The sequence below is a fragment of the Elephas maximus genome, chromosome 5 (assembly GCF_024166365.1).
Source record: "Elephas maximus indicus isolate mEleMax1 chromosome 5, mEleMax1 primary haplotype, whole genome shotgun sequence".
Lineage (NCBI taxonomy): Eukaryota > Metazoa > Chordata > Mammalia > Proboscidea > Elephantidae > Elephas > Elephas maximus.
Window position 1 is genome coordinate 77,356,835 of NC_064823.1, and position 72,089 is coordinate 77,428,923.

The following is a 72,089-nucleotide window of genomic DNA, read 5'->3' on the forward strand; positions in this document are numbered from 1 at the left end:
TGGCTGTTTGTTGTAGTTGCCCAGTAGATGCTTGAAAACATTGGTTTTCATGGACCTCTGGTGGAAACCTCTTGAAGCCAGCTGATCCTAGGTTGTTACATATTTGCTCATTAGCCACATCCAATCATTCATTTGGATGCTCTTAAAATATAGAGAAAGGAAAGAGCTTATGCTCTTTCTTTAAATCTACAACTATCCTACCTGTGGAACTTTTCCTCATTCCAGGTAGGATTGATTGTTGCTCCCTCCTTTATGCCTTTACTAGGTCCTCTAGTTAGTGCTATGGTGATTTCATTTGCTTCTTTACAAATCACATATTTGCATTAGCCACCCTAAAAAAAAAAAAAAATTTTTTTTTAGAGTGGCTCATGGAAATATGTCATTTCTTTTTAGCCTGAAGTTTAAAATGGGGACATGTCAACAGTAATATGTTGCCTCTTGCCTTTCACCCCACTTACTTTTGCCAAAGCTGAACCCCTGAAATGCCTCATTTCATTACCTAAATATTTCTGGTCATTTCCAGAAGGTGTGTCACATATGTTTAAAACAAGCCAGAGAGCTCTCAGATGATAACTCCTGAATACCATCACCACTTCAGTTGAGAATCTCTCACTTATCTAGGAAGCCCAGGTATGTTCACAGGTCTGAGTCTTGCTCTCCAATCTGAAGCTACTACCAGTGAAGCTGATATTATGATCTCCTTCTCTCTGAATCTTGTGCTGCTTTCTCAGTTTTTTTTAAAACTGGAGTATAAGGAAGAAGTGTGACTAATTATAACTATCTACCCCCGCCCCAGCCAGCCACAACAGCTATGTATTATTATCACCACAGAGAAACGAAAGTTCAGAGAGATTAAGCACCATGAAAAAATTTTCCAGCTTGCAAGCAGAATCCCCAGAATTCAAATTGCGGCCTTTCTGACTGTAACTCCTGTGCTTATTTCACAGCTCCTATGGCATTTAAATAGGAGTCCTGGTGGTGCAATGGTAAGTCCTTGGATGCTAACCAAAAGTTGGTGGTTTGAACCCACCAGCTGCTTAGCAGGATAAAAGACCTGGGGCAGTTCTACTCTGTCACATAGGGTCACTTTGAGTCAGAATTGACTCGATGGCACACAACAACATGGTATTAAATAAGTTTACCCTTGTGTAGCAATAGTTCATATCGAGATTAGTACATCTTTGTCCACAATGCATAACGTAAAAATATAATGGTTTTGTAGACCAAGATGTGGCTAGCCTCAGTCCACGATTCTAGACAAAGCCCTACCCTTTCATTTGGCATCCCAAGTCACCCACCCTTTATGACCACTACTGCCTGCAAATGCCTGTATTCTGGTGCATGTTTGCCCACTAAATAAGACTTGTCCAGTCCTTCCTAGGAGTCTGTGCTTATGCTGGGCCTCTCATGTTCACTTTACTCTCAATTCTCAGCCATGTGATTCTCACTTATCCTTTAGGGCCTGGCTTCTAAAGCCTTCCTCCACTTATTTTGGGCTTTCACCATTTTCCTCAGTTACTGGTATAAAACTCTTTTTTCTTTTGAAATTTATATATTCTCTCATGTTATTTGGGAATTTTGCAAGTACCTAGGCCATTTTTCCACGGCCGGATAGTAATTTCTTGAGATCATAAACTGTCTTCACTATATATGTAGATATTAAGTGAATTTATTCATATCAGATATAGGTCACACAATCTCACCAGTTATGTCTGGTTTTCACTGTATTAATTGACAAATGACCCCCCCCAGGGGAGAAATTCTTTAGTCAAGCTCTAAAATGAATGTTTCTGTATATATCCCTGCCACTCCCTTTTTTAAACCATAAAAAGATAAGGGGATTGTTTCTAAAATTTTGAACTTGTTGTGGGATAGGGGAAGAAAAGGAGAAAATGAGTAATAGTTAAACATATTTCTTAACTCAATTTCCAGAGAAAGTTTTACGATAAATTTCGATTCCTGTGACCAAGACAATGCTTTCTCCTTTTTATCATCAAGTTAAAGAATATTACTATTCTTTAATAGTAGTAAAGGTGGTGTCTGCTAATAACGAATATGTACATTTCAATTGACTAAAACCAAACACCAGTAGTTGCACTCAAGTCAATTCCAATTCATGGCAATCCCATGTGTTTCAGTACAGAACTTCATTCCACATGGTTTTCCATGGCTGTGATCTTTCAGAAGTATATTCCCAGAACTTTCTTCCAAGGAGTATCAGGGTGGATTCAAACCGACAACCTTCCTGGTAGTAACTAAGTACTTAACCTTTAGCACCATCCAAGAAGGCCTTTTCCACTGATTAGCCAGGTAACCTTAACACAAAATATATATCTTCAGCCATGGACAAATATCAATTTATGATAGTGGAGTCTTTACTAAAATTATAAATGTCAAAATATTTTGTATAATATTGTATGATAGATTGATAATAATGGCCAAAATAACAGCTAAATCTTGAGCTGCAAATATTTAAATTTTCAGGACAATTTAGTAAATTTCCCTTTGTAGTCATCATCTTCAAAATCTTTCTTTAGGTTAAGGAAGAGTTAAAAATTATACAGAGTGAAAATAATACAGAGAAGAATGAGAACTTCTGATTCTAAGAGGAATGATAAATAATTTCATCTCATGTAACAAACCTGAATGGTTGGCAGTGGCTGTTGAGGAGTTTTCTGAATCTGGTACTGGGATTTCTTGTATCATGATTGAACTTGTAATCTCTGCCATAAATACGGGTGTGTAAGGGAGCGTGCATATGCTGTATACTGTAAATGTTGTCCTATTACTCAGACTGTGCCATTTTTAGTTCTTCTTTGGGATGTAGGATGAGTTCAGGCCATGAATGTGAACCTCATAATGTCATATGGAAACATGAAGTAAAAAAATGGATGAAGACCTCAGTGCTTTTGGAGTGTTCATCACACTGAGATTTGAAAGGTAATAGATTGTAAGCAGTGGTGCGGAGGTAAACCAGATCTTTGGGGGGGGGGGAGGTGGGGATGGGAGAGAAGGTATTTGCTGGTTTTCATTGTGTAAAGCTTCTGCCATGACTGATTTCAAGCTACCAGTATGAGGACATTAAACTCAGAATTAGGAGGAGTCGTTCACAATCCAAACCGGTAGGAGATGAAATACCACTAATTACAGGTGAAAATCTAGGGTGAGAACCCTGAGGAAACCATAGGCCACAGAATAGAGGCTAGGCACAGGGATACAAGGACGGACCAGGAGTCCATGGGTAGATCAGGTCTCTATTGCTGGGAACAGTATCAGCTGTAAATGAGAGTACAGGCTAATATTTTGAAGTTATAACAAGATAAGAACCAGTTTCTATGCCATCCTTAATGAAAGTATATTTTTACCTTACCTACTGACGCGTTGTTCAAAACTTCCAGGGCCATATGTTGAGGTAGCACAGTATATCAGTATAGTGCATGGCTTCTGGAACCAGACTCCAAGAATTTGAATCCCAGGTCAGCCACGTATTACCTCTGTGACCTTGAGAAAGTTATCCTGTGCCTCAGTTTCCTCACCTGTAAAATAGGGATATTAATAATACTTATCTCAGGAGGTTATGACTAATGTTAAATGTATTAGTAACTATCTGCATCTGGTGCATGGGGAGTGCTTTGTAAGCATTTATGCAATATAGGTTCGTAAAATGTTAGATTTGAAACTTTCATCAAAATTTATCATTCTCTCTACGTAATTTACCTCTGTATTTAGGGCTGACCAACAGGATAGCCATGGTAGAAACACTCATTGGGGTAACTGATTAGCTTTCCCTTTATAAGCATGATTTAACATTATTTGCCCTTTCGTATTATCCCAATAATTTGGGATGATAACTAGGAATGTCAATCATAATTTTAATTTTACTATAAAATTGCTTTTTTATAGTTATTTTGATTTTATGGTAAATTTAGTTATAAGTCTAAAATCTAGTTTGGTTTTTTTTATTCCTATAAACTCCATTTTAAATTGTGAGTTGGCACTTTTTTAAAGTTAAATAGATTACTGAAGGGATTTTATGATATGAGAAATTTATGGCTTTTAAATCTAAAATATATTATGAATATAATAAAGGGCATTTTTCTCATTAGAAATCAAAATAACTTTTCCTTTTCCAAACAGAAGCTCATGAAAATGTAAAATTCTGGCAATGGTCGAGTTCGTTATACCATAGTGGTCCTGTTTCCCTCCACACTAAATTTCTCAAGTTCTAAGTCAGTGTAAATTCCACATTTAGTCAAGTTTTTAACTAATATCAGTAAAAATAGAACAGAAAGAGCCTTTCCTGCCAGTTCTATTCAGCAGCATGTTAATCAGCTTGCAGTAATAAGTACGAAACAATGCATGCAATTAGCAGTGGTTAATTTGAAACTACTTCATGTCAGTTTCTTTCAGGGCAATACGCTACTAGAGTAATTATTTATTACCCCGAGGACATGATCAATGATGCCCCTCCATAATAGTGTCTGTGAAAGGAGTAGGCATCTTCATCTGCATAAAAAGAAGGTTCCAGAAACTGATCTTTTTCCCCTGCTAAACAGAAACAAAAAAGCTATTTCTAAACTGTTTCCAACTATTTCATTTGTAATGATAGATAAGCAAATCATCTTACATTTAATATTTTTGTGGTAGCATATGGTGAGGAAAAAAGCATTAATGATTTAAATCCACAAAATCTATCTTTATTGAGAAAGGGAAAAATGACCTGTTTCTAAATATCATTATAGTCATTAAATGTGTATGTGCTCGGCCCTTACACACACACAATAATTCACTAGTCCCTTAGCTGGAGCTTGGGGATAGAATTTATGGGAAGCCCTGAGTGGTAACACATGTCTATACAGATGAGCCACGGATATCCAAAGGCAAGGAAGAGATGCCAGGTTAACCAGGTGGCTGCAATTAGATGGTCTATTTGAATAATTGGGAAGGTTGTATTAGAGGCTACCATCTTGGCATTCTGAGTTTATTGTCTATTGGACAAGAATTTCTGTATGTCTTCATAGCCAATCAATTCATCTCACTGTATAAAATACCCATCATTCTGAAAAGTACCAGGAAAGAAAAAGTCACCTTTGGAAGGAGTCATTCTGGACAATGGAGGGAAAGGGACTGCAGAATGGAGAAGACTAGAAGGGACAATACCAGAAGCTGGGCCAAGCCGCGATGGTTAGAATGGTGCTCAGGCCTGAGACGAGTCCTCCACATTGCACAAGTACAGAGATCTCCATTCACTTCCAGAATAGCACCCCCAGGAGTTGGGCAGTTGACATCCTGCACAAATGCACATGAGGGACTCAACCCAAATTAATGATGTAGAGATTAGGAATCCCTTATATAGAACAGGTACATGATATTTTACTATGATACCTGAGGGAGTAGTCAAGGTCAGAGTTCAGAGTAGGAGATCAAATGGAGGACATGGGCCAAGTTTGGAATTCGAGTGAGGCAGGGGTCTACAAATGATACTTATTTGAGTTGGTCTTATAATTCTAATAGAGTCAAAGATAAAGCTAAACTAATAAAATCACCAGTTTATATACCTTGTATTCAGAAAGTGAATACAGTGTAATGTGTTGAAGAAAGACCACAGCCATTTTTCAAATGTGTAAAATGTTAATAGTATTTACTTTTAAGAGTATTGAAAGTTTTACATGAGAATTGTGTAGGGTGGTGGTCTGTACTATAACTGTCCAGCACCTTTTCTTCCTTCCAGAAACAGCACTCACTTCTTATGGGAACTATGATCCTTCTGCTCCAGAAGTTAGTTTTGCTGGGGATTGTCATACTGTGTATGACTCTGGCCACTTGACTGTATTTATCCACCCAGGTGTAGAAGCTACCTGCCCTGTTAAGCCAGTTTGAGTTCCTTTTTTTTTTTTTGTGGTTTGCATTCAAATAGAAAAAGACAGTAACATCTGGTGTGGTAACCATGAGATGTGAAACTAAGAGCTGTCAACAGCCATGTTCCCCACCGTCTGGAGGAAGTTGGTCTGCAGTAGGAGAGAATAAACCTGGCACACTGAGACAAGAGAGAGTCATGGTAGCATTTAGGTCACTGATTCCATTGTTCCTGAGACCCAGCTGAACGTTCGCACCTTGCTGCAGTTTGCTTAGTCAACTCTTCCTTCAATGCAGTTATACAGTCCAGTTTCTTTCCAATGAATTGCCTTTGTGCTTTCAGCTAGTTTGAACTGGGTCTCTGACAAAAGCAGAATGTAATATACTTGGCTTAGCACCAAACACATACTGTTGTTATTAGGTGCTATCAAGTCAGTCCTGACCCATAGTGACCTCACATACAACAGAACAAAACTCTGCCCTGTCCTGCGCCACCCTCACAATCATTGCTATGCTTGAGCCCATTGTTGCAGCCACTGTGTCAATTCATCTCACTGAGGGGCTTCCTCTTTTTTGATGACCCTCTACCTTACCAAGCATGATGCCCTTCTTCAGGAACTGATCCCTCCTGATAACATGAACAAAGTATGTGAGATGTAGTTTTGCCACCCTTGGTTCTAAGGCACATTCTGGCTGTACTTCTCCCAAGACAAACTTTTTCATTCTTTTGGCAGTCCAAGTTATATTCAATGTTCTTCACCAACACCACAAGTCAAAGGTGTCAATTCTTCAATCTTCCTTATTCATTGCCCAACTTTCGCATGCATACAAGGCGACTGAAAACAGTATGGCTTGGGTCAGGCGCACCTTAGTTTTCAAGGTGATACCTTTGCTTTTCAACAGATTTGTCCGATACAATGTGTCATTTGATTTCTTGACTGCTGCTTCCATGGGTGTCGATGGTGAATCAAAATAAAATGAAAACCTTGACGTCAATCTTTTCACCATTTATCATGATATTGTTTATTGGTCCAAGTGTGAGATTGTTGTTTTCTTTATGTTGAGGTATAATCCACACTAAAGGCTGTGGTCTGTGATTTTCATCCTCAAGTTCTTCAAGTCGTCTTCAATTTCAGCAAACAAAGTTGTGTCATCTGCATATCACAGGTTGTTGATGTGTCTTCCAATAATTCTGATGCCATGTTCTTCTTCATATAGTCCAACTTCTCAGATTATTTGCTCAGCATACAGATTAAATAGGTATGGTGAGAGAATACAACCCTGACACACACTTTTCCTGACTTTAAACCAATCAGTACCCCCTTGTTCTGTCCGAACAACTGCCTCTTGATCTATGTAAAGGTTCCTCATGAGCACAATTAAGTGTTCCGGAATTCCCATTCTTCGCAATGTTATCCATAGTTTGTTATGATCCACACAGTCGAATGCCTTTGCATAGTCAATAAAACACAGGTAAACATCTTTCTGGTATTCTCTGCTTTCAGTCAGGATCCATCTGACATCAGCAACAATAGCCCTTGTTCTATGTCCTCTTCTGAGTCTGGCTTGAATTTCCTGCAGTTTCCTGTTGATGTACTGATACAACTGCTTTTGAAAGATCTTCAGCAAAATTTTGCTTTCATGTGATATACTGATATTGTTCAATAATTTCTGCATTCTTTTGGATCATCTTTCTTTGGAATGGGCACAAATATGCTCTCTTCCAGTCAGTTGGCCAAGTAGCTGTCTTCCAAGTTTCTTGGCATAGACAAGTGAGCACCTCCAGTGCTGCATCCATTTGTTCAAACATCTCGATATCCCATTATTTCCTGGAACCTTGTTTTTTATCAATGCCTTCAGTGCAGCCTGGACTTCTTTCTTCAATATCATTGGTGTCTTGATCATATTCTACCTCCTAAAATGGGTGAACGTCAACCAATTCTTTTTGATACAATGACTCTGTGTATTCCTTCCATTCGAATTGCCAGGTGCTCCTTGGAAACTCTATGGAGGCAGTTCTACTCTGTCCTGCAGGGTCGCTATGAGTTAGAATTGACTCGATGGCACTGGGTTATTCCTTCCATTTGCTTTTGATGCTTCCTGTATCATTCAATATTTTGCCCATAAAATCCTTCAAAATTGCAACTTGAGGCTTGAATTTTTTCTTTAGCTCTTTAATCTTGAGAAATGCCAAATGTGTTCTTCCTTTTGGTTTTTCTAACTGCCTGTCTTTGCACATTTCATTATACTTTGCCTGCCTGAGGTGTCCTTTGAAATCTTCTGTTCAGCTATTTTATTTCATCATTTCTTTCATTTGCATTAGCTACTCAACATTCAAAAGCAAGTTTCAGAGGCTCGTCTGACATTTGTTTTGGTCTTTTCTTTCTTTCCTATCTTTTTAATGCCCTCTTGCTTTCTTCATGGAAACTCTGGTGGTGTTGTGGTTAAGTGCTACGCCTGCTAACCAAAGGGTCGGCAGTTTAAATCCACCAGACGCTCCTTGGAAACTCCATGGGGCAAATCTACTCTGTCCTATAGGGTCGCTATGAGTCGGAATTGACTCGACAGTGCTGGTTTTTTTTTTTTTTTTTTTTTTGGTGCTTTCTTCATGTATGATGTCCTTCCACAACTTATCTGGTCTTCAGTCATTAGTGTCCAATGCATCAAATCTGTTCTTGAAATGGTCTGTAAATTCAGGCGGGATATACCTGAGGTAGAACTTTTGCTCTCATAGACTTGTTTTAATTTTCTGCAGCTTCGACTTGAACTAACATATAAGCAATTGATGGTCTGTTCCCCAGTCAGTCCCTGGCCTTGTTCTGACTGGTGATATTGAGTTTTCCATTGTATCTTTCCACAAATGCAGTCAATTTGATTCCTGTGTTTTCCATCTGGTGAGGTCCACATGTACAGTAGCTGTTAATGCTGAAAAAAAAAATCTGTAATGAAGAAGTTGTTGGTCTAGAAAAATTCTATCATGCAATTTCTGGTGTCATTTCTATCACCACAGTCATATCTTCCAACTACCAACCCTTCTTCATTTCCAGCTTTTGCGTTCCTATTGACAGTAATTATCAATGCATCTTGTAATTATCAATTATCAACTGCAGAAGTTGGTAAGAATCTTCAATTTCTTCATCTTTGGCTTTACCGTTTGGTGAATAAATTTGAATAATAGTTGTATTAACTGGTCTTCCTTGTAGGTGTATGGATATTATCCCATCACTGACAGCATTGTACTTCAGGATATACCTTGAAATGTTCTTTTTGATGATGAAGGCGACATCATTCCTCTTCAGTTTGTCATTCCTGGCATAGCAGACCATATGATTGTCTGATTCAAAATGGCCAATACCAGTCCATTTCAGCTCACTAATGCCTAGGATATCGATCTTTATGTGTTCCATTTCATTTTTGAAGACTTCCAATTTTCCAAGTTTCATACTTCCACGTTCTGATTATTAATTGATGTTTGAAGCTGTTTGTTCTCACTTTGAATCATGCCACATCATCAAGGGAAGTCCTAAAAGTTTGACTCCATCTATGTCATTAAGCTTATCTCTACTTTGAGGAGAAAGATCTTCCCCAGTTGTCTTTTGAGTACCTTCCAACCTGAGGGGCTCATCTTCCAGCGCTATATCAGACAATGTTCTGCTGCTATTCATAAGGTTTTCACTGGCCAATTTTTTCAGAAGTAGATTGCCAGGTCCTTCTTTCTAGTCTTAGTCTGGAAGCTCCATTGAACCATGTCCACCAAGGGTGACCCTACTGGTATTTGAAATACTGGTGACAAAGCTTACAGTATCACAACAACATGCAAGCCTCCAGAGTATGACACACTGACAGATGCGTGGTGGGAGCACATACTAGGTTTAAAAAAGAAAAAAAAAAGGAAAAAGAGGCAGCAGAAAAGTGAACATGACTACTGACATATAGTTAGTTCTTTGTAAATCAGTGTGTAATTCTCTTTTAATTGTTTCAGGTATATTAGTTTTGCCTTTGTGGTTATTGCTGTGTGTCATTAGTTGGTTTTGACTCGTAGCAGCCTTACAGGACAGAGTAGAACCACCTTATAGTGTTTTCTAGGCTGTAATCTTTATGGGAGCAAATTGCCAGGTCTCTTCTCTTGCATAGTGACTTGTAGGTTTGAACCGCCCACCGTACGCTTAGCAGCTGAGAGCTTAACCATTGCATTACTAGACTCCTTCAGTTTTTCCTTACTAGTTTTTGCCTGTTTGAGTTAAGGTAATTTATAATTTGCCTCAGCAAGTTGGAGATATAATCAGTACCTCTAACAATGATGTCTAATACCATTCCAGACTAAAATAGAAACCCAAAAAATATTTACTGGTTAATTGATGAAATAATTTGGTTTTTGACCATTCAATTTAACTCTTTCAGGACCCTGGTTTACAATGTGGTATACTGAATACAATGACTTCTGAATAGTGTGCCAAGGCACACGTTGGGGGCCATTACCACATTTTGCATCAGATTGGGCACACTATTGGTCTCCTTTAGCATGCTACTAATTTGGCAAGGATGATTCCACTTCAAGAAAGTCTGAAGCATTAAGTGGAATTTTAGGGATTTCTTAGTTAATCTACCCACCAATAAGCTTAGTAAAACCTATGATAATGGTCAAATTTCAGACATCTGAGCAGAAAAGTCCAGAAAGTCAAGTTTTGAGATTTTCAGAGTTCTTGTTTAATAAATGAATAAGTACAGTTAACAGCAATAGAGAAATGTTTCCTATTTGATTTTATTAACTGATTGATATGAATTAATGCATTAGGATATTTGATTGTGTCATAAAATGTGTATATGAGCATCATTATTCAATTTAATGTACCTATTACTGGTTGATGTGCCATTATATTAGGCTAAATTAAAAGGATTTTATGGAAAAAAATTACAATTAAAGACTCAAAATTGATTGCATTCATAACTTAAAGGAAGATATTCTGTTCTATTAATATTTTGAACAATTATAATAATATATCAGAAAACAGTGTGGAAAACTAGAAAGGAAGACAAAGTAAAGCAAAGATAAATAGTATAAAAAGTCAAAAATAAAGTCTACTTTCTATCTTAAATTCAGCACTTTCTCTTTAGTTCAAGTTTTTGGAAACTGAGTGTTAGAAAAGTCACATGGTTAACAGCTTGGCTCAGCAAGTAAGTTTTAGGTCACATTGCTATAAACGAGAATGATTTTTCTTCTTTTGTCTTCCAAATTAGAAAATAAATTATTTCCACATAAAGTATTCTAATTTTTTAAAATGACATTTTCATAGAAAATAAGGTGACAAATTTTCTGAACAAACTCGTGTCAGTTCTTTTAAAGCAATATGTACTTTACGAAGGGGGAGCAGGACTGAGAAGTTTCTAGGACACGGGATATTCAGTGGCAAAGCAGGACAGTCCACCAGGGAAACTGAGTTGGTTATCCACCATATATGCACAAATCATTTGGTTTTAGTTGCAAACTAGGTATCCAGAGGCTAATTGGGAAGATGTTGCATTTTGCCCTTGAAGGCTTAGGTGTGCTTATCTCGTCATAAGTAGATCAGGCTGATTATAAATAGATGAAGGCTGGGTTGCTATAGGGAAGTATGGCAAAGATATGTTGGAGTTTTTCTAAGAATTCTAGTTACTCTTACTCTTCTAAGGAACAGGGAAAGCTTTCAGATCATGAAATGCTCTACATTGTCTATTGGGAAAACAACATGGACCGATAGCATCAGCATCACCTTGGAGTTTGTTGGAAGTTCAAAATCAGACATAAATCCAGACCTGCTGAATAAGATACCCAGGTAGTTCATATGCACACTAAAGACTGAGAAGTACTGCTTTAAACTCTTTTACAAGGGTTTTCTAAATGAACTTCAATTTTTCTCTATTGTCAGCTTTCTTCAGCATTCCTTTCTAGTCCACTGTAAAAAGAGTTTAGTCTCATTAGCTAAACTGCAATTTATTTGGAATTTATAATCATTTGACCTGGGCTGGGCTAACAACCACCTTCGGGTTCTCTAAGCGAGAGGGCATAGTTAGCCAATTTAGGGAAAACGACTCTTTTTAAAGTGTGACAACTTAATTTTTCATTAAAAAAAAAAAAATGGATACTGTCTCTAAATTAATGTAAGCCTGTCTAGAAAGACCTTTACTTGGAAACTTTTTCTTAGCAGGTGATTCAGATTAATGAAAGGTAGAAAGCTGTATGGGCTTACTCAATATTACAGTTATCTTCCCTTTGGTCTGATTTGGTCAAGTCTTTTCGAACTGATTATTTAACTTCTTGGCCAATTATTTAACTTAAATTCCCATACTTTCCTCGCAAATTAAACTTCAAAATTGATTATAATGCCTAGAACAAGGCTTTTTTTTTTTTTTTAAGATCTCTTTGTTTTGCCTTTCTCTTCTGCTTGGAAAACTTCTCCCCACAACCTTCAACTCTTGAATCTGTTACCTGACTGGGAAACACCTATTCACTTTTCAAATGTCACTTGAAATGCTATTTTCCATGTGTTCAATCATACAGGTTTAGGTTCTCCTCCATATATGCTCTCCCTATCCTTTGTATATCCCCCTCCGCCATGACCTTAAATTGATTATTATGTTGTATTATAATAGTTTGTGTGTGGTAAATCCTCCAAGTGGACTATTGAATCCTCAGGAAAAATTGCCTTTATAGCCCTAACACCTAACTCCAACTGGAGGCTTAATAAAGATGTCATATGAATGAATGAATGAGTTTTAAATGAAAAAACATCACTAATAATGAATAATTTGGATGTTCTTATGTACATCCAAAGAAGAAAGACTGGATATTGATACTTGTGTCTGCAAACCTGATACAGGACCATCCTTTCAGTACACATAACACATATTAGACATGAGGCTGAAACTGAAGTAAACTGATGTTCCTTGCACTATCTCTTCAAAGCGTCCTTTTTTTTAAAGAATCTTCCCACTTCTGTACCACCATGAAGGTCTTTCTATGGTTTTCTCTGAATTCCACTGCTCATCATATGTGATAAGATGGCCCACACTGGTCTCTCTTTTATAACCATATATGTTGTTAATCTTCTAATGGGTTACTTGGTGAAGAAATTTGTTGATGTAGCAAAAATGTCATTTAAAACTTGACAGAGTTTCAAACTGCAAGAATGAAGATGAGAATTTAATGTCGAAGCAAACTACACTTTCAGAGAAGGTAACTTTAATGCAAATTGTTAAATGTGAATTTAAATCAAGCATTCGCCCCTCTTTTTTTGGAGAAAACTTACATGTAGGTTTTTTGAAGCAACCAAAATATCCCATTCCAGATGAGAAATATAGTGAGTGCTCTCTTTAGTGATATAAATTAAGTCTATGTTAGTAGACTCACACCATTGCAGATTTTGGAGCAGGGATTGTATCTCAAATGCCTTTGAGGTGCATGTTGATGAGGTAAATGAGTGAAGTCGGCCAGATGGGACCTGGACTAGGGGAAGAGTTTGTGCTCCTGTTAAAGAAATAGCTCTAACTCTGCCTCAGCACATTAGGCCATGTAGAAATATGACTTTAAGGTTGCCTTATATTAAAAATTTTCAAAATAAGCTAATGTTCGCCATACTTATACGAAATCATCCACTGTTTAAATGTTGGCAATTAATTTAATTTTTTTGTACCCAGCTGCTAACTGAAAGGTGGGAGGATCAAGTCCACCCAGAGGAGCCTCAGAAGACAGGCCTGGTGATTTACTTTCAAATAATCAGCAATTGAAAATCCTATGGAGCACAGTTCTACTCTGACACGTATGGGGTCACCATGAGTTGGAGTTGACTCAATAGCAATTGGGAACTGGAACTAAATAAAATATGCCTGCCGAGTCGATACGACCCAGTGACCAGCAATTTGTAACCTCTGTTTTACAGAAATGTTTCTCTTTGAAGTCTGATTTTAAACTGCTCTGTCCCTACTAATAATTGCGTGCTCTTGCTGAATGGAGTGTGTCCTGTGAACAGGTAATTCCAATGTGCAGTGCTTAGATGCAGAGGACTGCAGGTAGGTCACACTAGATTCTGGAAAGGAATTAGACGAGGCTACATGCAGTAAGACCTGGAATGAATTGTTGGTGTATCCTTCATAGTGTTTATGAGTCACCCATTAGGTTTAGTTAATCCTGACTTTGAAAAGTGTATTGCTGGATGGTAGTGATTGTTTTTCTGGAAACATCAACATCTATATGGATGTTTCTCCGGCAGAGAAAATTTACTCTAAATGTGGCCACTTATAATAGATAATGAGAATTATTCTATGTTACACTTTCCATCCATCATCCCCGAGAGTTTTTTGAAAGTTACAGCCTGGTCTCTTTTGTGTTATGGGAATTAAAAACTGTTTGTGACATGTCTGGGAAGAATAGCCAACAGTAAAGCATTGTCCTCTCCATGAAGCCTTATCGGCAATTTCAGCAACAGCTATCAGTGTAGAAATGTTGTACCCAACAGTGAAGATTTACAAAGAGATGGCTGCTGCAAAGGCAGCAGCGTAGTAAAATGTAGACAAAGCAAGAAAACCCAACAGAAGGAGCTCCTATGAATAAGACCTGAGGGAATGACACTCTTCACCAATAACAGAGGCACATCAACAATCTAATTTCTGTCTGTTAGTCTTGAACACAAGTAATACCATAATAACTTATGTATAAAAGGAATTGTGTCTTGCATTGTACTTCCAGGCTGGTAAGGCATAAATTATATGGCTTACACTCTACTGTATGAAAATTTAATTGATAGTATAATATTTTAGACTTTATGAAAACTTAATTCACAATTCTTCCATGACTGCAAGCTAGCAGCAACATTTCCTAACATCAGCATTACTGCTGTTAATTTTATAAGAAGGAAGTATGAAGTATGTGGCATCTCACTCTTCCCTCTTTGCTCAGCCCATTGGTGTACCCTTACCACCAATGATAAAACAAACACATTCTTTCATTTCCTGCCTTCCCAGAACTTCTATGCAATATATGGTGATTAACATTGTGTGTCAACTTGGCTGGGCTATGATTCTCAGTGGTTTGGCAGTTACGATGTAGTTCGGCAGTTATGTAATTATGTAATCACCACTACAATGAGATCTGATATAATGTAATCTCCTCCATGATGAGATATGGTATGAGCAGCAAATCAGTTGAAAGGGAGGTTCCTTGAGGGTATGATCTGTATCCAATGTATATGGACTTTCTAGTAAAGCTTGCTGGCTTTTGCTGTGTTCTGGATCCTGCATTCGGCTTGTCATTATCACAACTCTGGTACTTAGGACTTCAGCCAGCAGCCTGCCATCTGACCTGCTGATCTTGAATTCATCAGCCCCTGAAGCTACTGAGTCAAGAGAAGACTCTAGCCTGAAGCCTGACCCACGGACTTGGGACTTTCCAGCCTCTACAATCACATGAGCCATTTCCTTCGTATAAATCTCTCTCGCTCTCTTGCTTTCTCTCCCTCTCTCTTTCTCTCTTTATGTGTATATATATATATACTTCTCTGGTTTTGCTTCTCTGGTGAATCCAGCCTAAGTCATTTGATACCAAGAGTAGTTCTAGAGAAGCAAAATTGTAAGGACAAGTTTTATAAATTGGTTCTCAAGTCTGGCACGTCTTAAAGATGTTGATGACTCTGCTTCCAGTTGTAAAGATGGCACTGCTAATCCGTGGCAGGAGGTAGCAATAGAAATATGCAAAATATCACCACCGATGGATCAAATATTGGTGAGGGGCGAGGCTCTGGGTGATCACATGTTTGATACTTTTCTACAATTTTGGCAGAATGAGAAGTATAAAGAAGCTGGTTGGTTGATCCTGTTTTCCCTGAACAAAGTGGTGAAAGAGATGAGCTCAGGGCTTCAGAGTCAAAGTTCAAGTCCTGCATAAATGACCTCAAAGTTGCAACTTGTGTCCAGAAAGAAAGTCTTACTTCCTATAGAGTTGCTGTTAGGTGCCGTCGAGTCACTTCTGACCCTATGTGTAACAAAAAGAAACACTTCCAGGTCATGTGCCATCATCACAATCATTGCTGTGTTTGAGCCCATTATTGCAGCCACTGTGTCAATCCATCTCATTGAGGACCTTCTTCTTTTTCAGTGACCCCCTACCTTACGAAGCATGAAGTCCTTCTCCAGGGACCAGTCCCTCCTGATAACATAACCAAAATACATGAGCCAAAGCCTCGCCATCCTTGCTTCCAAGGAGCACTTTGGCTGTACTTCTTCCAAGACAGATTTGTTCATTCTTCTGGCAGTCTATGTTGTATTCAGTATTCTTCACCAACATCATAATTCAAATGCATCAATTCTTCGATCTTCCTTTTTCATTGTCCAGTTTCTCATGCATATGGAGCAATTGAAAATATCATGGTTTGGGTCAGTCACACCTTAGTCCTCAAAATGATGTATTTGTTTTTCAACACTTTAAAGAGATCTTCTGCAGCGGACTTGCCTAATGCAATGCATTGTTTGATTTCTTCACTGCTGTTTCGGTGAGTGTTTATTGTGAATCCAAGTAATATGAAAACCTTGACAATTTCAATATTTTCTCCATTTATCATGATGTTGCTTATTGGCCCATTTGTGAGGATTTTGTTTTCTTTATGCTGAAATGTAATCCATACTGAAAGCTGTAGTCTTTGATCATCATCAGTAAGTTCTTCGAGTGGGCTTCACTTTCAGCAAGCAAGGTTGTATCATCTGTATATCACAGATCGTTAACAAGTCTTCCTCCAATCCTGATGCCATGCTCTTCTTCATGTAGTCCAGTTTCTCAGATTATTTGCTCAGTTTACAGGTTGAAAACGTATGGTAAAAGGATACAACCCTGACACGTACTTTCCCTAATTTTAAACCATGCAGCATCCTCTTGTTCTATTCTAACTACTGGCTCTTGGTCTATGTACAAGTTCTGCATGAGCACAGTTAAGTGTTCTAGAATTCTCATTGTTCACAATGTTATCCAAAATTTGTTATGATCCACACAATCAAATGCCTGTGCATAGTTTCAGAGCTGATATTGCCAAAAACCAAACACAAAATCTTATCATAGGAGCTGCTGAATTACAATGCCAATTGAATTCTTAATCTCATATGGTGTCTGAAGTTAAAGTGAGGGCACCGATTGGGAAGAAATGGGATCCTGAAACTTGGGATGGGGACATACGAGCAGATAATCAGGAAGCTAGGGACACTGAGCCCCTAAATTCTGTTGAATTGTTCTGGTGAACAAAAATATTAGCCCCTCCAACCCCATCTAATGAGATTAAGTCAGCTGTGTCTGAAGAACCTTTGTCTGAGGTATTACCTGGGGCAGCATCTGAGTCATTGCCTGGAGCATCACCTGAGGCAGATACCTTAAAAGACATTGCTGAATGTTTTCAAAACACATCCACACCACCCATTTTTGCTTCTAGACCTAAACTAGACTTAAGTCCCAGTGAGCCCCAAAAGATGAAATAAATAGCGTGATCTGGGAGGAGGTATGCTACACTCCAAAAAAACTGCCTTACTTTTCTAATATGTACAAAGAGAAACCTGGGGAATATAAGCAGGAATAGCTATTAAGGGTGTGTGATAATGGTGCAAGGAACATAATGTTGTATGAGTCTGAGTTTATTGATATGGGCCCACTGAGCACAGATTCTTCAAGGTTTCAGCTTGAGAGATTAAGGAAGGATCTAATAGTTTATTTGGTTGGTCACTGAAGCATGGATTACACAGTGACCTACACTAAATCAAGCTGAAGTACCAGACCTGCCTTGGTATACTGTAGAAGAAGGTATCCAAAGACTTAGGGAAATTGGCATGTCAGAGTGGATTTATCAGGTTGGACCCACAGACCCATACATGGAGTGCCCAGAGGACACATCTTTTACCACAACAGTGAAGAACAAATTTCCAAAGGGAGCCCCAGCATCCTTAAAGACTGCTGTGATTGCTATTTTATGTAAGTCAGATTTGACAGTGGGAGCTGCCCTAACTGAATTAAGACATGTAGCTACAGTGGGGCTGATTGGACCCCATGGTGGTAGAGGACAAGTGGTGGTGCTTATTCAAAAAAGCCAAAGGTGGGTGTGGTTACCATAATGGACAGCAGAGTCAAATCATTAATCAGAATAGTCTGACTCATATGGATTTATGGCGTTGGCTACTTAGTCATGGTGTCCCTAGGAGTGAAACAGATGGGACATCTACTAAATATTTATTTGCAGAATTCTAGGTCAACTGAATATCAGTCTAACTTGGATAGCCAGAATGGACAGTCATGGCCCCTCAATCAATTCCCAGAACTGAGTGAGTTTAAAGACCCCCAACCACTTGAATGAAGTGGAGGCTGGGTCCCCTTGAGGAAGGACCTCACTACTTTGCCAAAAATTTATACCATTAGTCTTTCTCCCAGCCTTCCCCAAAGGAATCTTCGGCCTTTAATGAGAATGACTGTTCTTCAAGGAAAGGAAAATAATCAAAATTACTGGACACTGAATCTAAACTGACACTAATTCCAGGGTACCCATAATGTCACTGTGGCCTACCAGTCAGAGTGGGGACATATAGAGGTCAAATTATTAATGGAGTCTTAGCTCATGTCTGTCTCACAGTGGGTCCAGTAGGTCCCCGAACCCATCCTGTAGTGATTTGTCCAGTTCCAGAGTGCATAACTGGAATAGACATACTCAGCAATTGACAGAACCCACACATTAGATCCCTGACATGTAGAGTAAGGGCTATTATAGTAGGAAAGGCTAAGTGAAAGCCATTAGAACTGCCCTTACCTAGGAGAATAGTAAACCAAAAGTAATACCACATTCCTGGAGGGATTGCAGAGATTACTGCCATCATCAAGGACTTGAACGATGCAGGGGTGGTGATTCCTACAACATCTCCATTCAACTCATCTATGTGGCCTGTGCAAAAAACAAACAAATCTTGGAGAATGACAGTGGGTTATCAAAACTGAACCAGGTGGTGACTCCAATTGCAGCTGCTCTCCCAGCTACGGTTTCATTGCTTCAGCAACTTAATACATCTTCTGGTACCTGGTATACAGTTATTGATCAGGTTAATGCCTTTTTCTCCAAATCTGTTTCGAAGGACCAATAGAAGCAGTTTCTCTTCAGCTGGCAAACCCAGCAATACAGCTTTGGTGTCCTACCTTAGGGCTATATCAACTCTCCAGCCCCATATCATAATTTAATCCACAAGGACCTTAATTGCCTTTTCCTTCCACTAGACATCACACTGGTCCATTACACTGATAACATTATGCTGATTAGACCTAATAAGAAAGAAGTGTCAGTGACTCTGAACTTACTGATAAAACACTTGTGTGCTAACAAACAAACAAACAAACAAAATCCATTGCCTTTAAGTCATGCTTGTAGGTAGGAGATTAATCTGACAAAAATTCAGGTAACTTCTACCACAGTGAAATTTCTATGGGTCCAGAGGTATGGGGCATGTTGATATTCACTTTAAAAGTGAAGGATAAGTTTTTGCATCTGGCCCCTCCACAACTAACAAGACACAATGCCTGGTCTGCCTTTTGGATTTTGGAGGCAACTTATTCCTCATTTGGGTATGCTACTCCAGCATATTTATTAAGTGACTCAAAAAGCCGCTAGTTTTGAGTGGAACCAAGACCAACTGAAGGTTCTGAATAAAGTTCAAGCTGCTGTGCAAGCAGCTCTGCCACTTAGGCCATATGATCTAGCTGATCCAATGGTCCTTGAAGTATCAGTGGCAAATACAGATGTTGTTTGGAGTCTTTGGCAGGCCCCTATTGGTGGATCACAGCACAGACCCTTAGGATTTTGGAGAAAAACTCTGGCACCCACTTGTAGATAACTACTCTCCTTTTGAGAAACAGCTTCTGGCTTGTTACTGGGCCTTAGTAGAGAGTGAGCACTTAACCATGGGTCACCAAGCCACCATGAGGCTTGAGTTGCCCATGATGAACTAGGTGTTGTCTAACCCACAGAGTCATAAAGTACAATGTGCACAGCAGCACTCCATCATTAAATGGAAGTGGTATATATGAGATTGGGCTGGAGCAGGACCCGAAGGCACAAGTAAGTTGTATGAGGAGGTGGCCCAAATGCCCATGGTCTCTGCTCCTGTCACATTACCTGCCCTCTTCCAGTCTTCCCCTTATGATCAGTTGACTGAGGAAGAGAAAACTCATGCCTGGTTTACAGATGGTTCTGTGCAATATGCAGGCACTGCTCAAAAGTGGATACGGCAGCACTGCAACCCCTTTCTGGGACCTCCCTGAAAGACAATAGTAAAGGGAAATTGTCTCAGTGGGCAGAACTTTGAGCAGTGCACCTGGTTGTTCACTTTGCTTAGAAGAAATGGCCAGATGTGTGATTATATACTGATTCATGTGCTGTGGCTAATTGTTTGGCTGGATGGTCAGGGGCTTGGAAGGAACATGACTGGAAGATTGGTGGCAAGGAGGTATGGGGAAGAGGTAAGTGTACAGACCTCTCTGACTGGGCCAAAGAAATAAAGATATTTGTGGGTCATGTGACTGATCACCAGTGAGACCTCAGCAGAGGAAGATTTTAACAATCAAGTGGATAGGATGACATGTTCTATGGAAACCAGTCATACTCTTTCCTCAGTCACTGCCATCACTACTCAATGGGCTCATGAACAAAGTGGCCATGGTGATAAGGATACAGGCTATGCATGGGCTTAGCAAAATGGACCTCACTCACCAAAGCCGGCTTGGCTACAGCCACTGGTGAATGCCCAATCTGCCAGCAGCAGAGACCAACACTGAGTCTCCAATATGACACCATTCCTTCAGGTGATCAGCCAGCAACCTAGTTCTTACTAGAGTAGACACTCCCAATATAGATTTGCCTTCCTGCACTCAATGTCTCTGCGAAAACTACCATCCATGGACTTATAGAATACCTTATCCACCATCATGGTATCCCACGCAGTATTGCCTCAGATCAAGGAACTCACTTCACAGAAAAAGAAGTGCAGCAATGGGCCCACGTTCATTGAATTCATTGGTCTTACCATATTCCCCATCATCCTGAAACAGCTGGATTGACAGAATGATGAAATGGCCTCCTAAAGACACAATTATGACATTAGCTAGGTGACAATACCTTGCACAGTTGGGGCAATGTTCTCCAGAAGGCTGTATGTTCTCTTAACCAGCATCCAATATATGGTGTTGTTTCTCCCATAGCCAGGACTCATGGGTCCAGGAATCAAGGGTTGGAAATGGGAGTGGCACTACTCGCTATTACTCCTAGTGACCCACTTGCAAAATTTTTGTTTCTTTTCCCAGTGACACTATGCTCTGCAGGTCTAGAGGTCTTAGTTCCAAAGGGAGTAATGCTCCCCCGGAAACACATCAATGGTTCCATTGAACTGGAAGTTAAGAATGCCACCTGGTCAATTTGGGCTCCTTACACCTCTGGATCAACAGGCAAAGAAAAGAATTACCATATTGGCTGATGTGATTGAGTCTGATTACCAAGAGAAAATTGGATTGATGTTACATAATGGAGGTAAAAAAGAGTATATCTGGAATGCAGGAGAGCCCTTAGGGTATCTCTTAGTACTACCATGCCCTGTGATTAAAGTCAATGGAAAACTGCAGCAACCCATATCCAACATGACTGCTAATGGCTCAGACCCTTCAGGAATGAAGGTTTGGGTCACCCCACCGGGCAAAGAACCATGGCCAGCTGAGGTGCTTGCTGAGGGCAAAGGAAATACAGAATGGTTGATGAAAAAAGGTAGTTCTAAGAACCGGCTATAATCATGTGACCACTTGCAGAATCGAGGACTATAATTATTATGAGTATTTTTTCCTTGTAGGTGTGCATCAAATATTTTTGTTTCTTCACTTATAAGATATAAGATGTAAATAGGGCTAGTGTGTTTTCGGTTGTATCTTTTTAGTTGTATCACGTTATGAGCAAGTAGGACTTTATGATTGTCTTTATTTAGGGATTATGTATGGTTTAAGGAGATGTGCATAGGTGCCATATTGATAAAGGATAGACTTCGATGGTTAAGGTCGTGTGTCAACTATGTGAGCCATTTCCTTGATTCAAATCTCTCTCTATATATGTATATACATATGTATGTATGTATATATTTATAAATACAGATATATATGCTTCACTAGTTTTGCTTCTCTAGAGAATCCAACCTAAGGCAATCACCCTGCCTATAATTCTACCACACAAGATCATTTTACCAAAATAAGCTGAATGGGTTTTACGTGCTGTATGAATAGCAACCGATAGCATAGAATACATCTGAGTTAAATCATTCTATTTCAGTGTGTAGGCATGATCATCTTTTATCTATTGATAATCAGGATTATCCTTATAAAAAAAAAGACATCATTTCAAGATGAGCAAAAATATGGCTTTCTTTTTTTTTTTTTAAGATCAACTTTATTTGTTGCAAAGCCCCCATTCTTCCCGTACCTCCTGCTGTTTTATCCCTCTAGCTTCTCTGAAGGCAGCCATTGCCTTTTCTACTGCAGCATATCAGAGGAACACTGAACCTTCATTCTCACATTGTTATAATACAGGACATCTCTCAGAGTGGTTGGAATGGCTCAAACAGACAAATAAGGATTTGTTGACCATAATTTTTAATGCTTTTTCATTTGTCCACTTGGTTAAAATACAATTTTACCAGTGGGCCTTTAAATATACACATGAACTTCGATGCATTAGAGAAGCAGACTATTAACAACAACAAAAAAAAATGGGTACAGAATGCAATATGGGATATTAATTCACTGTTTTTTAAATCTCCTTGTCTTAGTTCACATTGCTGTGCTTTCTACTCTACTAGAAGATTAATAAAAACAGATGTTATTCCATCAATTACTGATTGTCATCTTTCACATCTTTAGGGAATTTCATTTCTAGTGTTGCTTTATTGAATAGCAGTATATGGTTTACCACACAAGGTTTGGAAGAGAGAAGACATGGAGAAAAGTCAATGATTCTAGAGGGGATTTCTTTTGTAGGAGGTGAATATGAAACAGAAAAACTTATTTAGAATTTGATTCATGAATCAACATGGTGAAGAATACTGAATATACCATGGACCGCCAGGAGAATGAACAAATATGGCTTGGGAGAAGTACAGCCAGAATGTTTATCCCACATACTTCAGACATGTTAACATGAGGGATCAGCCTTGGTGAAGTACAGGGTCAGTGAAAGAGAGAAAGACCCTTGATGAGATGGATTGATACAGTGGCTGCAACAATGGGCTCAAGCATAGCAATGATTGTGAGGATGTTGCAGGACCAGTGTTTCATTCTGCTGTACATAGGGTCAATATGAGTCAGAACCATCTTGACACCTCCTAACAATAATAATAGTTCTGAATGACTCATCTATCCACACTGCAAAACCAAGGTCTATAGGTATGAAGTCTTCACACATCTCTAAATGACAATTTGTCTTATACTAAAAGGCTAGCATTACAGCACCTATTTTCCCCCTAAGCAAAGTTTAGATATATTCTGTTTTCATTTTAATTGCAGAGGGAGAAGGGGGTGTGAAGGTTTTTTCCATTCTGGCAACTAGGAAAGACCAAGGTGACTTTGGTGAGGAAGTTGCTTATGATACTATCATTATCAGTAATTAGCCACAGTTAATAAGCTTCTATTAATCAAATCCACATCTGGAAAGAGTTTAACTAATTTTGTGAGATGAACAGTGTTGTTTGCAAAATTGAAAGCATGGAGTAAAATTGCATAACTTTGAAAGCCAATGCAGAGGAAAGAATAAAGAACACATTATCATTAAAGCTTAAGCAATCTTATTTAATTGAACCTCTTGTCTACAAAATTATATATATAATAAAATACATTTTTATGTATATACATAAAACAAATTACAACAGTATTCTTTTTGATAAGATTGTTTCAAAATAAAACAATTTTTAGACATATTTTACATATTCATATCTCATATGCTAGTTAATGAGATACTTTAGTAAATGTCTATATATTTTATAAATAAATACACAAAGATGAAAGGGGAAAATCTCAGTTTCAGGGCCTGTGAATACGAACACTTATCATTTCTAGGCATGAGGGGAATGTCAAAATTCTGAGTAAGAATGAAAGGGGGAAGAGGTGATAATGTTTTTAGGGTATTAGGTTTTAAGATCTAAACCAAATTCCTCTTCCTTTGATGTTGGAAGGAAAAATGAAACACCCTGTGAGGAGGAGGATAAAGAGTCCCAACTTCTCCCTTGCCCCCAGTCAAGTATCCCCAGTGTCATGGGCACCTCTGCAGGGACCTCTCCTAGGCTAGAGATGAGGAACTCCTCACTAATAAAGAAAAAAAAAAATTGAGAAATGACAGCAGTTCCTCCAGCTTTAGAGGTACTAAGAAAATATTCCAGAGGGATACTAATCCATTCAAAAAAGCCTATGACAAGTGTGATGGTTAAGATTTTGTGTCAGCTTGGCTGGTCCATGTTTCTCAATGTTTTGGCTGTTGTATAATGTTGTGATCACTTCCTTGTCAAAATCTGGTATGTGATCACCCCCATGATGGAATCTGCTGAGTGATACCAGCAGGGGCGGGGCCTGTTGCGGCACACCATCCCCTCAGCCTTCATCTCTCCGCCCTTGGCCACCTACTTCCTTCCTGCTTACCTTGCCAAGGCTTTTGGCCTGTTCTGGCAGCTGCCTCTTGTTCTTCTGACCTCCAGTTCTTGGTTGTTGAGCTAGCAGCTTACCTGACTATCTTGGGATTTGTCCATTTGCCAGCCCCTGCAGCTACGTAAATCAGGAGAAACCTTTCAGTCTTGCCTGCCTATCTTGGAATTTGTCAACCTTCACAGCCTGTGAGCAAGAGCCCTGGTTTCCGACCTGCCAATCTTGGGTTTGCCAGTGCCTGTGGCACGCGAATCAGAAGCTTCTATTCTAATTCAGGGACTTGGGATGTTCCAGCATCTACAATTGCATGAGCTGTTTCCTTGATATAAATTTCTCTCTCTGTATATACATTTATAGGCTTTACTGGTTTTGCTTCTCTAGAGAACCCAGTCTAACACAACAGGGTATATTTACTTTCAAACTTAGAGCAATTTTGTTACCTGGAATGAATCTTTTCCTTTGACTCATCTTGGTATTAGCCAACTTCACTACCCCATGCTTTATTTTTTTGCCACCTAATCCAAACTTTTCCTAGGAACTGCATTTGACCTAAATCTATTACAGCACCTACTATATCTGTTTTCTGTTCTAGATGTCATGGAAAGAACACTGGACTTAATTCGGAAGACCTGGGTTATAATCTCTAGCCTGTAATTTTCTAGTAAGGAGACTCTGGGCAACTGATTATTCTTCACTGAGCCTTGTTTTCCTTCTCCAGTTTTTCTGTAAAGGTCAATTCTACAAATGAAAGATAACAATGCTGTTAGACAATGAAATAAAGGACTGAAAATTATTTCAACATCGCTAATAACCCTCTACCATTTCATCCCCTTGTTTAGGCTATTATTATTGCTTCTTGTCATCTCAGTCATTAATGAAAGTTAATGATAACATCGGTAAATTCTTAATTCATTAGCTGATACTCCTACTAAATTATATCCATTCCTAAAGATTAGTGGTGCTATTATTACTTTATCTCCTTGCTAAATATGTCAATAAATAAACTGTGTACTGTGTTTTATTCACAAATTCAGTAGGGGGTTAAAAAATATGGTTTCATAGCCAATTGACATGACTGTACATTATCCTATTCCTGGCACTAATATATTTCTGTTGTTGTTAGCTGCCAACGAGTCAATTCAGACTCATGGTGACCCCACGTGTTATAGAGTAGAGCAGCTCCATAGGACTTTCTTGGCTATTATCTTAACAGAAGTAGTCACCAAGCCTTTTCTTCCACAGAGCTTCTGGGTGGGTTCAAACCAAGAATCTTTTGATTAGCAGTTAAGGGTAAACTGTTTTCACTACCTAGGGATCAAAATGGAGTTCCTGCATCCTGCAAATGGTTAAGTGCTTGACTACGACCTGAAAGTTTGGTGGTTTAAACCCATCCAGAAGTCAGGCCTGGTGGTCTGCTTCTGAAAGGTCACAACCTTGAGAACCCTCTAAAGCAGTTCTACTCTGCACACATGAGGTTGCCACTAGTTGGAACTGACTCATGGGAAACTAACAACAACAATGGGGGCCAAAATATTCATAACAGTTTTGAATTATTTAATGAAGTAAAAACATATATTAAGATATGTTTATAACTTAGTAAGATATATAACTAACTCTGAGAAGTATGTTTTTCAGAATGCCTTTCACTGTTTGCAGCAAAAAAAAAAAAAATCCTCCTACATGCCTGTTGTTGACAAATGTGGTTCCTGAACAGTCCAGGCTCGCTGAACCAAAATATTTGTGGCTGATCTCACAGCCTATCTACCATTTGTCCCCTCATCTCATCCATGTAGCTCATTAACCCAGCATTTCTTGTTATCAACCCACTTTTCATTCAAATACCCCTTTGTCTTACCCTCTTGTCTTGGCATATATCCAAAGAACACTTAACACCACTCCCAATTCAATTTTAACCACAGGACGTTCACTCTTACATGCTGCCTCACAGGTAGGGCTAGACTTGATTCATCCATTCAACATTTATTCAGCAACTACTATTTACCAGGTGCTACATTAAGGCTTTTTTTTTTTTTTTTTTTAAGGCTTGGGATACAGTAGTGAACAAAACAACAAAGAACCCTGCTTTTAGGGAATTTACAACCTGCAGAAGAAGTGGGGAAAGAGATGACAAACAATAGCATAAAAAATAAGTAAATTATTTAGTGCCTTAGAAGATGATAGTTGCTATGGAAAAAAACACAATAGGATAAGAGCATTGGGAGTGCCAAGTTGGAGGGAGTAGGAAGAAACAGATTGCAATATTAAACAGGGTGGCTAGAATAGGCTTTATTGAAAAGGTGAGATCTGGGCAAAGCTTTGAAGAAGGTGTGGGAGTAGACATCTTGTCTATCTAAGTCAAGAATGTTCCTCCTGGGAGATGCAACAGTAAGTACGATGAAGGGTGAGTGGGTTAAGCAGTCAATCCTAGTGAAAAAAAAAAAGACTGTAGGAGTTGGAATTACATAAGGTGTGAGCTGGGAATATAGGCAAAGTGATCAGAGAGTGGACTGCTTTTCAAACTGATAACCTTGGAGTGCGTTTCTTGGTGTTGACGAGATTCAGTGTATGACTGTGCACAAAAGGCCTAACGTGAAGGCATGCCATACTTGTTCAAAAAAGAGCAGAAGCTTAAAGGTATTCAAAGGAGAGGAAATCTTTAGGAAACAAAGCAAACCCATTGCAATTAAGTCAATTCTGACTCATAGCAACCCTATAGGACAAAAGCAGACTGCCACATTTTTCTCTTGTGGAGCTGCTGGTGGGTTCAAATCACCGACTTTTGGATTAGCAGCTGAGCTCCTAACCACTGCACTACCAGAGCTCCTTCTCTAGGTTTAGATACTCATAATTAGTAGTTTATGGCTTGCATTTTGCTCAGAATGAGGAACCAGATAAACAGGGCCTGCCTTCTCAAATATTTTCCCTCCTTCATCTATTTCTTATATCCTTTTTCTCTGAATGTCCCTTTCCCCTTCCGATTCTAGGTGAAAGTTGGGTCTCTCCTAAAGACACTCTTTTCTTCAGAACATTCTTTCCCTCAGCCCTCATCACTATGACCGTACAGATGTGGTAGGTGTCCTTCTTGTTCCCCTTGACTAATTGTCTTTCCCTTCTCTGTAAACTCCACTGGCTTTGAATCTTATGCCATTGGAATATCTCAGCCTTATTCCTTGGTTCACTTGCCCTCATTCTGTAAAGATTTTCTAACCAACTCTTTCAGGAAAATATGTTTTTAATATTCTAATACAGAGTAATAAACTCTGGATGCAATACCAAATAAGCAAATTTCTATTTTACCCTTTAAAAGAAAGCATAACACATGCCAGATTCTTAATTTCATGTCTGTATCTTCAACAAAGAACTGCAATTAAGGAAACTCATTTCTATTATATTACAAAATGCCTTAATTACTAAGGAATCTGAATACATTGAAGAATGTGGAAATATCAACATGTTATTCATACAGCTGAATCTATTTTAGTATAAACACACCCAAATGTAACACTGTTCAACTACGCACCCCCAGAATTACTACATGACAGTGTCAAGTGACTCCGTATTTAAACACATTGATGTAAAAGCCTATATTAAGAAAGGCCTTTCTCTCTGGCTCCACATGAGTGATGGACCCTGCAGATACTTATGTTTTTTTCTCCAAAATACATTCTTTATAACATTCTAGGATAGCAAATTTAAACTTCTTTTAATAAGTTAGAAAAATCAACTATAAATATTTCTCCAAACTGGAGACTACATGTCTATCTAGGAGAGTATGGAGCTGGGCAGTGCCAAATGATGTTTGCAAAGGAAGAGGGGAGGGATGTAATGTGAAAGATTAGCAGTGAAAAGCATCAAGAGCATATCAGTTTATGTCTTAGCCTGGGTTCTCTAAACCCCAAAAACACATTGCTATTGAGTCGACTGAGACTTATAGTGACCCTAAAGGACAGGGTAGAACTGCCCCATAGGGTTTCCAAGGAGCGCCTGGTGGATTTGAACTCCCAACTTTTGGTTGGCAGACATAGCTCTTAACCACTTCGCCTCCAGGGTTTCCCTGGCTTGATAGGAGAGCAAAACTAGTGAAGTGTATATATAAATATATAGAGGTTTACTTCAAGGAAATGGCTCACACAATTGTGGGGACTGGCAAGTTCCAAATCCATGAGTTAGGCAGCAGGCAGAAGACATGCAAGGGCTGACGAGCCCCAAATCTGCAGGTCAGCTGGCAGGGTGAAGACTTCTGCAGGTTTAAGTCCCAAGAATCAGAGGTCAGGCAACGAAAAGAGTACAGGGTCGAGAGAGAGAAAGTGAGCTTTGCCAGAACATTTATTTATATACTGGAGGCAAGCCAAACCCCCAAAGAAACTCCCATTTCAACTGATTGGCTGCTCACATCAGATCACAAAATGGAGGGTCATTACATTATGAAAGAGCACATACCAAACCAATGAGAATCATAGTCTATCCAAGTTGACAAATAACACTATCACAGCTTATTAGTAGTTACCAGAGGCACTCAAGAGGGAGAGGGAAAAGAGGACTCAATGATGATGGGACATTGAGCTTCTGTTAAGGGTGACGGAAAATTCTGGAAGTGAGTAAGGGTGATGTTTGAAGAACATGATGAATGTAAATGTTACTGAACTGTGCATGTGAAGATTGCTGAAAAGGAAAATATTTTGTTAATATGTATTTACCACAATTTTATATATATACATATAAAAAAAAATATGTTGAATATTGAAGGAGCCTGATCTCCTCCATCTGAATTCTGAGCCAATATAGAGAAAAGATAAGTGCAAGCAGATGCAGGTCATCACATCAGCTTTAAAAAAAAAAAATTTTTTTTTTTTTTTTCTGGGTTGGAGCACATGGCTTAGGTTTAAGACAACCAAAGCCTTCATAACTCTGAAGCCTGTAATTACACAGAATGACCCCCTAGTCACAGGCTGTGTTTGACTCTGCTTGTAGGAACTTGATTATAAACTTATGAGAAGGAACAGATAAAAATGCATGCTTCCTCTGGTCAGCTAGGTCCCATAAGGAATAGAAGAAGAAACAGAGCTTTGCAGTCCTAGGCCCTGGGAGGAGTGAGATGTAGGAGACTTGAGCATTATATTAATGTATTCATAGAAAGGAATGTCAGAAATGGGGAATTAGTGCTTCCACATGGCAATGTCTACTATTGTCTTTAATCCTGAAGGGTGGATTGTGCTGTGCATAGGACAATCATTGGCTACTGACATTTTCATTTATATAATTTTTTTAAGTTTAAATAGGAACATGATACAGATAAACTGGAAAACAAAGAAAAGCACAAATAAAGAGCAATTACAACCACATGTAATCACTCACCCTGCAAAGGTAACCATTCTTAACATTTTGGTATAAGTCTCTCTATTACTTTTCTGTTCATATGTATTTTTTTTCTTTTAGTAAAATAGCATCACTTTGTAATATTTTTATAGCAATCTATCTTACAGATTTTCTTATAGCTCATATATATTCTTATAAATGAATATAACCTCATTCACAGTCACCACATATTCAAGTAATGTCTATTCAGCTCTTTCTATGTGCCAGGGACTGTGATGAGTACTGGGTCTATAATGCTGAGTGAGAAAAATAAATATAGACCTAGCCTTCATGGTGTTTACCATTAATGGGGGAGAGAGACAATAAGTGAGTAAACAAATAAATAATCACCAAATGTTATGTGAGCACAGTGCTCTCATATGTGATATATTTTTATTACTTTTATTATTATTATTCATTGTTTCTATAGAGAAATGGAGCCCTGGTGAAGCAGTGGTTAAGAGCTATATCTGCTAACCAAAAGGTCAGCAGTTCAAATCTACCAGCTGCTCCTTGGAAACCCTGTGGGGCAGTTCTACTCTGTCTTATAGGGTCTCTGTGAATTGGAATCAACTTGATGCCAACAGGCTTTTTTATAGAGAAATACATTTTTTTTTTAATTTAAAGCAACTAAAAGTCAATTGTAGATCTAATTGTAACATATAAAACAATAAATATCCAGTTCTGGGTAAATGGAGTAAGGACACTTTATCTTCTTTCTCACTAAATGCAGCTATAAAACTTGGACAGAATGCAAGATGATAAGAATTCTGAAGAGTAAATAGTAGAAAACAGATTGGGGAAGATGACCAGAATTTGAAATACCACTGAACAGGCAGTAAGTTTGCCATTTTTTCTCCTACAGTCCTCTGAACTCTTGTCCCTTTTAGCTTTTAATAATTACAATAAATACAAATGTATAAACGAATTAATGAAAAGACAGTTTCAAAATGATTACAACATACACACTAAAACATGGATGAATTTTTAAAACAATGTGCTGAGTGAAATATGTCAATCATAAAAGGACAAATATTATATGATCCCACCTACAGGAAACTGGTGAATGCATAGTGATCAAAGTTTATTACTGGTTAGCAAGGGTGGAAGGGAGGAGGGAAAATGGAAGTCTTAGCTTAGGGGACACTGAGTTTCTGTTAACGTTAGTGGAATAATTTAGGAATGGATGGTGGTGATTGTTATACAACAATAGAAATATAACAAATGTCACTGAATTGCACATGTATGAAAAATGTTGAATTGGCAAATGTTTTGTCATATATATTTTTACCACAATAAGATAATTAAAAAAATAACCCAACTAAATACTACCTATAAGAAACTAACTTTAATTATAATTATGGAGATAGGATAAAATCAAAAGCAAAAAATTGATGTCATATATACACTAATTGTAGACATTATAAAATAATCACCCAATACCAACAGAATTCACATTCTTTCCAAGTACTCACAGAACAGTCACCAAGATAGACTATATCTGGGATCACAAATGAACTTTAACAAATTTAAAAAGAATTTAAATCACACAAAGTATATTCTCTGAACATAATGTAATTAAACCAGAAATCAATAGTAGGAAGACAAAAAACTCCAAACGCTTAAAAAAATAAACTACACACTACTTGTTGCATAATCCGTAGGTAAAGGAGAAACTCTCAAGGGAAATTAAAATTAAAATAAAGCATATTGAAATTTTGAGGATGCCACTAAAGCATGGCTGAAAAGGAAATTTACAGCAGTAAATGCTTACATTGGAAAAGAAGAAACTCCTCAGACTAATACGATAAGCTTCTATTTAAAGCAACTAGACAATGATGAACAAAATAAACTCAAAGCAAGAAGAAAGTAGAAAATAATGAGGATAGGAAAAGAAATTGATGAAATTGAAAACGAATCAATAATAATAGAGAAAATCAATGAAATGAAAAGTCAGTTCTTAAAAAAAAAAAGCCATAAAATAGATAAAACTCTAATAAGATTTAAAACCCCACACGTCTGTCAGTTTGTCATACTATCTGTGGGGGCTTGCATGTTGCTGTGATGCAGGAAGCTATACCACCAGTACTTCAAACACCAGCAGGGTCACACATGGTGGACAGGTTTCAGCTGAGTTTCCAGACTAAGACAGACTGGAAAGAAGGACCTGGAAGTACACTTCTGAAAAAATTAGCCAGTGAAAATTTCATGAATAGCAGCAGAACATTGTCTGACACAGCACCAGAGATGAGGCCCTCAGGTTGGAAGGCACTCAAAATATGACAGGGGAAGAACTGCCTTCTCAAAGTAGAATTGACCTTAATGACATGGATGTAGTCAAGCTTTTGGGACCTTCATTTGCTGATGTGGCATGACTCAAAATGAGAAGAAACAGCTGCAAACACCCGTTAATAATTGGAAAGTGGAATGTATGAAGTATGAATCTAGGAAAATTGGAAATCATCAAAAATGAAATGGAACACATAAACATTGATAGCCTAGGGATTAGTGAGCTGAAACAGACTGGTATTGGCCATTTTGAATCAGATGATCATGTTGTCTACTATACTGGAAATAACAAATTGAAGAGAAATGGCATTGTATTCATCATCAAAATAATATTTCAAGACCTGTCGGTGGTACAATAATATCCATATGTCTCCAAGAACAATCAGTTAAGATGCTATTATTTAAATTTATGCACCAACCACTAGTGCCAAACATGAGGAAATTGAAGACTTTTACCAACTTCTGCAGTCTGAAGTTTATCAAACATCCAATCAAGATGCATTAGTAATTAATGGTGATTGGAATGCAAAGTTGGAAACAAAGAAGAATTGGCAGTTGGAAAATAAGGCCTTAGTGATAGAAAAGATGCTAGAGATTGTATGATAGAATTTTGCAAGACCAAAGACGTCTTTGTTGCAAATACCTTTTTTCAAGAACATAAACAGCAACTATAACATGGACCTTGCTGGAGAGAATACACAGGAATCAAATCGACTACATCTGTGAAAGAAACAATGGAAAAGCTCAATATCATTTGTCAGAACAAGACCAGGAACTGACTGTGGAAGAGATCATCAATTACTCATATACAAGTTCAAGTTGAAGTTGAAGAAAATTAAAAAAGCCCATGAGATCTAAAGTATGACCTTAAGTTTATCCCACTTGAATTTAGAGACGATCTCAAGAATAAATTTGACACATTGAACACTAATGACAGAAGAAAGCAAGAAGTCATTAAAAAGACAAGGAAGAAAGGACAAAAATGGGTGTCAAAAGAGACTGTTTGAAACTTGCTCCTAAACATACAGCACCTAAAGAGAAAGGAAGAAATGTTGAAGTGAAAGAGCTGAACAGAAGATTTCAAAGCATTGCTGCAGAAGAAAAGCAAAGTATTATAGTGAAATAAGCAAAGACCTGAAGTTAGAAAACCAAAAGGGAAAAGTAACTTGGCATTCCTCAAGCTGAAAGAACTGAAGAAAAAATTCAAGTCTCAAGTTGCAATTTTGAAGGATTCCATGGGAAAAATATTTAACAACACAGGAAGCATCAAAAGGAGATAGAAGGAATACACAGAGCCACTGTACCAAAAAAATTTGGTTGAAGTTTAATCATTTCAAGGCATAGCATATGATCAAGAACTGATGGTACTGAAGAAAGAAGTTCAAGGTGCACTGAAGGCACTGGAGAAAAAAAAGGCCCCAGGAATTGACAGAACACAAATTGAGATGTTTCAACAAACTGATGCAGTGCTGGAGGTGCTTACTTGACTATGCTGAGAAATTTGGAATACAGCTCCTGGGCAACTGACTGGAAGAGATCCATATTTGTGCCCATTGCAAAGAAAAGTGATCCATCAGAAAGTGATATGCATTGCATTAGGCAAATCTGCTGCAAAAGACCTCCTTAAAGTGTTGAAAAGCAAAGATGTCACTTTAAGGACTAAGGTGTGCCTGGCCCAAGCCATGGTGTTTTCAATTCCCTCATATGCATGTGAAAGTTAGACAATGAATAAGGAAGATCAAAGAAGAATTCATGCCTTTGAATTATGGTGCTGGTGAAGAATATTGAATATACCATGGATTGCAAAAGAATGAATAAATTTGTGTTGGAAGAGATACAGCCAGAGTGCTTCTCGGAAGTGAGGATGGCAAGATTTCGTCTGATGTACTTTGGACATGTTACCAGGAGAGGCTAGTCCCTGAAGAAAGCCATCATACTTGGTAAAGTAGAGGGTCAGCGAAAAAGAGGAAGACCCTCAATGAGATGGCTTGACACAGTGGCTGCAACAATGGGCTCAAACATAACAACAATTGTGAGGATGATGCAGGACCGGGTAGTGTTTCGTTCTGTTGTACATAGGGTCACTGTGAGTCAGAACTGACTCAGTGGCACCTAACAACAACAATGTAGTAACTCCAGTATAATATTAAAAACAAAGATGGTTCATAATCCATCCACCTATATATAGATATGACATGGCTATAAAATACAAATACTAGGTAATGGTATGAAATTAATAAAAGAAAAGATTTTAAAGCTTTCTACTCCTTTCACAAAAGTAATGACATTTTACCATTACTGGTATGTTCTTCCAAAAAATGTGTCTGTATATGTACAAGTTCATATGTATTTTTTCATTAAAAATTTCTTCAAAATGGATAATACTATACATATTCTTCTATACATTGCTTTTTCCCTTAAAAATGTATCTTGGATATCTTTATCTCAGTATATATACATGCCTAACTATTTACATTACATGTACGTACCACGATTTATTTAACTAGCTCCTAACTGATGATTTATATTTTTTCTGCTTTTGTACTTTCATAGGCAACGTTAAATTTCTAAGTGGCACAGTCTTAAAAACCAACCAGTTCCCTGCCAGAAATAGCTTTCAGTACCTTCAGTTATACATCACAATGTTTCATAATTCCTAGAACCTGCATTTTATAAGTTTAGCCCAGTTCCTCTTGTCCCACCTTTATTTGTGATGTTTCATGCTAAAACAATTTTCAAGTGCTTTTTTTTTTACTTAATCAATATTATAATTATATTTCAACAGATATTAGTAAATTTTTTAAAAGTTAGGACTTTCACTCTTATTTAAGCATGCCAATAATTATTTTATCAAGCTGGTCAGTGATTTTAAAAATTAAAACTCAATGGTCACATCAAGATTAAAACTTCCTGTTCTTTGAAAGATACCACTAGAAAAATAAAAAAGTAAATTACAGAATAGGAGAAATTATCCACAATATATAAATCTGCCAGAGGGATTATATTCAGAATATATACTCTTAAAACTCAATATAAGAAAAACAACCCAGTAAAAATGGAAAAAACATTTGAACAAACACATCATGAAAATGTACACATATTTCATGTTGTTGTTAGAGTTGCCATTGAGTTGGCTCAGAATCATGGTTACTTTACATATAATAAAATGAAATTTTCCTTGGCCCTGCACCATCTTCATAACCAGTGGTATGTTTGAGTCCATTGTTTTGTTTATTCTGTCAATCCATCTTACTGAGGGTTTCCCTCATTTTTGCTGACCCTATTCTTTACCAATTGTGATGTCTTATTCTTGTGATTTTTCTTTCCTGATGATGTGTCCAAAGTAAGTGAGCCAGAGTCTCACTACCCTGTCTTTTAAGGAACATTCTGGTTGTATTTCTTGAAAGACTGATTGATTTGTTCTTCCAGCAGTCCAAGGTATATTCAATATTCTTCTTCGACACCACAGTTCAAGTGTACCAATTCTGTCTTTCTATTTCATTGTCCATCTTTCACATGCATATGAGGCAATTAAAAAGCAATTAAAAAGTCAGGGACATCTTAGTCATCAAAGTGACATTTTTGCTTATCAAAACTTAAAAGAGGTCTTTTGTGGCAGATTTTTCTAATGTTGTTTGAGTCTTAATTATTGCTTACATGGACATTGATTGCTGATATAGAATAAAATCATTTACAACTTCATTTCTTCTTCATTTATCATCATGAATATCATCAAGATAAATGAAGAAGATCAACAAGTGTTCAATAAGCACATAAAAAGATGCTTAACATCATTAATTATCAGGAAAGAAAAATGAAAACTAAAATGACATACCACTGCACATTTTAGAATAGATTAAATTAAAAAGACTGGCAATGCAAAGTGTTAACGAGATAAGGAAAACTCAAACATTCATATTGTTGGTGGAATGTAAAATGGTACAGCCATTTTGAAAAAAAGTTCAACAATTTCTTATAAAGTTAAATATGTATTATATGACCCAGAAACTGCATTCCTAAGTATTTACCAAAGAGAAATGAAAACATGAGTCTCCACAACAACTTGAACACTAAAGTTCATGACAACTTTGTTCATAACAGCCAAAACCTGGAAGCAATTCAAATATTCATCAACAGCTGAATGAATAAACAAATTATGTTACATCATACAAGGGAATATTACTCAACAATAAAAAGAAATAAACTACTGATAATATGCAAAACATGGATGAATTTCAGAAACATTATTCTGAGTATAAGAAATCAAACACAAAAGAGCACATATTACAAGGTTCCATTTATATGAAGGAGTCCCTTGGTGGCACAAGCAGTTACGTGTTCAACTGCTAGCTGAAAGATTGGCAGTTTGAACCTACTCAGAGGCATCTCAGAGGATAGACCTGGCTATGGAGAAGTTCTCCCCTGCACACAGAGGATTACCTTGAATATGAATCACTCAACAACAGATAATAACAACATTTATGTAAAGCTTTAGAAAAGATAAATCTAGACTGTAGTGACAGTGGTTGTCCATGGGTGTGACTTGTGGGACAGATTGACTGGAAAAGGGCATGGGGAAATATTGAGGGTGTTGGATATTTTCTATATTTTAATTGTGTTGCTGTGTGTGCCATCGACTCAATTCCAACTCGTAGTGACCCCATAAGACAGAGTAGCGTTGTCCCATAGGGTTTCCAAGGAGCAGCTGGCACATTAGAACTGCTGACATTTTGGTTAGCAGCCTGAGCTCTTAACCACTTTGCCTTAGTTACATAGGTATATAAACTGGTTAAACTTATTGAAGTGTACCTTTAAATTGTATGCACTTTACTGTATTTAAATTATACTTCAACAAGGTTGATTTAAAAAAAACTCAGGGTACAATTAATAAGAGTACTTTCAGGAGAATAAATGCATCTTAAACAAAAATAAAATTTATTGGCTCTTATGATCAAATGTATTGCTCATATAATCAAATGATAGGAAAGGCAGGAGGGAAGATAACATCAAGTAAAACAAGAACTGGAACTCAAATATTGGCAGATTCCCTCCTTTTCTTTTTTCAAGTATGTCTTTGTTGGACTCAATTTCTCAAGATGGCAGAAACTAAGACCGCTGATAGCCCCTGGCCTTAAATTTCCACAGCTTCATGACCAGAAAAAAATCTTTCCTACTGATTCAAATTTTAAAAATCTGGGGAAGGACTTTAGCTCAGCTTGGGCTATATGGCCATTTCTGGACCAATCACTATCATCAAGGGGTTAGGGTGCTATAACTGGCTCACAATGAGGCAAGTGATGATTCCTTAACCAAGCACCCTGATGAGAAAGCTGAAGTTGTGTAAGAAAAGGAAAGGTACTTTCAGAACACACATTAAAGCCAGAAGCGTGTGAGAAGCAGTTTATTCAAAAGAAGAAAATGGAACAAACAAGGCTACTGAAACTCACTTGTATTTGTTTCTACAATAGTGGACATTAAAGAAAAATATTTTAAATTCTCTAGGCCTGTGCACAGTTGGCACAGCCAAATCAGAATGCATTTATTTTCAATCTCAATGCTCCATATCTACCAACTCTGTGAGAATTTTACTTTGCCAAAACTTGATAAGGCTTTTCTACATACATTATGAAGGAAGAGAACAATGGTTCCTGTAACTGTATAGTTACTTGGTTCAAATACAGAGATGAATCCACTGAGGACACCACCAAGTCCCTTCTTACCTGTGTATTGTAACATTGCTACACTGCTGGATTCCTTCTCGTAAGTTGGGTTGTGTTCACTGCAGATGGTACATCTGACTTCAGAGCAGATGTTATAGCAGGCCTGGCCCACAGCATCCTGATGCTTATCATCTGGACAGTTTCCAGCCACAGATTGGACTTAGAGTTGTTGAGGAGATTGTCAGAGAGATTGATAGTGTGAGCCATGTTGGAATTACCCGTGATAAATGACACAATCTCTTCCACTCTTCTCATAAGACAAGCTATGAATCTAAACTTGTTCAGCTAAACTTCACGAACACCTCCTTCCATGTGGAAGGTGCCTAAAAACACATTCATATACAGACTGGGTCAACTAAACAAATCACAGCACCTCAGCTTTAGTTTCTCACTACTTGTATATGAAAACCAACTAACTAAATACAATCAAGGATTTGCAGACCTGAAGGATACTTGTGGTAAAAAAAAAAAAATCTTTCTGTGATTCAATCTGGCAAATATTACCTATTCTATGCTCAGCATTGTGCCAGGTTTTATTTGTTAGGTTATACTAGCCTGTGGAAACAAATAAAGCCTGAAATTTCAGTGGTTAAAAATCAATAAAATTTCATTACTCATTCATTTAACAGTTCAGTAAGATTGGTGAGGTGCAAAGGGGAGGGACAGTGGTAGAATCTCCTCCAAGCAGTTACCTAGAGATCCAAAATTCTTTTATCTCAATGCCTCCATATTAAACAGACCCCCAGAATCACTGAAGAAGAAGAAAAGAATAACAGATTATATGTGGAAGATTTTTATGGGCCAGGTCTGGGTTTAATATCTATCATTTCCACCATTGTCTAGAAATAGGTTAAAAGCCAAACATTGTCATTGAGTTCATTACGACTCATGGAGACTCCACGTGTTACAGGGTAGAACTGTTCCACTGGGTTTTCTTTGCTGTAATCTTTAAAGAAGCAGATCACCAGACTTTTCTTCCACAGCACTGCTGAGTGGGTTCAAACTGCCAACCTTCAGCTTAGTAGTTGAGCCAAATTATTTGTGCCACCCAGGGACCTGTGGACCTGGGTTACATTGCCCTAATATGACTGACTGCAAGGGGAAAGAAAATGTTGTTTAGCCATTTGCCCAGGAAGAAGCGAGAAATGGATGTTGGTGATTGTTAACAATTTTTGTCGCACAGGCACTACAGGAATGCAAATGAGAAAACAGCAAGACAAACTGAAATCTCATGGAATGAAGTGAGTGATTTTTAATCAGCAAGGATGTTTCACATTTTAATTCATTTCTTTATTTTCAGTGGATAATGTTCTTTACTTAGGATTGATGGAATTATTTCTCAAATTACAAAAGAAAAAAAATACATGAAATTATCCAAAATTTAGATATTACTAGCTAAACTATCTTGGAGATTGATAAGTGACTTACTCTTGAGCCAGAAGTCAAGTAAAATCCTGTTAATAGACTTATCAAGAGAGAAAAAGACCTAAATTCTCAGTTCATTCAAGGAAGGAAAACAGTAATATCAATGTGGTGTGGCAGATCACTTTTGTGTGGCCTTTCTTGCCATGGTCTTGTAACTCCTACCCAGATAAGATAATTGTAGCCCATCAAAGGACTTGTAGGTGTTGCCATCCTGTTGGGCTTGAAATGAGCGACCCCAGAGGTGGGAAAGAGAGAATCCCACCACCACCAAGTAAGAACAGCCAGAAGCAGAGAGCACGTCCTTTGGACCCAGGATCGCTGCACTGAGAAGCTCCTGGAACCAGGAGACAGAGAGAGAGAGAGCTCAAACCCTGAAGACAGCGAGAAGAGAAGCATTGGCAGGAGACCGGCAGGGTAAGGCAGGATAACTCGCAGTGGGCTTGCAGGCCCCCTGAGTGATAAAGCTGAGTGCCTGGGGTTGACAGGAGCTAAAAGAAGTTTGTTAACCCTTGCCTGAATAGCGCAGAGGCTAGGGCCAGAGAGACACCTCCCTATGAGCACAACTGAAAAGAGGCTATCCTGACGGAAGAACTGTATCCTGAGTGTTCCTGAGCTTGAGTCATGACTGTTACTTCCTTAATAAACCCCATAGTCATGAGTATTGTCTGCGAGCTCTGTGTTGCCATTTCAGCGAATTATCGAACCCAGCAAAGAAATAGAGAGTGCTGTGGGAGGGATTGTTGGTGTCAGAACTAGTAAAGATGGCAGAGAGAGGAGGCATGTCCGACATCTACAATTATGTGGGCCTTGGAAAGGAGGGCAGTAATGTTCTTTCTGGCCCTGGCTTTACCCACCACAGCCTTCCCGGAGTCAGTAGGTAAACCCTCCTTACCGGCCACATCCAACCTTATAGCAAAGTACTTTGCCTGGCCATTTTGATTGTATTATAGATAAACCTGTTTTCTCTTAGTTTATTCATGACAAATTGGGGGTTTTCAAACTGAACTTTTCCTAAGAAACAGGCAGGAAGGGGGAAAAAGAGACAGAGAAATAACATCAGAGAAGCATATATATCGATACTATTACAGAATAAGATTTCTTACCCAAACTCAATCCACAGTTAACCAAAGTTAATAGATTATTATGCAATATTTACCAAGTGCTTAATATTCACTAAGTATTCTTCTAAGTGCTTTGCATGTATAATGAGTGTTTAGTGTCATCGCCATCACTCCCTTCTAAGGTCTCTTCTGCATGGCAGAAATGAAGCTGGGAACTTTGTTTCCCAAAACCCTCTTTCCCTAAGATTTCTGCATAGAGTTTGCAAATGAAAGAAAACCTCAGGAGATTAGGAAGATGGAGCTTATGGATAAACTTGTATTTTCCAGAGGCAATTGCTGCCAGACACATGGGTTTCCTGGTGAGTCCTTGAGCGCCACCCACTTTGCTACTGCAGAGGCAGTTGATGGGAAATTTAAAAGATTCTTCAAAATTGCAGCAACTTCCTTGAGAACTTTTTTTTTTTCATTACAGTAAATACATACATGTTGCCATCAAGTCATCAAGTCAATTCTGACTCATAGTGGCCTTAAAGGACAGGGTAGATACTGACCTATAAGGTTTCCAAGGCTGTAATCTTTACAGAAGTGTACTGCCACATCTTTCTGTCTCTCTCTCTTTCTTCTTCTTTTTTTTTTTTTAGTAGCATGCACTTTAATTAAAACCAGCCAAGCACTGATAAAATGTATATATATATATCGTTGCAACTGTGATTCCACATCAAACCGTAAAAGTAAGAATTGGGCATTTATTCTTCACATCGTGCACCAGGCTTGGCCAAGAAGGACACCCACCCCTACCAGACTCTCCAGGGAAGAAGTGGCCTCTCATTGCCAAGAACGAGAGCCTAATAGGCAGGGGTCAGCCAGCAGGCCCACCCTGCCCCCTGCAGGGCATGGGAAGGGAAAGGAGCAGTGGGAAAAATCTCGCTTCTATGCTCCTCCTGGGCCACTAGGCTGGCCCTGAGCAGCAACTCCTTGGTGGCAGTGAGTGGAGGGAGAGGCTGGAGAACAGCCTGGACTGTGCAGGCAAGAAGATGGTCCACCTTCCTCCTTCAGGGTCTGTGAATGCCCACAGGGGACTTGATCGCCACTGCAGGGTACCACTTGTAGGCACAAGCCTATGAAGAAGCAGCCTTTTTTTTTGCTTTGCCTGAAGGGGAATCAAGATTCTCTCTTCTTAACATGAAGCAGCCACAGTCCACTTGCCTACAAACAGTACAGCCATGGGCAAGCAGAGGGCCCCACTGGCTCAGATTAAGGCATTTCCAACAGACTCAATGTCCCATTTCCACACTAAAACTCCACCACAGGCCTCAAGGGACCCTGCACCCCTCATCCTCAGGCTACTACATCCCTGGCTTCTTCCCTACTCCTGGGCAGTTTGAACTGCTGACTTTTTGGTTAGCAGCTGAGCACTTAACCACTGAGTCATCAGGGCTCCTTTCCTGACCTATACTGGTGAGTCGGAATCGACTCAATGGCACTGGGTACTGGGGGCCTAAAGGTCAACAGTCATGAAAGCCCCTACTTTGATATTAAACACTTTACATCTAGAAAACATAAGATGGTTTCTGGTTTACTGACCACATGGCAACTGATACAAGTTATCAAAACCACCGTGTAAGACAGATATCAGCACATACCTGTATTTTACAGATGAAACAAAAGCTTAGAGATGACAAATATCTTGTCAAAGATTGAACAGCCAGAATTCAAACCAAATATCTGATTCCAGAAATCAAGCTCTTGACTATAATGCTATACTGTCAAGTCAGTACCAATAAGCATTTTATGATAAAACAGTAGCTCAACAATATCCCAAAATGTACCTTCCTAATCAGCTACTACGTCCACCCCTACTTCTGAAAGACCCCTCCTTAGAGCTGTTCTCCTATAGCATCCATACTAATGGTTTGCATTAATTTCCTTATCATGTCTATAACCTACCAAATTAATTGGTAACTAATAAACTCTCTAGATCCGTGGGCTTGCTCCCATTACGTTGAACTATTGGATAAACAAGCATTGTAGTTTGTGTTCAGTTGGTAGCTACAACTCCACGTAAATAAATAAATGAGGGACTTTTTCAATATGTAATTCTTTACCAAGGAAAACTGAATGCATTTAGCAATTGGGCATGGCGTCATGGCAAAAGAACCTGGGATATTTTCATCAGAGGAAGAAATTGACTTAAAAAAAAAAATAGAGAAAACATTATATCTTATGATACGAAGTAATTATGTTAAAAGGTCAAGGTTCCCAACTTAGAACATGTATCATATTTTGGGAGTGACAATATCAGTGAAATGGAGGAAAAATTCCCTATCCTTCTGGAGCTTGCATTTAATAAATAAGAAAGTGACAAACTGAATTTAAGAGGTAAATTATATAATGTGTTAGAAGTGTGAGAAAAGATAAAATACAGGGAATTGCTTTTTAAATGCAATGATTTGGGTAGGCTACATTGAATATTTCTTCCCCCTCTTGCTGTGCTCCCTCTTAGTTGATAACATCGCTGTCCATCCTGACTCTGAAGTTAAATCCATAGACTGCTAACTGGGAAAGTCTTGAGATCTGCTCCCCCTTGTGTATTCTCATTGTCACCGTCCTAACCAGAGCCTACTCATCTCTCATCTGGATTATTCAGCAACCTCTTATGCAGTCTCTTTGCCTCTGACCTTTCTCCATTATAAATTATTCTTCACTTTTGTTTTTTTTTTTCTCTTGATCAGAGTTTTCATGACAAATAGAGCTATGCTGCTCTTTCGTTCAAAAACCTTTGCCACCTCTGTTTTGTCTACGATAAACGTCCTGACATTAAGCAGGACATTCAAAGTCCTCTTTGTCTGATCTCTGGTGACATGTGGAGCCTCGTTTTCCAATATTTTCTCATGTAGCCTTTGATTTAAGCCCACAGTCTAATAAAACTCTGAACAAAGCATAAACTCTTTCTTCCTTTGGATCATATTGTGCCTCTGATGTCTTCGATGGCTCCCCATCATGCTTTCTGCTGTGAAAATCTAATCTATCTCTAAGGCCAGCTCAAACTCCTTTTTGTTGATGAAAAGTTCCCTGCTTCCTCTCAGTCAGTCTAGATAAGTGGTCCATTTTTTGCTCTCACATGAGATTTTGTTTATTCCTCTCTTACAACATTCAGGTTGTGTACTTTTTCTCTGAATAATTCTGTCCGCAATCACTGAAGATGTTAGACTGTAATCACCCTGAGGACAAGTACCTTGCTCTTTCTCTCTGCCCCACAATACTCTACTTTGTATCTGGCTCGATGCTTTCTTCAGAGTGGGGGGCTCAGTAAGTGTGGAACTTAAATTAATTTTCTTAAACATTAGTTTAAGGCCATTAAATGGAGGTCAGTGTATTAGCAATCCCATTCATAGAATTAACATGATGAAGCAGAGCATTTTTAACAAGCATCTTTTAATAATTATAAATGCCAGATTTCATCAGAAGCCTAGAGCAAGTATCATCACTGTGAGACAAACTAAATGCTACATGTGTCAATATTTACACAAGCAGATTACAACAGTGTGGTCTCATCAGTTCAGCTATTGTGTCTTGTGAGCTTAACTAAATTTCAAACTCCATAAGGAACTGCATTTTCCCCTGAAGTTATTAAAGGGTAGATTTCTTTTAATTAAACTCATTTGCATGACTAAATTAGATTTAATTACTCTCATTCATTTCACTAATACCTTTCTTTGATTGGAAAAGGAGAACTTTTATAATTGATTAAAGTAGGATGTTCTGGCCTTCTCCCTGGATCCTGGAGAATAGTCCTCATTTGTGCTTTTCAATGACAGGGGAAACAGACTTTTTTTTCATCCAGTTCTGCCATCAACACTCTCCGGGAACCTGGGATGGACACTCCATCATTCTGTACCTCGGTTTTTCCACCTGATGAACACAGTGTTACCAATGATAAAGACGTCTGTTTTGATCTCCCCTGCAAAGACAGATTATGCTTTCAGAGTGAAAGTGTTTGAAATATTTATATAAAAATCTAAAGTATGAATATCATTGAAATTACTAATATCAGAAATTAAAGCTTTAAATTTTGCCTAAAAATAATGTTGCTTATTACTCTTTGGGTAATAGTCTTTGTTTTCATAACTTTAGATTATCCAAATTAACCATGACATTCATTCATTCCTGCATGCATGGATACATTTAGTCAATAAAAAGTTTGTTTTTTACCCAATACTCTGACATTGTGATTGGCCTTGGATATAATTCAGTAAACCCATAAGAAGACTAATAAAGCGTATTTCTCCCTCAGGAGTTCAGTCTTGAAAGAGAAACCAGTATGTAAACAAATATATTTTTAAAAGCACAGAATAGAATCACACACAGGGTTTGTGGTTCAAAAGGGGAAATTTTCAAATCTGTTTAAAGAAACTTGAAATAAATCTTGTGAGAGATGAAGGTTATTCCAGGACAAAGGAATTGTGTGTTCAAAGGCACTCAAGCAAGAATAGAAAGACATATTTGGAAAACTCTAGCTTAGTTTGGCTTAAATTTTGGTTTCTACCATGCAGTGAGGGAGAACAAATTTGGAGAATAACTCATTCTGTGGGTGAGTTAACTTATAACAGTTAAGCAAAATGGCTATGCTTTGTTTTTAAGACACTGATGTGCGATTTGGAACATGGATTAGAGGAAAGTATGCTAAATTAGGAGATTCTTCAGGTGAAAACAATGCAAGCCTGAAATAAGGTGGTATCACTAAATTGGGAAAGGAGGGAAGAGATATATATTCCGCGGGTATTTAGAAGGTAGAATTGGCAGGCAAAAGTTTAAGATCTCTTCTATGTTTCTGCTTTGGATAATTTTTAAGTGGTGGTGACATTACCAAAAACATAAAAGAAAAATACATTTTAGAGTCGGGGTAGGGGAATCCTTATTTAAGTTTTGGCCATGTGATTTTGAAATGCCTACATTGTGAAGATAAATATATGGGCCTGAGTCTTAGAAGAGGGGCATAGACTAAAAGTATTAACTTGGGAGTTGTTAACAAAGATTTTTTGTTTTAAATCTGCTCTTCACTTTCTTTTGTGATCACACCCCTTTCCTAAGTTGATGATTCTGCTTTGACTGTCAATTGAGGGGCCTTGCCTTCTCAGCTGGATTTGAGATAATTTATTTCAATAAGCTGAACTCAAAGCTTTGTATTAGTTGGTAACAGTTATACACATTACTGCTTTTTTATGCAAATAATGTGCACCTTCTAAGTTGTTTGCCAAATGTCCTTCCGCCCCATGAAGAATTTTTGTAAGTGCTGCTATGATAATTTTTTTTTACAGCAACACCTAAAAAAAATTGGCACACTGGCACTTATGAAAATAACTTGCAGGGGGAGAGGGAGTGGTTGGCAAACAAACATAGAAGGTGTGTGTTATTAGCATAAAAAATAAGGTAGATCCCATCTTCTTTTAACTATGTGCAAGTATGATCTATCACTTGTCTTTACTTATCAGTTATATATTTTTTAAGGTGATGATAACAACAAATATGGAAAAGAAACTATAAAACTTAAAGTACAACATTGCTTCTTATATAAGGCATCAACTTTTTAATAAGTTGCCAGTTATTCATTAAAAGGAAGCATCCTCAAATTTTGCATTGAATAATAATATTCTAGCATTCACTTTTGAGTCTTCTAGCTTGCAAAGAGAATCTAAGAGAGGATAAACTGAAATAGTCTTAATAATAGATTTTAGGAGGTTAAAAAGCCTATCTGCACTTAGAATGCAGATACCTGATTTGGAAGCACTGTTTGTGGAGGTGAGTACCTCCTCTTCCAGACTGCATTTGTGTATTTGGCTTGGATGTATACAGTCATAAAAGGGAATGTGTTATGAAAAGAAATGGAAACAAACAAATCACAATACCAAAAAGGAGAAAAATCCCACAAACCACACTTTCACAGTCCTCTATTTATACTAGCACATTCTGGAAAAATCACTCAAAAACCTGTTACTAATCATTTAAACCTTAGGCTGTCGACATTTTTCAGCTTTGCTAGCCAAATAGTCATGTGCAGCAGCCAGAGGGTTAAAGAGCCAGATTTCCTGTCCCATACTGTAGCTTTGTGTGAGCAATATGGAGGACCTCATCATCGCTGCAGAAGCTCCTGTTGAACATGAAGGGCTCTATCTAGGCAAAAATATGTGCAGCCTTCTGGGCCAGATTTGCTCCGGAAGGGCTTCTAAGTTGGCTGTGCAGTGGGCTAGGCTGTCCAGACCTGCTGTTCCACAAAGGCCAAGATTCACTCTCTGTGCGCCTAGTTCTCCAGCCAGCAGGCTTTACAAAGGCTGCTTTGCCTGGTCCAGACACCCAGGAGAACTATGAAGGACTGAGAAGGTCTTTGTTTTGGTTCAGGTAATACAATAAGCAATCTAATGTAAATTAGACCAAAGACAGAAGTGTTTCCATTTTCACATAGAAATAAAATAAGTGAAATAGAATACAGAACTCAATAATTTCTGGGATTTATACTGTAGAAGACAACAGAATTTTCTATTTCTTACTAAAAAAAAAAACTTACTGTAAGTCAGTCAACTAACTATACAACAAATTGTCTCCAGTGGCCTAACCAAAGTACTGATTTGCTGATTATATGCAGTGTATTTAATATCCTTAATAAGTGTGTTAATATCAGAAAACCGTTGTTGTCATGTTGATTCTGATTCACGGTGATCCCATGCGTGTCAGACTAGAGCTGTGCTCTATAGGGTTTTCAATTGCTGATTTTTCAGAAGTAAATCACCTTTCTCTCAAGGGTCTCTGGCTGAACTTGAACCTATGAACTTTCAGTTAACAACTGAACTAGTTAACCATTTCCACCACCCTAGAACTCCCATAAATGTGTTGTTGTTGTGTGCCACTGAGTCAATTCCAATTCAATGCAACCCTATAGGACAGAGTAGAACTGCCCTATAGGGTTTCCTAGGCTGCAATCTTTACCCAAGCAAATCGCCTGGTCTTTTCTCCTGCAGAACTTCTGGTGGGTTCAAACATCTGACCTTTCAGTCGGCAGTCGAGCACTTAACCGTTGCACCACTAGGACTCCTTATAAATGTGTTAAGAGGGTTAAATAGAAATGTGAAAATAGTTCTCTCAAGTTCCAAATCATACATTATCATTGTACTTTGTGACATCAAGCACAGTGTTTTTTTTTTATTTTAATTTTTGCCAGGCTTTGCTTATTTGACTCATTCACATCCATGCTTGATGAACATAATAAGGACAAAAATACTTAAAGTAGTAATATTTCTGGACCATTATCAGTATTTTTTACTTCATAAAAGGGTAAAGTCCGAATTTAATTTAACAAGAGATCTGTCCACATTATTTCCTTCCATAAAGTTTCTCAGAGTCTAGATTTTGAAAATCTGGTCCAGGCAATACAGTATGCAATCTAATAGAAATTAGACCAAACCCAAATGACCTATAAGCCTATAAGAACAAGGAAGAGAAAAGTTCAAGAGTTGGTTCACACACAGGCCATGGCTGAGGATTGTGCTCATCAGTACCCATTGTGATTCAGTCATCGTGAACAGAAATTTGAAGATAAGCCTTTTTGGAAACAAACAAAGTCAGTGAAACATTCTGTTCATCTTGTGCCATCTGATCATTGTTTCCTACTTGTTTAGAAATCTGACTAAACTATAATGACATGTGTCACTGGGTTTCTTGCTGTCATAGTCAAAGCTCAGTGATCTACGGGAGGTGAAATTTGACTTAGGATTAACATAAGCCACTGTGAGTCCTTGAAGTCAGACTCAAAAACTTAGATTCCACCATGCCCTTAATTATCAAATGTGTTTCCTGTGAAGAAGGGAGTACTGTTTAAAATGTTTGATAATCTGACAAGGCCATAAGGCTTAATGGAATCGATGATTACACACAGATGGACGATTAACTCTCGAGGTTTAACATTAAAAAAAAAAAACTACTGTGCTGGATTGCTACTTAATGGAATTACACTGCCCATATGGAAAAGAACTATACCCTAAATATACCCAGAATGATGGAACAGGTGGCAAAATCTGGGCAAGACTGTTTGGAATGCACAAAGCATTCTGAACTTATAACTGCCAGAAAAAATTTCTGGAGGAAAGAAAGAGGGGATCTTTGAAACTGTGTTAACTTTTCTACATTTTTAAAATATAAGTTAGAAAAATAATTAGAAAACTGAACCCTAAGGAACATTTTTTTCAGTAGGTATTTTCTTCGTATATCTTCCGGAAATCATGTCTGTTTGTGATTGAGGTAAAGCTTTCCGTATGGATTATGATATAGCTCCAAAATAAACTCAGTGAGGCGAGAGGGCATATAGGTTTTAATCAAGCTCCAACCACCAATCTGTTAGTTTACTATGGAGGCTTCTTGTTGCTGTGATGCTGAAAGTTATTCCCTCAGTATTTAAAAGACAAGTAGGGTCACCCATGGTGGACAGATTTCAGCAGAGCTTCAAGACTAAGGCAGAATAGGAAGAAAGACTTCTTCTAAAAAAAAAAAAATTGCCAGTGAAAACCTTATGAATAGCAGCAGAACATTGAATGAAATAGTGCCAGAAGATGAGCCCTTCAGGTTGGAAACGCACTTAAAATACCACTGGGGAAGAGATTCCTCCTTAAGATAGAAACAACCTTAATGACATGGAAGATTTCAGGACCTTCGTTTGCTGATGTACCAAGACTCAAAATGAGAAGAAGCAGCTGCAAACATCCATTAATAATCAGAACTTGGAATGTACAAAGCATGAACCTAGGAAAATTGGAAGTTGTCAAAAATTACATGGAACACATAAAGATCAATATCCTAGGCATTAGTGACCTGAAATGGATTAGTATTGGCCATTTTGAATCAGATGATAAAATGGTCTACTATTCCTGGAAAGACAAATTAAAGAGGAATGGTATGCCACTCATTGTAAAAAAAGAATATTTTCAGATCTATCCTGAAGTACAACACTATCAGTGATAGGATAATATCAACATGCCTACAAGGAAGGCCAGTTAATACAATTATTATTTAAATTTACACTCAAACCACTAAGGTCAAAGACGAAGAAATTGAAGATTTTTATCAACTTCTGCAGTTGAAATTGATCAAACATACAATCAAGATCCATTGATAATTAATGCTGATTCGAATCCAAAAGTTGGAAAAAAAAAAGAAGGAACAGTAATTGAAAAATATGGCCTTGGTGATAGAAATAATGTCAGAGAGATTGCATGACAGAATTTTGCAAGACCAATGACTTCTTCATTGCAAATACCTTCTTTCAACAACACAAATGGCGACTATGCATGTGGATGTCACAGAATGAAATGGGTAGGAATCAAATAAACTACATCTGTGGAAACAGAAGACGGAGTATCTCAAAATCATTAGTCAGAACAAGGCCAAGGGCCAATTGTGGAATAAACTGTCAATTGCTTGTATGCAAGTTTAAGAAGAAGCTGAAGAAAATTAAAATAAGTCTATGAGAGTCAAAGTACAACCTTGAGTATATCCTACCTGAATTTAGACAGCATCTGAAGAGTAGATTTGACACATTGAACATTAATGACCAAGACCAGATGAATTGTAGGATGACATCAAAGACATCATACATGCCCCCAGATGCTCTGTTAACCCAGAACTAAAACCATTCTCGAAGCCAACTCTTCAGATAAAGATTAGACTGGACTATAAAATATAAAATAATACTCATGAAGAGTGTGCTTCTTAGTTCAAGCGGATAGACTAGATAGACTAAACGGGTGACTCCTGTCTGGAGGCAGGATGAGAAGGCAGAAAGGAACAGGAGCTAGTTAGATGGACACAGGAAACCTGGGGTGGAAAAGGGGAGTGTGCTGCTGCATTATAGGGATTGCAACTAGTGTTACAAAACAATATGTGTATAAATTTTAGTATGAGAAATTAACTTGAGCTGTAAACTTTCACCTAAAGCACAATAATATTATATATATCTATAGAAAACACAAACAAAAAAAGACATCATACGTGAAAATGGCAAAAGGTCATTAAAAAGACAAGAAAGAAAGAAAAGAACAAAACTGATGTGAGTAGAGACTATGAAACTTGCCCTTGAATGTAGAGCAGCTGAAGTGAGTTGAAGTAATACTGAAGTAAAAGAAGTGAACGAAAGATTTCAAAAACAAAGTAAAGTATTATAATGAGCAAAGATCTGGAGTTAGAAAACGAAAAGGGAAGAACAACTTGGCATTCCTCAAGCTGAAAGAACTGAAGAAAAAACCCAAGCCTCAAGTTGCAATATTGAAGGATTCTATGGACAAAAATTAAACAATGCAGGAAGCATCAAAAGAAGATGAAAGGAATACACAGTCACTGTACCAAAAAAATTAGTAGACATTCAACCATTTCAGGAGGTAGTATATGATTAACAACCAGTGGTACTGAAGACAGAAGTCCAAGCTGCACAGAAGGTGTTGGTGAAAAACAAGGCTCCAGGAACTGACAGAATACCAATTGAGATGTTTCAACAAAGGGATGCAATGCTGGAAGCACTCACTCATCTATGCTAAAAAAACTTGGAAGACAGCTACCTGGCCAGTTGACAGGAAGAGATTCATATTTGTGCCCATTCGAAAGAAAGGTGATCCAACAGAATGCAGAAATAATTGAACAATATCATTAATATCACGCAAGTAAAATTTTGCTGAAGATAAATTCAAAGATGCTCATGCTACAGTACGCAGACAGGGAACAGCCAGAAATTCAAACCAGATTCAAAAGAGGAAGTAGAATGAGGGATATCATTGCTAATGTCAGATGGATCTTGGCTGAAAGCAAAGAATACCAGAAAGATGTTTACCTCTGTTTTATCGAATATGCAAAGGCATTCAACTGTGTGGATCGTAACAAAATTATGGATAACATTGTGAAGAATGGGAATTCCAGAACAAGTAATTGTGCTTATACATAGACAAAGAGGCAGTCTTTCAAACAGAAGGAGGGGACACTGCATGGTTTAAAATCAGGAAAGGTGCGCATCAGGGTTGTATCCTTTCACCACACTTATTCAATTTATATGCTGAGCAAATAATCTGAGAAACTGGACTATATGAATAAGAAAGTGGCATCAGGATTGGAGTAAATTCGTCAACAATCTGTGTATGCAGATGACAACCTTGCTTGCTGAAAGTGAAAAGGATTTGAAGCACTTACAGATAAAGATCAAAGACTACAGTGTTCACTTCAAATCATCTCAGATTACACCTCAAAGAAAACAAAAATCCTCACAACTGGACCAATAAACAACATTATGATAAACGGAGAAAAGCTTGAAGTTGTCGAGGATTTCATTTTACCTATATCAACAATTAAAGCCCACAGAAGCAGTATTCAAGAAATCAAACGATACATTACATTGGACAAAAGACCTCTTTAAAGTTTTAAAAAGCAAAGATGTCACTTTGAGGACTATGGTGCACCTGACCCAAGCCATGATTTTTTCGATCTCTTCATGTGCATGGAAAAGCTAGACAATGAATAAGGAAGACTGAAGAAGGAAGAATTGATGCTTTTGAATATGGTATGATGCCTATAAATTATTGGTGAAGAATACTGAATATATCATTAACTGTCAGAAGAATGAACAAATGTGTTTTGGAAAAAGTACAGCCAGGATGCTCCTTAGAAGGGAGGATGGCAAGTGTCTTAGTCATCTAGTGCTGCTATAACAGAAATACCACAAGTAGACGGCTTTATCAAAAAGAAACTTGTTTTCTCACAGTCTAGTAGGTTACAAGTCCAAATTCAAGGTGTCTGCTCCAGGGAAAGGCTTTCTCTCTGTCAACTCTGGAGGAAGGTCCTCGTCCTCAATCTTCCCCTGGTCAAGGAGCTTCTCAGGCACACGGACCCCATGCTCTGCTCCTGGTGCTGCTTTCTTGATGGCATGAGGTCCTCAACTCTCTGCTTGCTTCCCTTTCCTTTTATCTCTTGAGAGATAAAAGGTGGTGCAGGCCCCACCCCAGGGAAACTCCCTTTACATTGGATCAGGGAGGTGACCTGAGTAAGGGTAGTATTTCAATCCCACCCTGATCCTCTCAATATAAAATTACAATCACAAAATGGAGGACAACCACACAATACTGGGAATCATGGCCTAACCAACTTGACACATATTTTGGGGGGGACAGTTCAACTCTGGCCTATAGGGTCACTATGAGTCTGAATCCACTCCACGGCAACGGGTTAAAGCAATTAGTTTCTGGCAAATAGTAAATGCTCAGTGACTGTTCCCCACTAAGATTATTATTACTAAGGCCTTCCAAATACTATCCCTATCCACTCCACCAGACCAGTGGAGGACAGTCAGAGTCCCTGTTATTTGAAAAGATTAATATTTAAAATAAAAGGCCTGCTGAATTGCAGCAAAAAATCATATATAAATTACTTTCTATCAGAAGTAGTTCCTTAATTGGAGTTATATTACCTTTATCATTTGCTTATTTATATGTAAATGCTTACTAGTGCTCATATCCTGCCACTGTTTTAACATATGCAGCTCTTGTTTATCCATGGCAGTGGGGATGTAAAATGTTATTAAAAAATATGCAATCCAGAAATAATGCCCAATCCTTACTTTAGCTAACAGTTTTGGTCTTATTCCCCCAATTCTGTCTTTTGGAGGGTATGTTATTGTTGTTAGGTGCCATTAGGTTGATTCCAACTCATAGCCCCCCTATGTACATTCAACACAGCAAACACTGCCTGGTTCTGCATCATCCTCACAATCATTGGTATGTTTGAGCCCATTCTTGCAGCCACTGTGTCAATCCATCTCATTGAGGGTCTTCCTCTCTTTTGTTGATCCTCTACTTTACTTAGCATGATGCCCTTCTCCAGGCACTCATCCCTCCCGATAACACGTCCAAAGTATGTGAGATGAAATCTTGCTGTCATGGATTGAATTCTGTCTGCTTTTTTTTTTTTTTTTTAATCTTTACAGGAGCAGACAGCCAGGTCTTTCTCTGGAGGAGCCTCTAGGCGGATTCTAACCGCCAACCTTTAAGTTAGCAGCCAAGAGCTTAATCGCTGTGCCACCAGGGCAACTTATAGCCAAGAAAATCTCACGGAGCGGTTCTACTCTGTAACACATGGGCTTGCCATGAGTAAGAATCCACTCTAAGACAACAAATAACAATGGCCTTTCAGTTATATCACTGTTCTATAGATGAGGAGCATGACTGAATGGCATTAAGTAAGTTTCCCGAGGTCACACAGCTAGTAATTGACATTAGGACTAAAAAGGAGATTGAACTTATCAGAGTTCTTTCACACATAACCCTTTTGGTAAACGCCTTTTTAATGTGATCTCTCTCTGCTTCTGAGTCTTACTTTTCTAGTTTTGTACGTGACCGAGAATCCTTGGACACTTCTTTGTGCCTGATGCCTTCTATAAGCCCTATGGATTCACGCTATTTTCCAGGGCTCCATTGGGATTTTCAGAAAAGCTACAAAGATGGAAAAGACCATGGGGCACTACCCACCACAAAATGTTTAAGTAAAAAATTAATGCTAAAACCATGAAATGAGTGAAGAAGCCGCATAATGCTCTGATTCTTTCCCACAAAGTTTTAATTTTTCTTTTCTTTCTGAAACATCAAATGTTAAGTTCTTAAAAAAAATTTTTTTGAGTGCCTCTTCTTTGTTGATGCCTTAAGTACATATCTGGTTTTCCCACTGGTTGGGGTAATTCAACAAAACTCTACTCCTTGGTCCACTGAACAATTCTGAAAAGTTTTGAGAGTAACACTTATTAATCATTGCAATCCATTATATAATTTCAGCAAATAAGACTTTCAGATCTCTGTTACAACTCTACTATAAAAATGGCACACACTTAAGGGTTTACTCCAAAACTAATTTTGGTATAATTGCCCAAATTAATTGGTTATCTAGTGTATAGACACAATTCTTCTAGTTGCTTGTTCGTTAGCTTTCTCTACTCTTGGGGTGTTTATAAATTTTGGTATATGAGTTTTATTAAGATAATTATTTCAGGCTTTGTTCTATACACAGAGAAGTTTTGTTACTGACAAGAGACAACATAATGTAGTGTGAAAACTCCTAACACAGTGAGGAGATCTTTCAATTTTAATCCTTTATTTTCTGTTCATAAAGTTCCATTGTGAACTTTGTTCTTTTAAGTACTCTGGGCCTCAGTTTCTCTCTTGAGATAGTTATCTTGCTTGAACATGTGAAAGTGCTTGAAAAAGTAGAAAGAGTGCATGAGCTGTTGGAGATAAGGGATTATGCGCTTAACTTCCCTCCAATGTCCTGTCCCACGTAGGTGCTCAGCCAGCATCTTTAACCAATGACAAGGTCACTTCTTGCCCAGCTGGACTGTGAAATCCTTGAGGGCAGGGGTATGCCTTATTGTGGGGCTCATGGAATACTAACTTTGCAAATAGAGTGTTCAAAATTAATCAATTAATCAAACAGTATAGGAAACACTGAGATGTAAATGTCTTAAATAGAAAATATGTATTTACTTTCCAGTTACACTATCAGCATAATATCCTATGTTATGTAAGGATATTTTCATGGAAAATAAACAACATTTGAATCAAAGGAGTCTAAATTATTCTTTACTTATATTGCTTACTTATATTCAGACAAATTCTGTGCCTATATAGAGTTCTTAAATGTATTGTATATCAGTTAGAGTCTTATATTTTAAAAATATTACAGCTTCCAGTAGTACAGGTGGCAGTTCTTCCATGCCCCTACAGACAGCCTATGGCTGTAATGATGGGAGCAAGAGAAATGGAGACTAATGCTAAATTTACAAGTCTTTACCCTTTTAGCAATTAATAGCTGTACTTTTAATAAAATATCTAGAATCACTATTCCAATGTCCCTAAAATATTTAATATTGACTTTATTCAGACATACTTAATTAAATGCCCTTTAATTTTTAAATGGCAAGTTTGTTTTATTTATTCATTCTTAATACAGTGTATTTTTTGCCTGATGATAGTCAGTCTGGTAATTATGGTAAAATCTTAAAAACTAGGCCTAGCAGACAGTGACTATCCCAAGGGTAGGGTTTAAGTAAGGTCACTATCATCTTATAATACTTAACACAGGTTAACTCCTAAGGGGAAATCTTTACTCCTGAAGGAAATGAGATGGACATTACCTCCAGACTCATATGACAATGGTAAATGGGTTGGCAGAGATGTTACAATTGCCTAAACAATGACAAAAGAAACATGTTTGCCTCTGGGACTGATATTAGGCTCTCTATTTAAGCACAGTCTTCACTCTAACAATCCCAACACAGTTTTTTGCTTTTTTTTTTTTTAATGTAGATCATCATATTTGTTGTTTATATAGAACCAACCAGCGTCCTCAGAATGACCCTGGTCATTTATTTCTTGGTCAATTCAAGTATATGATATCATCGCTCCTCTAAAGGCCAGATAGCATTGGACAGACTTCAAAATCAGGAAAATAGAACTGATTGCGTCTCGTTTTTGCGGAAGTATAGGGTCGCTATGAGTCCGAATCAACTCGACAGCAACGAGTTTTTTTTTTTTTTTTTTTTAATCATCAAAGAGGATGAGAAATAGCTAGTGTTGGAGAATTGATAAATGATATAAATATAGGTACAGGTATGAACTTTGGTAGTGTAATAGTTAAGTTTTTGGCTACTAACTGATAGGCTGGTGGTTTGAACTTACCCAGCACCTCCGCATTTACAGGCATTATAGGAGTATAGGGCATTGGGTACCCTAGTGGCCTCTCACAATTCAGCATGGCAACTTCTAAATATGTGCCATGAGGAGAATGGGAGTGAGGAAGAAGGCAAGAGCTTGAAACTATTGGCTATTAATGTTTTAAACTAATCGCCGTGGCAGTTCATACTATAGCCTCTAAAACATGATCATGAGATGAATATGGACACAGTATGGCAGTATTCCCTGCGAAGAACTGGACTTTCCTGCCAGACAGTACAATTGTTCCAAACTATGATCTACAAAAGCTACTTTGTCTTGGTTGCCCTTTCCTAATGAAAAAGCAAAATAGTCATGAGCAAGTTGGAAACAACCATAATTGTTTCTTACCCCATCCTCCACCTAAATGTTGTCTTATACCAGGTAATTTTCTGCCTTCTCCTCTCCCCCAGCCTCTTCTGTTCTCCCTGTGCTCCAACTACACCACTCCAACTATGCGTTATTTATTCCTTCAGGCTCCTTCTAGGTAAAGCACTGCTCTTTAACACTCCTTGAAAATTGTTACTCCACAAGTATTTATTTATTAGGAAAATTGAAACTGGCACCTCAGATCTCATTTAGAATGTTTCTTCACATATCTCGCTTTCTGAGGTGAAACTATATTTATATCTGTCTAAGCTCAATACTCTTCAGTATTTATTTGTTTACTTATTTAAGGTGACAATTATTGAGCTCCATTTTAGACGATAAAATGAGCTGGGACATGGAGCCTGCCTTGCATCCTGATGATGCTATAGAAAGAGATTGATAAATACAGATACAGCCATAGGTAGGGATGAATTCATGAACATAAATACAGAAATAAATATGGAAAAATTAACTTGATATGGTGATAAATAAAGGGGAATTAATAGACTACAAGGAGCCCTGGTGGCACAGTGGTTAAGAGCTCGGCTGCTAACCAAAAGGTCAGCAGTTCAAATGCACCAGCAACTTCTTGGAAACTTGTGGGGCAGTTCTACTCTGTCCTATAGAGTCGCTATGAATCAGAATTGACTCTGCAGCACCTAACAACAACAAGAGAATACAGGGCTCTAATGCATTTATCTTGTTATTAAACAACTATTAACTTGTAGGCCTGACACAAAAACTGTCATAGTGCATAAATATTATGGACACTTCAAAAAAGACATTGTTCCTGGCTTATGTTCAATAGTTGGAATTATTTATTAGATTGAACGTCAGTTAATGTCCTATGTAACAGCTCCATTTTCCGGAACTCACAAAAAATTTCCACCAACCAAAATTCTAAAGAAGATCCAATCACTCATTTATCTATCTTGAACAAACTTGTCCATTCCTTAAGCTTTCTCATGCTGTATTTTTTTATTCTTTAGTGCAATATAATTTCTCTTATCCCTTTCTCCAAGTATAGCTCTTTCCTTTTTTTCTGTAAATAGCTATATTTTCTGTTGGACCACCTTAAAATTGGTACAGGTGCTTTATTGTCAGATAAAAAAGTCACGTTTTCCAGATTTCCCCAAAGAATTGTCCAATGATGCCATCTATACTGTTCAGGGGAGCTCTCTGACAAAAGTTAAAAAAATGAAATAAAAAACAATAAATCCTAGAACATTGTGCAAAAAGGAGAAAAGGAACTGACCCTCTCTTACCATCTTTGGTAACGCCCCTATGCTAAAATGTTCTGGAACTTGTTATTCCCAGTCTATTAGGAGTCGTATTACCTGATGCTATTGCTTCTAAAAATTCCCAACTGTTATTATGTAGTGAAGCACCTACAGCCACTTCAGAATGAATTATCTGTCAGAACTATTAGTAGGTGCCTTCTCAATTCATCGATCTTGGCTCATTAAAATTGCAAATTGTAAACTGTTTGCAAGAAAAATATGTAATTCATTTTTCACTATGAGCCAGAGTGTCCAGCAAAGTGCTAGAAAACTAGAAATCAGGTGTTGATTTTTAAATTCAACTATATGTATAGATAGAGGCTACTACTAGATTCAATGTACTGTAAGAAACACAAAGGCAAATGAGAAAGGCCTCTCAACGGAGGTGTCCCTGGGTGGTGCAAACAGTTAAGCGCTCGACTACTAATTGAAAGATTGGTGGTTTAAGCCCACCCAGAAGTGTCTCAGAAAAGTCCTGGCAATCTGCTTCCAAAAGGTCATAGCCTTAAAAACTCTATGAAGCAATTCTACTTTGCACATATGGGGTCACCATGAGTCAGAACTGACTCAATGGCAACTAACAACAATAACAACTCCCAAAGGTAGAGAAAATTTCAAAATAGTAGGATGGAATGTGTTTTTAAGAGGGATGAATAAAGAAAATGGTAGAGGAATTTGGTGAAGGCGGATAGAAGGACTGATGGCGCTAGGAGAGAATAGCAATTAAATGAAGCTTCAGGATATAGATGACATTTGGGCTTGGTATTCATAAGAAGATAGTAGATGAAGAACATTTCAGGAAGCAGAAATGAAATGAGCAATTGAAGTAGAAAAGTGCAAATGGCTAACAAATATTTACGAGTAAAATGATCTTAGTGACCGGCAAATATATATACATATTTTTTGTCATCAGTGGGTTGGATTTCCACACTTTAAAATCTCCTAATTTTTGGAGTGTTGAGTGCATTTTGCCACCTTTTTGTAACTGATTTCCACAGATGTAGTAGATGTTTCCATGTCCACCCATCTGCTGAGCAGGGATCATTTTCAAATTGAGTAGAAGGAGAAAGGAAAATAAAAGAGATCATGAAGCTGTGTCACATCTTGAAGTGTACTAAAATATAAAAACAATAAAACACTCCAAATGACTCATTTGTTTTTCAGTATTCCACAAGTTTGTGACAATAACTGGCAGTGTCATAATTTCACAGTGTCATCCTGGGGGAACATAGGGTTCCCGTAAGACTGCATTTCTATCTCCTTCAACATCACTTACAAAAATGATTTATTTGTTTCTGATTAATTAGGACCCGGTTTCTTCCTTTTTGGCATTGCATTTTCCCTCCTGTTCAGTCTATCTGGACAGGCTAGATCTGCGTGGGCACGCACCAGTTTGTGAGATTCTGGATCAGAACTCAGTGGCTTTGCAACAGTGATAAACCCAACTTCTGGTAACTGTGAATTTGCGTTCCAAAGTGCCACAAACCACACGGTAAGATGCCACAAAAAGGAGCAGTAACTAGGTCAGGTTTTTGGCAGTCTCCTTGGAGCAGTAGCTCCGATGCTGGCTTGCCAGGAATTAAATAAGGCTGAGAAACATTTTTTCTTTATCTTCTTTCACAAGCAGAAGAGAAAAGCTCAGATTATCTGATTGAGAAACCAAATGCATTGCCATTGAGCTGATTCTGATTCATAGCAACCCTCTAGAACAAAGTAAAACTGCCCCATAGAGTCTCCAAGGAGCATCTGGTAGATTCAAACTGCCAAAATTTGGCTAGCAGCCGAGCTCTTAACCAAATGTGCCATCAGGGAAAGGAAAGAAAAAGGAAAACCCCTTGAAGAAGAAGAGTTTAAATGCCAACTATTTAAACCAGTTGCTCCCTAGTGTATTCCAATTCATGGTGACCCCACATGTGTCAGAATAGAACTGTGTTCCAGAGGGTTTTCAAAAAAAAAAAAAAAAAAATTTTTTTTTTTTTTCCTGGATAGACGTGAACTGCCGACCTTTAGGTTAGCAGCCAAGCATGTTAAACTTTGCACCATGCAGGGACTTCAACAACTATTTAAAGTCCAGTTATTTATGTCTAGTAAGAACAGAACTGGAGTAAGGGCACACACTGTGTGTGTAGCTAGAATGTGTGACTGTGTTGGGGGGTGGATTTCAGCCAGAGAGAATTGGGATGGAGTTTCTCTTGGTCGCCCACAATGCAGTCATAGTGCGTGGTGGGTTGTCAATGAAGACTACAGAATGGTGCTATTTTCCTAGCACTCTTCCTTAGGTCATCGTTAGAAAATTGGTAATACGTTTGCTATTTTGGAAAGGCAAAGAGATGTGCTAGTTAGTCTTGGTGGTATAAAGTTAAATTCCAGGAGAGGCCGAGCCCTTCCTGGGCAGAAGATTTGCTCCCTTGGGAGCATGAAGGACAGTTCAGATTAGCATACAGCAAGCTTGAGTGACACAGCTGTTCACAACTGCCCCCAGCAAATACATACCAACTCTCTTGTTCTGAATGTGCTCCTTCCAAAGAATCTATGATTTCCAGTGATTAAACAATGGATATGCAAAAAAGGCAAACAGTTCAGACAAAACCAGAGAGCAAACATTCGGAAGAAAGCATCAAAAAAGCTAATTGTCATGCTTTGTACAATGCCAAAATTATTACCTTTTTGTGTATGTAGAAAAGAAATTATCTTAAAATATAATACTTGTTTCTCTCTTTATCCTACTGAATCCAGTCAACAGGATTTAGCACTGGGAAGAAGCCCAGAAGGTTTGAAATCCTGTAAGGAAAAAAAAAAATGTATTTTTAGAATTATGGCAACAGCTGCTAAGAAATGTATTTCTATTTTGTAGTTAGCCTGAGCCGCCTAACATAAATGTGTGGTAGAGAAAGATAACAGAGATAAGGCAAGTGGAGAGAATTATAGCAAAGTGAACACTATCTTTGGTTGTTGTTGAAAGAAAAATTGAGTACTAAAGATAGCATTTTATCAAAATAAAACTAAAAATTGTATATCTAAGAACTGGAATTAGATATCTGTTTTCTCTCTCCCTTTCTGTATTTCTTCTCCCTCCATCATTCTCCAACCCTCACCTCTCAACTTATCTATTTTTTAATCTCTTCCTGAAAGAAACTTAGGAAGCATTAACATAATAGCATAGGTTTTATTAAAAATTACTTTCCAATATGATACCACCTGTCAAATACATAATATAGCATCCAATTTTCCCATTAAAAATTATAATTAATTTTTAAAAAGATAAGATTGATTTAACAAGTGAACTATTTAGTAAATGACTAAATCAGTTAAATACAGTTTCTTTTCTTATAATGCAAATTTTTCTTAGGTTTATTATGAAAGCGTAGCATAAAAATCAAGAAAACATGTATTGTAGTGTTTCCACATATTAAAGTAGGTTTTTTATAATAGGCTAGATTTTGTTTTGCGTGTGATGGGATTTGTTAAACAACATTAACTTGACATATTTATTATCAATCATAATATATAATTGTGTTCATATTTATGTCTTGGGCTTCTTCTCCCCTTGGAATTAGTAGCAGGGGCCAATCTTCCAAACAAAAGTATGCAGCCTCTTCCTTTTGGGGCTTTTGAGCCTAATCTTCATGGGGAAACAGCCTGGGGTGTTATCGAAATGAGATACTGTGCATGTGATTTGTAAACTAGTGGATGCTATAGGAATTTAATGTACTGTTTCAAAAATTAATTACTATTAAATATATAAAAAAATATATAGCACATGTTATATATAATATATAATTTGATAATACATTGTTGTTACAATTAATAACAATTAAAAATTAACGCCTGGAAAGTCCAACATTTTAGAAAGTTCAGAGAATCTAAAAAATGCTCTTAACAGCTACACCTTTTAGTTAGTCATTAACTTGGCTTTTGTAGACAATCTTGGAAATTTTCTGTCCTTTTCTCTACAGTCTACATGCACACATAAAAGTCAGCATACCATATTTCTCTCATTCATATCCTAGGAGATAGAACTCATCAGCCGTTCCTCCTTCTGCTTCCTTCCCCTGACAGCTGAAATTCATGTACTTATTCTAACTCTCTTTCCCACTCTATTCCTCCGGCTGCCTGGCTGTTTCTCTTTCTCTCTCTTAAATCCCATCTCTTAATTGTGAAATGCCCAAGAGATTTTGGGGGAAGCATATACCTCAGAGAATTCAAAAGATATTTGCAATCTGTGTAACACACAGCCCATCTCCACCTCCCACAAAAACAACCCATCCCAGATTTTACAGTGTCATCTTTCTTCTCTGTTGGCAACAGGAAAAAGTAATTTAAAATACTGTTGTTCATATTTGACCATTGTTATGAATTGAACTGTGTCCCCCCAAAATATGTGTTGTAAATCTTAGCCTCTATGCCTGTGACTATAATCTTATTTGGGAATGGATTGCCCTTGTTATGTTAATGAGGCAGGAGGTAGGGTATATCTTGAATCACTCTCTTTTGAGACATAACAGAGATTAAATGAGCAAGTGAGCAGAGGAGAGGTGGGGTAAGACCAATACCAAGACAGGTGGAGATCTCCAAGGAACCAGAGACAAGGACCTTCCTCCAGAGCAGACAGAGAGAGAAAGCCTTCCCCTAGAGCCGTTGCTCTAAATTCTAACTTCTAGGCTCCCAACCTGTGGGAAAATGAATTTTTGTTTGTTAAAGACATCCACTTGTGGTATTTCTGTTATAGCAGCACTTAGATAACTGTCTTAATCTGAGTTCTCTAGAGATGCGAAACCAGCAAAGCACATAAACATATACAAAGAGAGATTTATATCAAGGAAATGGATTTTCCCTAGAGAAGCAAAATCAGTAAAGCATATAAATATATACAGAGAGATATTTATGTCAAGAAAATGGAGAAAATGGCTCACGCAGCTGTAGAGGCTGGAATGTCCCAAGTCTGTAGGTCAGGCCAGAGACCTCTTCTGATTCATGCAGCTGCAGGGGCTGTTGAACCCAAGATCAGCAGGTCAGAAAGCAGGACTGTCGCTCACAGGCTGTGAAGATTGATGAATCCCGTGATCAGCAGGTAAGACCATAGGCAAGCCACTAGCTCAAGTCCCAAGAAGACTTGGAGATCAGACGAACAGAATCCAGAGTGAGCAAAAAGCCCCCAAGTCTTGCCAGAATGTCCACTTATATTTGTTTCAGGTCACATGCACAAGGAAACTCCCTTTCAACTAATTGTCTACTCACAGCAGATCCCATTATGGAGGTGATCACAACATCATACAACTGCCAAACCACTGAGAATCATAGCCCAGCCAAGGTGACACAAAACCTTAACCATCACAATAACTAAAACAGAATTTGGTACCAAGAAGTGGCAATGCTGCTCTAACAAATACCTAAAGTGTGGAAGTGGTTTTGAAAGAGTTTTAAGGTGTCTCATAGCAAAAGCCTAGATTGCCTTGAGGAGACTGTTGGTAGAATCATGGATGCCAAAAGCAATTCCAGTGAGGGTCAAAAGGAAGTGAAGATAGTTGTAGAGAAAAGTATCTATCATCTTAGAGAATACATTAAAAAACCAAAACCAAACCCAGTGCTGTCGAGTCGATTCTCACTCATAGCGACCCTACAGAACAGAGTAGAACTGCCCCATAGAGTTTCCAAGGAGCACCTGGAGGATTCAAACTGCTGACCCTTTGGTTAGCAGCTGTAGCACTTAACCACTACACCACCAGGGTTTCCAGGGTATACATATGGCGCCAGAAATAGAATACTGCTAGAAATGTGTACATTACATGTGTTTCTGGCAAGGCTTTAAAAGAAAGTGGTGAACGTGTGATTTGACAACAGAAGTGGAGTGATGTTTTTTACGCAATGGAAAAAAACTTGTCTGAATTATATCCAAATGTTTAGTGAAAGGTAGAACTTGTAAGTGATTAACTTGGATATCTGGCTGAGGAGATTTCTAAGGAAAATCTTAAAGGGGCCAAGTAGTTTCTCCTTACTGCAAGAGGAAAGAGATGGACTTAAAAGTGAACCGTGCAAAATGAAAACAAAACTTAAAGATTTGGAAAATTCTGTTGTACAAACTAAGGACATGTGTCCTAGAATGTTCACCAAGGACGAGGCTGTATGAAGTTTGTTAAAGAGATTAAGTCTTTGATTGATGGATGTAATGAACCATCACAGCAGAAAATCCATCAGCTTAGACTGAAGGGGACAGAGAAAGAATGAAAGGAGAGAATGCTGTCTGCCTCTTGGAATTCTATAGGCAGAAAATAGGCTAAAGGAGCTACATCTGTTGTTCTCCAAGAAAAGGACTATCCTTGGAGCAGCTCAGAGATCATCAGGACTGTTGGAAGGAACACAGGAAGCAAGGCCTTCTTAGTTGCAAAGGGTGAGGCCACAATTTCCTGAATCTCAAAGGGTGGGGCTATAGCCTCCTATGTTTCAAAGAGTTAGATCTTCTCTAACTCAGTTCCAGAGTGTACAGCTGCCATTAAGATGTGCTAGGCAGATAGGACAACTGCCCAAAGCTGAGGAGGCAGGGCTGCCATACCCAACGGGCAGAAGAACGGGGCCTGCTGGGGTCAAGAAGGTGGGGTTGCCACTCAGATGGACTAAGAGAATGGAGCTGCCCTATACCAAGGGATTGGAGTTGCAGTTCCAGTATGCCTGGGCAATGACGCCCAGAGCCAAGGAACTTCCATCCAGAATCCAGAGGGTGTAGCCAACACTCAGAGCCTGAGGTGTGGGGGGTGGGGGAGGGGCTTTGCCCAGGTGGCCTCAAAGAACAGAAGATTAATTTCAAGACTTGAGAATTAATGTAATTGTTCTGCTAGGTTTTGGATTTGCTTGGTGCCTGTTATCCCTTCTTTCCCTCAAATTTCTCCCATTTTGAATGGAAATGTCTACCCTATGCCTGTTCTACTACTGTACTTCGGAAGTAGATAACTTGTATTCTAGGTTTTCCAGGTTCAGAGATGAAGAGGAAGTTTGCCCCAGGGTGGAATATGCCTTAAGTCTTACCCATATTTGATTTAGATGCTTCAGAAGATGAGATTTTAGGCTAGGAGTTGACTTAAGACTTTTGGGATTATGTGATGAGGTGAATGTGTTTTGCATGAAGAAGGACATGAATTTGGAAGACTAAAGGGTGCAATGTTATGGATTGAGTTGTGTCCCCCCAAAATATGTGTTGTAAATGCTAATCTCTATTCTTGTAGTTAGAATCTCATTTGGGAATGGGTTGGCTTTATTATGTTAATGAGGCAGGATAGGATGTATCTTTTGAAATATAAAAGAGATTAAACAAGCAAGTGAGCAGAGGAGAGGTGGGGTAAGACCAATTCCAAGACACGTGGAGATATCCAAGGAACCAGGAACTGGAAGCTGAAGAGACAAGGGCCTTCCTCCAGAGCAGACAGAGAAAGCCTTCCCCTAGAGCCATCACTCTGAATTCAGACTTCTAGGCTCCTAACCTGTGAGAAAATAAATTTCTGCTTATTAAAGTCATCCACTTGTGGCATTTCCATTACAGCAGCACCAGATAAAATATGCTTGGGAACCATTTGAGAAAGAGACAGTGTGCTCAACTTGGAACCCTGGGAAATATGATTATTGGGAAACGTTCTGCTCCTTTAGAGCTGAGGCTGTGTTGTACTCTTCCTTATAGTTCCAGTGTCCATCATAAGAACTAACATGGCAGATGGTCTAATATCTGTTGTACCCAATTGCATTTTCTTTTTTAATTTCAGCCTTGAAATATAAATTGAACATCTTGTGTAGCTAGGTTGAAATATCAAGTGGGGAGTATCAGTACTGTTTATTAAGTTCTAAAATACAGGAGTAAGAGATGGTCAATTGATAGTCCACAAAGGTAGTTTGGTTAATCATCAAAATAATACCTGTCATACAGTGAGCATTTCTGTATGTCAGGCACTGTTTTACATGCTTTACGTATTTGCCTTGCTTAATCCTCTAAAGAAATATATAAGGTAGGTATTGTTATTATCTCCATTTTACAAGTGAGAAAATTCAGGCACAAAACGAATAAGTAACTTGTCCAAAGTCACACAGCTAGTAAACTATCAAGTCTGGATTTGAATCCATGAAATCCAAATTGAAAACAGAACAATTTTAAAACTAGAGTTTTAGGTATGTAAGGCAAATTTGGTTTCCACATTTCATAGAAGCATGCCTTTATGACTTTCAAAAGAGCCATCAACTTTATTTAATTAAATTTTCTTGTTATGTACTAAACTGACTGCCATAATTTTCACAAGGAAAAAATAAGCAGCTGACTAGTATAATGATCTCTGAAATATTGAAAAAGTAATAATACACCCACATGCACAAAAAAATTATTTTCGGAGACACACTTTACAAGTGAGATACAAAAAAGAGGATAAGAAAAGAAGATTCATCATAGTGAAAAGATTGAAAACTGAAATGTTGGCTGGAAATTAGAATTTATATGAATAGACTGGAAAAATGACCAGATTCTTTCCTTCCTGAATCTGCACCCCTTACAGAATAGCTTTGCCACTTCTTCCATCCAGAACACTCTATTTCTTCACTCCTTGAATCTGGGCTCCCCTTGTGATTTGATTTGGCCAATAAAATATGGTGGATATGATGTGTCAATTCTGAGCCTAGATTTCAAGGGGTTTTCCACAATTCCATTCTTGTCCTTGGAACTCAGCAACTGTCATTGAGCAAGGCCTGGCTAGCCTGAAAAATGTTAAAAGAGATGCAGCCCAGTAACCCTCATCACCCAACCCATCAGCCAGCCAATGGCCAGAAGCAAAGCCAACAAGGTGAGCTGCCAGCTGACCATAGATGCATGAGCAAACTCAGTCAAGATCAACCGGGCTTGGCCCATATCAACACAACAACCCAGCTAACCCATAGGCTTCTAAGCAATAATAAATTTTTCTCTCAAGCATCTAAGTTTTGGCTTGATTGGTTAGGTAGTGCATGTAACAGTTAACTAGCTGGGCAGCAGTAGTTCAGTGGTAGAATTCTCATCTTCCATGCAGGAGACCCAGGTTTGATTCCTGGCCAGTGCGCCACATATGCAGCTACCACCCGTATGTCAGTGGAAGCTTTCGTGTTGCTATGATGTTAGACAGACTTTAGTGGAACGTCCAAACTAAAATGGACTAGGAAGAAAGGCCTGGTGATCTACATCTGAAAATCAGCCAGTGAAAATCTTATGGATCACAATGGTTTGACCTGCAACTGATCACGGGGATGGCACAGGACCGGGCATTGATGTGTTCTGTTTCATGCGGGGTTGCCATGAGTCACCACAAGGGCACCGGCTAACAGCAGTTAACGATAATAACAACAGTTACGTAGATATTTGTAGCACGGCTTTAATGTGAAAATTTGCTTCTATTTTCCTAGACTGCCATGACTTAATCTTGCTCATTTTTAACTGTTAAAACTTACCTTAAAAGTACCAAAATAAAAACAAAATTTTCGGATATGACAAATTTCAGCTTTGCTGTCTATGGCATTGCCCGTAATGATTTGTCATGCAATGTTATTTTCAAAGCTCAAAATTAATTACAAACATGAAACAAATCATAGTGTTAAGGCAGACTTTAAAAACAAATTACAGTCTCAAAATGGGTAATTTACACCTTGGAGAATTAATTGATTAAACTCAAAGTGCATAAAAATAATTGGAAAAACTGAGGAATGAAAGAACCAACAATGTTATCCAACTAAATAAAAAAGAATGTCTAATGAGCAATACAACAGCAAAAAAAAAAAAAAAAAAAACAATAGTAATGATTAAACCATACGATCTTAAGTAGAGAGGCCAAAATCCCAATTTGGGGAGCACCACTATATTGCAAGGGAGGGTAGATTACAAAATATCAAACCCTGGCCCTTCAGCAAAGTTAAAATACAATCAGCATAAAGGAGAGGAAAAAGAAGGTATGTATATCATTACATCTTCCAATGTTTGTTTAGTCTGGCTTTTGTCAAACATATGTAGATAAAGATCTGTTTAGGAAATTAGGATACGGAAATAAAGTCAATAACAATACAGCATGTTTAATCAGATAGAATTTTATTTTATGAGCCTAATGATTTTTACTACTTATTTTAAGACTAGAGAATATTTGAATTTTTGTATTTAGAACAAGTATTACAAGACATTTATAACACATACGACGATCAAAGAGTGTGCCTCAAACAATTGCGTACATGTTAAAGTATTGAGCTGGCCAAATGTTCATATTATTGCACACATATGAAATGTGTAGCAAAAATACACACCAAAAAAACAAAACAAAACACATTGTCGTTGAGGCGATTCTGACTCGTAGTGACCCTATTAGGACAGAGTAGAATTGTCCCATAAGGTTTCCAAGAAGCACCTGGTGGATTTGAACTGCCGACCTTCTTTTGGCTAGCAGCTGAAGTTCTTAACCACTACAGCACCAGGGTTTCCAAAGGTACACACAAAGAAGGCTAATACAAATTAAATATTTTAAGCATCATATTTTGTATAAACCCTTCAATTTTGTCTAAATTCTATATTACAAAAATTGAAGTAGACTAGATTTTCATTCAGTTCAGAACTGAAAGTTTCTGTGTAATCAATTTATTTGTCAAAATATCTAATACTTCACTCCTGAATCCCCCTTAGTTAGTACCTGGCAGTTTTTCAGAGGAGTTATGCCATGCCTTGATGTGTGTTCTCCCAAAAGCAGATTCTAAGACTACAACTTGGGTTGAGGTCATTTATTTGGGATATGATCCCAGAGAACAAAAATGAGACTATTGGGAAAGTGAGCAGAGAATGATGAAAAATAATAAACGTGTGCTAATCAGCCTTTTGCTATTATGGGCAACTGAGACTCAATCCTGCTGGTGACACTTTTAAGAACTTTGTGGAACAGGGAATCAAGAAGTTACAAAGAGAACAATAAAATTCCTGAACTTGTGGCAAGATTCCAAGTAAAATATTGTATCCACAGTTATAAGAAGGTAAAGAACAGAAATGACTGACTTACACAAGAGGGCTAAGAAACTGACTTACACATTCTAATAAACTACTTTTTTGTTTTGTTCACTCATTCATTCACTTATTCACAGACATTTTCCAAGGGCTTACTATGCTAGAGGACATTTATCAAAGTCTTTCGTTGTCAGCTTTGACGTATTTTGCATGGTAGATCCATAAACATTTGTGTGTGTATATATATACATATATATACACACACACTCTTATTTGGAAACCCTGGTGGCATAGTGGTTAAGAGTTTAAATCCACCAGACACTCCCTGGAAACTTTATGGGACAGTTCTACTCTGTCCTATAGGGTCCCTATGAAATCAACTAGACAGCAACAGGTATGGCTTTTAGGGTATTGAAATATTTACTAAATGTGGTTCCTGGTGTGATTCAGACATTTTTTAGCAAATTTTTTTATTTTTATTTTTTGCTGGGATTTCTCATTAAAAACTCTGCTATGAAGGCAATTCAGTGGAGAAGGAATAGTATTTTCAACAAGTGGGGATGATTCATCCATATGCAAAGAAATAAACTTTACCTTGCAACATACAGAAAAACTAACTCAGATTATACACTTAAACGTAAAACCTAAAAGGATAAAATTTCAAGAAGAAAACTTAGGATAAAAATCTTTGTAACCTAAGGTTAGGCAAAGCTTTTTTCAATATGACACAAAAAGAATGATTCATAAAAAAATAAAACTGATAAATTGTACCTCACTACAAACCTTCTGTTCTTTGAAAGACACTTTAAAAAACAAAAAAAAACACTTTATTTTACAATGTAAACATTCAGGTCATTAAAAAGCTCCATCAGACATCATATTTCATTGTTGTAGGATACTCCATGGAAAGTAAATACCATAATTTATTTACTTATTACCATGTTGGACATTGTGGTTGTTCACATTTTTTTCTTTATTGTTATTATATAACACTCTGTAATGAACATCTCTGGGCTTCTCCTATGACTTCAACCTTTGAAAGCAACCAATTCTGGAATAGTAAAATCCTTTTATTTCATGAAGTTAATGCCTATGGTTAATTATGTCCTTTTAAAAACTTATGCTAGTTAGGACTCCCTAGGTGGTGCAAATGGTTAACACACTCAGCTGCTAACTGAAAGGTTGGAGGTTTGAGTCCACCCAGAGGTGCCTTGGAAGAAAGGCCTGGCAATCTACATACAAAAAATCAGTCTTTGAAAACCCTATGGAGCACAGTTCTACTTGACACACATGGGCTCACCATGAGTTGGGACTGACCTGAAGGAAACTAGTTTCTTTTTTTTTTTTTAATTTTTACTGTGCTTTAAGTGAAAGTTTACAAATCAAGTCAGTCTCTCATATAAAAATTTATATAGACCTTGCTACATACTCTTAGCTGCTCTCCCCCTAATGAGACAGCACACTCTTCCTCTCCCCTCTGTATTTCCCTGTCCATTCAGCCAGCTTCTATCCCCGTGTGCCTTCTCATCTCCCCTCCAGACAGGAGCTACCTACGTAGTCTCATCTGTGAAAGACACTTTTAGGAGAATTAAAAGACAAGCCACAGATTTGGAAAAAATATTGATGAAGTATGCATCTGATATAGGACATATATTCAGATGATGTAAAGAACTCTCAAAACTCAACAATAAAAAAACAATAAACCCAGTTAAAAAACAGAAAAGACATGAACACATCGCAAAAGAAGATATAAAGAAGGCAAATAAGAGCATGAAAAGATGGCAAACATGATTAACTAATAAGGAAATTCGAATTAAAACCAGGAGATACCACTACACACATAGTAGAATGGCTAAAATTAAAAAAGACTGACCCTGCCAAGTCTTGGCGAAGCTGCAGAGGAACCGGAACTTCCATACACGGTAGGTGGGAAAGTGAAATAGTACAACCGCTGTGGAAAATAGTTCAGCAGTTTTTTGTTTTTTTTTTTAAAGTTAAACATACACCTACCATATGAGCCAACTATTCCACTTCCAGATATTTACTCTTGAGGAAAGAAATCATACAAGCATACAGAAACTTGTACATGAATGTTCAAAGCAACTTTATTTGTAAGAGCAAAAAACTGGAAACAATCCAGATACCCATCAACGGGTGAGCGGATGAACAAACTATGGTATTTCCATGTAATAGAATACTGCTCAGTATTGAAAAGGAATGAACGATTGATACACACAACATGGATAAATCTCAAAATAATTATATTAACTGAAAGAAGCCAGACAGAAGAAAGTATCTATTCCATTTATATAAAACCATATGAAAGGCAAACTAATCTGTAGGGATAGTATCTCAGCGGTTGACTGGGAAGAGGGCACAGAAAGTGGTGGAAAAAAAGAACTTAAAAGGACACCAGGAGAATGATGGAGATGTTTATTATCTTGAATGCAGTGATAGTTTCACAAGTGTAAATATTTGTCAAAACTTAGCATATTGTACACTTTCAGCACGGAAAATATATTATATGACAATCATATTTCAGTAAAGCTGTCAAAAAAAAAAAACACAAAAAAACCTGCTGTGGTCTAGGTTGTGCCAAACATATCTCAAAATTAGTGGTCCTACTAGTCCTGGAAGCCCTGGTGGAGTAGTGGTTAAGAGCTACGGCTGCTAACCAAAAGGTCAGCAGTTCAAATCCATCAGGCGCTCCTTGGAAACCACATGTGGCAGGTCTACTCTGTCCCATAGGGTAGCCATGAATTGGAATTGACGGCAATCCGTTAAATGGATACTAGTCATAAGAATATTGATTATCCAAGCTGAAAAAATTCGGTTGTGACTGTGCCTCTCTTCAGGCCAGAGAAGATGCGTGTCCTGAGAACTCATTGCCGTCAAGCCGGTTCTGACTCCTTGCGGCCCTACAACGTAGAGTATAACTGCCCCATAGGGTTTCCGAGGAGCAGTTGGTGGATTTGAACTGCCGACATTTTGGTTAGCAGCTGAGCTCCTAACCACTGCACCACCAGGGCTCCGTGTCCTGGGAAGGGAGTGCCAAATGACACAGTTAAAAGAAACACCAAAGTGAACCACAGTTGATAGGACAGGTGAGAGGCCTCAAGAAAACAATTAAGTGCTTGACTACAAACCAAAAGATAGGCAGTTCAAACCCACCCGGGGGTGCCTTGGAAGAAAGACCTGGCAATCTACTTCTGAAAGGTCACAGCCTTGAAAGCCCTTGGAGCAGTTCTACTTTGCACACACGGGATTATCACAAGTTGGAGCT